The sequence below is a fragment of the Geotrypetes seraphini genome, chromosome 2 (genome assembly GCF_902459505.1).
Source record: "Geotrypetes seraphini chromosome 2, aGeoSer1.1, whole genome shotgun sequence".
NCBI classification, from domain to species: Eukaryota; Metazoa; Chordata; class Amphibia; order Gymnophiona; family Dermophiidae; genus Geotrypetes; species Geotrypetes seraphini.
The window spans coordinates 185702074-185774162 of record NC_047085.1 but is presented as its reverse complement, the minus strand read 5'-3'; the positions used below and the strand labels follow the sequence as shown (position 1 = coordinate 185774162).

General features: G+C 42.3%; 1 pseudogene; it reads left to right on the top strand.

The window, feature by feature from the left end:
- The first annotated feature begins 39756 nt into the window (after window positions 1–39756).
- On the top strand, window positions 39757–40298 carry LOC117355418 (annotated as a pseudogene).
- Window positions 40299–72089: the final 31791 nt, after the last annotated feature.

Genomic DNA, 72089 nt, shown 5'->3' with positions numbered 1-72089 from the left:
TAACATTCCAATATACTTTGTCACCGTACCTGTAAATCAACTAGCACAAACGCTTGGCTGTCGGTGTCTCTGGACTGCCTAACTGCCGGCTCACACGCCGTGCCGTAGAAATGTGGCAGACACGTCCCACTGGTATCCGCGATCCGAGCACTTGATTAAAACACCTTTAACGCGCTGACACGTGAAGGGCGGTGCTGATCCTGCCTCGCTGTGCCGCTGCTACATCCCCACTCGCTGCTGCTCCTGGCTCACGATCCCTGCTGCTCCTGGATCTTAATCAAGACCGTGCCTCGACTTGCTGTTCTTGCTCCTGTGCACGCGCGCCTCCAGATTGCCACTTGGAGTGGAGAGATTTTGTGGTTTTGTGACTCTCGGCACAAAACCACTGTGTCCAGGCAACGCACCGCTCGAGGAAATTTCTTGGGGAAAAATTGCTGTTGCCACCCTCTCATGCCCCAGGTATAATGGCCGCTAACGGCCGCTTCCCTTCTTCTTCCTCCCTCAGCTTCTCTCACCCCACCTCCTGTCTCCCTGCTGATTGGTTCTCCCTCCCCTCCATCTCCCCCTCTCTACCCTACCTCCCTAGCCTCTCCTTGGTCGCGATGGTCTCGGCCCATTTGTTGCCACCCCCTTTTGTAGCCTGCATAGGGAGGCTTGTTCATTTACATAAAAAGAAAAACATTTGAACAAATGTTTTCAAAAAATAATAACAAAATAATAAAAAATAACAAAGGAGATCCAAAAAGGACCATTAATGCTACTTGAAAAACCATAAGGAAGTATTATTACTAGGCCTAGCTGCTGGCCATGCCCTAAACACAATGTTGCTGTTCCACCAAACACAGATTAGCACAGGCTTGCCTTCATTCTGGCTACACAATCTTGAGGGCCACATTGTTTCCCTGAGCCTCCCCTCAGATACTATAGCCCATCTTAGAACACCCTGGAATTATGGTGACGGGATAATCGCACGCCAGATACCAGCGCACCGACAAGCCAGCGCTGACAATTCGGCGCAAGAAAGAAGTGTGCCGCGGGAAAATTTCATTTTAAAGAGCTCCGATGGGGTGTGTGTGTGTGAGAACACTCCACTTTACTGCATCGTGTTCGTGCTGCCATTGGGGGGGCAATGGGGGGTGCAACTCCCCACATTATAGAGAAAACGGAACTTTTCCCGAAAAAAATCAGAAAAAGTTCCATTTTCTCTATAATGCAGGGTTCCAACCCCCCAAACCCTCCCCCAACAGCAGCGCAAACACTGTGCAGTAAAGTGTGTATGTGTGGGGGGGGGGGGTTCTCCACTCACACCCCGCTTCGGAGCTCTTTAAAATTAAGTTTTTCCGTGGTGTGATTCTTTCTTGCGCTGAATTGTCAGCACTGGATTGTCGGCGCACTGGTGTCTCGCGTACGACAGACTATGAACCGGAATTATTTCTTTCTCTCTCTTCTTTGGGTCCTCCCTCCATGAGACCTCTTCCCTTGGGGTTTCTTCCTTGGAGACCTCAGGGCACTTAACCACCTCTCTGCCTGAGCCTTGACCCTTTGACAGCCTCTGATTCAGCAGGTTAGCACCACCTGCTATAAGATGGCTTAATTGTAATGATGAAATGTTCTTATGGACTTCTCTTGCTATACTACTTACTCCATCACAGACTGCTCTTATGGAACAGAAACCAACAATAAGGGGAGCAATTTTAGATCTAGTCTTCAGTATACTGCAAAACCTAATGCAAGAAGTAACAGTGGCCACTGTTGGAAACAGGATACTGGGCTTGATGGATCTGCAGTCTGTTCCAGTATGGCAGTGCTTATGGTGCTGGGGCCATTTGCCAATAGTGGCAAACTTTGATTTAATAACTAAAGTACATACAGAAAACCCAATACATTACCTTTCAACTTTCAAAAAGAAAACAATGAGAAAAATGGTAAAAAGAAAAATATAAATAGAGGAGCAGCTGCAAAGATCAAAACTTTACATAAGACATAGATGTTGTTCATAAATACCATCCTAGAAGCCCAGACCAGATAAATTCCACCTATTAAAAAGGTTGGAAGAAAGGCCAAATGACAATAAGAATAGTTAAAAAACGAGGTGAAAGAGGCTATTAGAGCTAGAAGGACATCTTTCATAAAAATGGAAGGATCTAGCTGAATATAATAGGAAACAGCATAAGGAATGACAAATCAAATGCAAAAACTAAATAAAAACTTTTTAAGGTACATTTGAAGCAGAAACCAGTAAAGGAATCAGTTAGAATGCTAGATCAAGGGGTAAAAAGGAACTCAAGGCGGACTAGACCATAGAAGAGAGACTACATGAATTATTTTTTGTTTCTTTGGGGGTTTTTTAAGTATTTTTAAATGAACCAAGAAAATTACACAGACAATAACAAAAATACATGAAGATACATAGAATTCTTTCCCTCAGTCTTCACTGAGGAAGATGTAGGGGAAATATTTATGTCTTTATCTACTAAGTCTATTCCCTTCATTATCTTGAATGTTTCAATCATGTCCCCTCTCAGTCTCCTCTTTTCAAGGGAGAAGAGGCCCAGTTTCTCTAATCTCTCACTGTACAGCAACTCCTCCAGCCCCTTAACCATTTTAGTTGCTCTTCTCTGGACCCTTTCAAGTAGTACAATGCCTTCTTCATGTACAGTGACCAGTGCTGGACGCAGTATCCCAGGTGGGGGTGTACCATGGCCCGGTACAGTGTGATCCAAAGTCATCTCAATAATAGCTTATGAACTTTGTTTTAGGAAATTATCCCAACCTTTTTTTAAACCCTGCTAAGTTAACTGCTTTCATCACATTCTCTAGCAACAAATTTCCATTACACATTGGATGAATAAATATTTTCTCTGTTTTGTTTTAAATCTACTACTTAGTAGCTTCATCATATGCCTCCTAATCCTAGTATTTTTGAAAAGAGTAAACAAACGATTTGCATCTACCCGTTACACTCCACTCAGCATTTTATAGACCTCTATCACATCTCCCCTGAGCCATCTTTTCTCCAAGCTGAAAAGCCCTAACCTCTTTAGTCTTTCTTCATAGGGAAGTGGTTGCATCCCTTTTATCATTTTCATCGCCCTACCCTATACCTTTTCTAATTCTGCTATATCTTTTTGAGATACGGCTACCAGAATTGTACACAATATTTGAGGTGCAGACATACCATAGAGCGATAAAAAGGCATTATAACATTTTCATATTTGTTTTCCATTCCTTTCCTGATAATTCCTAACATTTTATTTGCTTTTTAGCCACTGCCACACACTGAGCTGACAGTTTCAACATATCCTCAATGATGACACCTAGATCCTTTCTCTGGGTGGTGACCCTGCATCATGCTACTATAGTTCGGATTCCTCTTTCCCACATGCATCACTTTGCAGTTGCTCACATTAATCCTCATCTGCCATTTTGACACCCAGTCTCACCAAAAAATGAATTACAAATCTTTTATTAGTAATCTGTAAGGTTACCTTTTAAATCAAGTATGGTACCAGAAGATTGAAGGGTAGCCAATATAAAGTCCGTTTTTAAAAAGGATTCCAAAGGTGGCCCACAAAATTATAGACTGGTGAGCCTGATGCTAGTGCCAGGCAAAATGGTAGATACTATTATAAAAAAACGAAATTACTCAGCATATATGCAGGCATACACTAATGGGACAAAGCCAATATGGATTTAGTCTTGGGAAATCTTGCCTCATCAATCTGCCACATGTCTTTGAAGAGATGAATGAACATGTGGTTATTGTGCATCTGGATTCTGAGAAAGCATGCAACAAAATGCCTTATGAATGATTCCTGAGAAAATTAGAAAGTCACGCAATAGGAGGCAGTGTCCTATTGTGGATTAAAATCTAGTTAAAAGACAGAAAACAGAGAGTAGGGTTACATGGTCAAAATTCTCAATTGAGACTGATAAATAGTGGGGTTCCTCAGGGATCTGTGCTTGGACCACTGCTTTTAACATATTTAGAAATGATCTGGAAACAAGAATAATGAGCAAGGTAATCAAATTTGCTGATGACTCTGTTATTAAAAGTTGTTAAATCACAAGAGGATTGTGCTAAATTGCAAGAGGACCTTAGTTGGTGACATTTAATATGAACCCACTGTAAAGTGATGCATGTAGGGAAGAGGAACCCAAACTATAACTAATGTGTCCCATTGTTCTGTTGGCATGTCTGTGTGGCCAGTCCATTATAATGATGACCATTTCTATATTCAAATGATCCAGATTTAGGCGTTTCCAAAAGGACCAACACCACCAATCTTTATAGTAGTCCTAGAACAGGATACACCGGGACATTATATCATTTATTATTTTATTGTCCCTTGATATTCAATTTTGGAGATCCATTTGGGATCAGGTAAACAAAGTAATGGAAAATCCAGTGACACTAACATATGACACTGTGCTATTTGGCACTAAGATAAGAGATAAAAGCCAAATATCATCTCATAATAATAAACTTCTCTTTATTATGATAGGGGTTGCCATACAGCTTATTCTAAGGAATTGGAAAAACTGGGTTATGTTGAACTATTTCTTTTAGTGGGAGTCTCTCTGTTATGTTTTTAAGATGGAATGTAATATGGCTATACATCAGGGATATTATAAGAAGTTTCTGAAGATTTGGGAGCCATTGACAAAATTTTGCAAAGAGTGATTGGTGATTATGCCCAATTGGTCATACACGTCCAGGGTGGCTGGGTGGGAGGGCGGGTTGGAATGTATTTTTCAATTTCTCAATTTGAGTTACTTTTTTAATATAATTAAGGGGGGGAGTTATATCTTTTTGTCATAGATTATAATTGTAATTGTATTTAAGTGCTTTTATAGAGTTATATGATTATATTTTACACTTACTTATGGCTTTAAAATGAATAAAGATATACAAAAAAATGAATAAAGAAATAAAAATAATAAATAGTGAATACTTTGAAAATATAACACATTGAATGCATATTTCCAAGACTTGGGTTGCTGCCATAAATAGCAGAGTGGCCAGGTGGTTTATGCAGTCTCTTATGAATCTGATTTATTTTTCTTATTCAGACTTGATTTTCTACTTTATTTCAGATACCACAAATCAGATAACAAAATAACCTGCACAGACCAAACAAATGCAAACTGCAGTATAAACAATAGGGATATGCATGTGTTTGAAATGACAAGGGAGATTTCAGTGACATTTCCAATGTTATTTCCTATCAATGTCTGAAAGAAACTATAGGGAAAAAAAATGATTGAATCTGGGTTAATAGTGCACATTAACCCCACAGTCTGTTGAGTGTGTTAAAGAAAAAAGTGGGTTATACAGTAAATACTGATTTACATTTACCCTCCCTCCATTTTATAGAAGTGTAGCGCAGTTTTTAGTGCCGGCCGCATAGGTAAAAGCTCCTGCGCTCATAGGAATTCTATGAGCATTGGAGGTGTTACCACCGCAGCCAGCGCTAAAAACCGTGCTGCACTTTTATAAAAGGGGGGTTAATTAATAGGTCTGTGTAAGATTTTTTTTTAGATGAGACTGTGTTCTCTTTGGAAATGTATTCATGAGGTTGTTTTTTGTTGTTGTTGTTCACTATCCCCCTCTTTTAAGAATGCGTAGTGCGGGTTTTAGCGCCAGCAGCCGCGGTAACTGCTCCGACGCTCATAGAATTCCTATGAGCGTCGGAGCAGTTACCGCTACTGCCGGCGCTAAAATCTGCACTATGTGTTCGTAAAAGAGGGGGTATATTCTAGTTTGAGTACCTCAGTCAGTTTCCTATATTATTTAGGCATGGTGTAGGATGGGCTGGGGAGGGCATCGATGGGAACTCCATTAACTTGGAACATGAGGATGTTACTGGCCAGACCTTATGGTAGATATCCTGCAAATAGGATGGTTGGATAGGCTGGAGTGAGCTTGGATGGCAACTTCAGCATTTGGAACCTAGGACAATATCAGGTGGACTTTACAGTCTCTGACCCAGAAATATCAAAGAAGAGATAAGTTAATTTAGTCATATATTTTTAATGGGTATAACTAATGGGCAAACTGGATGGTTTATTTACATTACATAACAAAAACACTTCAAAAAAACTGTGTAAATCACACTAAAACACCTGCTATTACACACGCTTTGTTTAAGAGTAAAGACTATCAATATTCACTACACAGAGATAACCGATCTCCAGTGTTTGCAGTCAAACCTCAGAGCAAGTCATAAGGAAGGACTCCTATGCAGACTATCATTGATCGTATGTTAACTCGACAGTTCTAGTGAACAGTTTTGACTGTGTAATGACCGATACTCCAGATAAACAATTTTAGATGTTACTATATCCAAAGTTCTTATTTTATCTTTTATATTAAATTGAAGCAATACTTAGCTTGGGTAGAGCATTACATTACATTAGTGACTTCTATTCCGCTCGTACCTTGCAGTTCTAGGCGGTTTACAAAGAATTCAATCTCCTACCAAATGTTTAGAAGATCTGTGAAGACTTATTTATATGATAAATTTTGTTTAACAAACTTCACTTATTTGATAGATATATTTCTATATGTACTTCATCTGTGTCTGGCAGATCCTCTTGATGTAAACTGCTTTGAACCGTCAAGGGTTATAAATAAAATGTTATTATTATTATTTATCTGCCATCATTTACTATGTTATGTTACTCTTTGAGAGCTGTCGGTGCCCTTCTTCTATGAAATTTTATGTTTACATAATTACTAGAGTCTCATTTTAGGGCCTTGTCACTAAGCTGTGCTAGGTGTTAACCCATGCTTAGCACAGTTTAATAAGCACTCAAGTATCCTGCAGCAGCTGTCAAATTTGCATGTGCTAATCCAGTACTTCAACATATTTGTATTTTCTTTTTGGAGAGGCCATATCAAGGCAACAGTGTGGGCATTCATGGGCTAAACAGAATATCCACATTAGCACATGCTAGCTGGTTGGTGCTGGGTTATCTTGTATCTTTTATTGCCTACAAAATCCCCCCATTGCCCCAGGTATATTAGATAGATTGTGAGCTCACCGGGACAGACAGGGAAAAATGCTTGAGTACCTGAATAAATTCATGTAAACCATTCTGAGCTCCCCTGGGAGAACGGTATAGAAAATTGAATAAATAAATGGCCATTAACACAATAGGTGATCAGCCATTTTACAGCTGCAGTAAAAATAAATTTCATGCAGGCCACTTTTTTTGTCATAAGTTAGTAAAAGAACCCCTTTGTCTGCATTCATAATATTTTGATGTTTTTGTCTGTATTGTCAGTATTTTATAGAGAAATTCTCTGTAGTGGTGAGAGGTTCTTTAGAATAATTTTTTCTTTTCTTTTCTAGAAAGCTGTATTTCACCTTGTATAATTTATTATTTTGTTCAATACATAGGACAAAATGTGTTCATTTTTCAACAAATTGTAACCCAGTGTATTGAAAGTGTTGCCTGTCTTGTGGTATGATGCTTTGAAGCAAAATTTCTCAGAAAAAACCCCAAAAGCTAAGTTTGAGTATAGTTGAAGTTCATCTAGTATAATGGAAGGGCAAAATGAAAATCCCTTAGATAGTACTTAGACTTCATGCTGTGACAATTGGTAGCTAGAGAGGTTTATTATCAAAGGTTGATTTATATGTATGTCAATGTGGTCACTGGAAATATGTCTACTGGCAGCTGGAATATTCTCCCAGAAGGGATCCCTAAATGGAATGAAGACAGAAACCACATTTAGATCACTTCTACCCAAAGCAATAGTTAGAGGACTTTTCTACTCAAAACAGATATGACAGGGAAGGAAAGGACCTGCAGGGGGCAGCAGTTACAACTCTCAACACTTTCTTGGGCCACACTGATCTCTGTCTGCTATGTTACTAAGGGGCCCTTGTACTAAAGTGTGTTAGATTTTGCATTTAATGCACTTTCCTCCCCTTTTACAAAACTGCAAAAGTGGTATTTAGTGCAGGCCAGCACGCTGAATGCTCTGCGCTATTCCCGACACTCAAAGAGTTCCTAAGAGCATTGGGAGCAGCGCAGAGCATTGAGTATGCTGGTCTGCTCTAAAAAATTAGGTGCACTGTTATAGAATATGCCTGATCCACACCAACTTAGGTACAAGATTTAGGCCTGGTTTCCATTGGAATAAATGTTAGTCTCATGCACAGGGACGATGTATGATTCTACAAACTGCACCTAACAGAATTGCACTAAGCACCATCCTTTCTGGTGCCAATTTTTTTAGGCATCATATATAGAATATAGCCCTTCATGCTTCTTCTTTAGGAGGAAGTAATTGGTCCTGCATTAACTGCAGATTAGTAGTCAATAAGTGCAATATGTTCAGTGCCAAACACTCTCCATTCCCATTCTCCATCAATGAATAATATATAGCACATTCGTAGGTTATTGTTACTTAGTCAGAGTTATACCTTTTTGTGTGAAAATCATCAATCTTAAGTCCTTCATAGATGATGTTCTATTTGTGAGTTGCACAAAACTATATCAAGAGTAAACAGGGAGGGAAGGGGAATAAAAGGGGGAAGGGGACATATAGGAGAAAAGGCAGATATTAATTAATTGTCAAAGAAGTAAGTTTTCAGGTTTTTTGGGAAGAAGGAGTAGTTGGCCTCCTTTCTGATAGTTTCTGAGAAATCATTCCAGGTTTTCACTCCCAGATTGGTTAACATGGAGTTTGCTTGAATTGAAGGTTCCCTATAGGCGGTAGGTTCAGTTGAATTCTGTTAAGGATTCTTCTGGATGTGTACCAGGTCGCTGAGAATATCTGTATAAATGGAGCAGCTGAGTTTCCATGCAATATGTTGTGTAACAGCATAAGAGACACAGGAATTCATTGATAACATAGGCCAACCACACTCACACACACACACAAAAAAAACCCAGTTCTTGGTGCCTTGGGTTTTATGACTTGTTCCTAGGATTATTTGGGGAACTGATTCAGAAACTTGCATTGGGTAGACCACATCAGCTTTAGTTTCTTAGATTTGGTTGAATTTATTAATAGTAGATAGTAGAGCCAAACATGAACATTGGGCAAGAAAAGATTGACCTTCGAGGGAATATATGGTGGTTGGAGGACAAAATGTAATCAATGAACCTTTGGTAATACTGCCACCACTACATATAAAGCTAGGCCTGAAGAAGCAATTTGTAAAGGCTTTGAATAAAGATGGTTTGTGCACTGAATATGTTGAGGAACATAATTAAAAGAAACATCTAAGTCCAGTTCAGACTTATGGCGCTAGATACCCAAAGTCGGCAGTGGAAAAATGTCCATTCTTAAAAAATATGTCTAGAATATATATTTTTTCCTTTTCATAAATTGTCTATCTGGACGTCCAAGCCATTGATTGTCCAGACCGCCAGTAGGTCTATCTTTATACCACATTTTTGACCAAAAATTTGTCCAAGTCCCAAACGCCTAGAACAAGACCATTTGGATGTGGAAAGGGCCAGCATTATGATGGACTGGCCATCCAGACATGGCAACAGAGCAGTGGGGTACCTGCTGTGAACTTCACAAAAAGAGTGGCACATAAAATCTCACCAGAACTCCCTTATAAGATATGGTGAGCCCCCCCAAAAAAACACCCCCAAAACCCACTATACCCACCTGGCTGGCTACAACCCTCCAATAGCCCTTATGGCTGCAGGTGCCACTTATATGGCAGTAGGATTTGGGGTGTTTATGATGGGCTCACATTTTCCACCATGAATATAGTGGTTAGAATGGCTTTTAAGCCTGGGTCCTCCTCTCTTTGGTTCACTAGTTTATCCCCAAACTACTTAATCCACCTCTGTGCAGCTCTATTAGGCTTTCCTATGCCAGGTGCTGATGTTCCAGAGGCAGGTATGTACATTTTTATTCCAATTTTTATGGCGGTGTGTGGGGGTCAGTGATCACTGGGGGAGTGCATTACCTGGACTTACCATAGAAAAACAGAAGGCAGGAATTTTTGATGGCAGGAATTTTTGATGGACAACTTATAAATGACCCACATTTCATAGCATCAATGAATGAAATTGAATCATGTGCCTGGTCTTCATTTGTTTTTGTTGTGAAAAACTCTCTTGGCAACAAGAAGGCAGATAATTATACATAATTAGTAGAGGATATGCTCTTTCATTTCGACAGGCTCGGCTGTAACATGAGTGTTAAAGTCCATTATCTGCACTTTCTGCACTAACCTTGGCGACTTAAGCAAAAAGCAAGGTGAAAGATTTCACCAAGACATAAAAACAATGGAAGCCAGATACCAAGGAAGATGTGATGCACACATGATGACAGATTATTGTTGAAATCTTATGCAGAAGTCTTACAAAAGGAGCTTCTTGAGTATTGAGCTCTGAGGTCAGAGGGGACACTAACCCCCTGTTTTACAAGGGTGTGTTAGACATTTTAGTGTGCAATAAATATATGCATGCGCTAACTGCATGTGTTAGCATTTAGCTCGTGGTTAGCGCGTGCTAATATTTAGCATGAGTTAAAACGCTTAGCGCCTTTGTAAAAGGGTAGTTAGTGAAGGGCTGACAAACATACATTACACAAAAATGAGAGCTTCAGTAATCTCAGTGGCAGGGGTGCTACTATGGAATAATCTGACAGGGTCACTTAGGATGCTCTCTGATATTTAGAGATTTAAAAAGGTATTAAAAATGACTTTAATTATAGAGGCCTTTTCTTGAAAGCTGCTCACTAATAATACTGTTGGAGAGTTTTTTTAATATTTGTTGTATTGTTTTAAAAAACTGTGTATGTATCTTGTGAAACGTTTAGGCTTAAATGGGGTATATGTTTCTAAATAAATAAGAAAGTTTGTATCATAAACTTGTGCTTTTGGTATGTTTCTTTCATGCTTAAATGCTATTTTTTAATAGGCAAGCAGAGTGAAGAGTGGTATAAGGCAGTGTTTCGCAATATGTGATATACCTACTCCTAGGAGTATGTGAGTCACTTGTAGGGGGTACACGAAGTGGGTCTCCCACCCTCCTTCCTCCAGCGGCATGCCCCCCTCCAGCGAAGCTGACCTGGAAAGTTTCCCTCTGATGTCAAGAGTTGACATCGGAAGAAAGCCTTCCGTGTCAGGCAGGGTGGCCCCCACAGTCTGGGCAACACCAAGCTAACTCCAACGATGAAGAACCCTCCATCTTTTGTCACCATCCCACCGCCTGTCAGGGAGTCTGGAGTCTATACAAGGCCTGGCACTGGCGCTAGCTTAATTGATGCAGAGCCTTCAAGTCTATCTGCTCATGAGGCCCTGTTGGTACTGCTCCTCTGAGGCAAATATGTCAAAGTGGGTGGAGCTGACAGAGCATTCCTGAGTGCGTGGATGTGAAGGTTCTTCATTAATGTTAGCACCGGTGCTAGGCCCTATGTGGACTCCAGATTCTGGATCAGGCAGTGATAGGGTGGCAGAAAGAGGAAGGTTAGAGGAGGATAAACGCTGGAATTTCGGGGAGGGGGAAGGAGAGAGGGAGCGATGTTGGACTGAGGGATGTGGGGAAATGGAGAGAGTTGGTAAGGCTGACTGGTTGGCTGACTGGATGAATAGGTATGGAGAAATGCTGGACATGGATGGAGGAGAAGGGGAGAAGGGATATGCTTCTTATAGGATAGAGAGGAAGGGAAGAAAGAGGAGGAAATGCACATGGATGGAGGAGAGGAAAGGAGAACTAAAGAGAAAGGGAAAATATGCACATCGATGAAGAGGAAAAGAAGAGAGAGAAAGGAGTTGCACATGGATAAAGTAGAATGGAAGGAAATAGAGAGAGGAGATGCATATGGCTGGAAGGGAAAAGGAAGAGAGGAAAAGATGCATGTGGATAGAGGAAGGGAGGGACATGAACTTTCTCTTCCCTTCCTTACCTCAGCATCTCTTTCCATCCCTATCTCCATCCTTCCATCCTATGTCTCAAGGTCATGCCCCCTCCCTCCCATGTCCTAAGTTCATGCCCCCTATCTCCCTTCTATGTCCCAACACGTTCCCTCTCTCCATTCTTTGTCCCAAGTTCATGCCCCTCCCTCCTTCCTTCCTTCCTTTGTCCCAAGTTCACACTCCGTTCCTTCCTTGTCTCCATGTTCCCTTCCCCTCCCTTCCGTGTCGCAACATTCCCCACTCTCCTCAACCCTCCCTTCTGTGACCCAATACACCTTGCTCCCTCTCAAGTACATCTACCTGTGTTCTGGATGTCTCTAAGACATTCAAGAAGGCCTCCTTCTCCTTCCTTCCAGCCGCACATCTTTCTTCACAAAGCCACAGCAGCAGCAAAGTATGGCCGGAGGTTCTGGTGTGCTGGCTGCGTGGCCTGCTATCAAAAGGTGTGCAGCTAGGAAGAGAACATTGCTTTATTCCTTTTTTACTTTTAACTAAATTCAGCCAAATGTTCTTGTTTCTCTACAGTATACATCTGCAAAGCTTTTTCATGGGCAAATGCTCAAAACTCTAGCACTGTACAGCAGTGGCAAAGCGAGGGTGAGAGGCTCTCCTTCCACTGTATGTGTGCAAGAACTTTTATATACTTTCATGCAAAACATTCAGTATCCAAACAAAATCTTAAACTCCTTTTATTCATTTTGTCATTTTTTCAAGGGCTTCAGATATGCCAATGGTTAGCCAAATGTTTTCTATGGCTACCAATGTATTTGTGGCCATGGCTTCCTCACTAGCCCCATTATACAGATCGGGATGGTGAAGATAAAATACAGAAGGGGGAACTTTTCTTGAAACAGCCTATGGGCGAAACATGTTGAAATGACAGGTCCCTTCCCGATGTGAACAATACTAAGAAAAAAAAAGATAAGTTTTAATGCTAAAAGTTTAAAGTTAATTAATTTTTATAGGTGATAAGTTATAGGTAGAGCACAGAGCACTTTAAAGCTTAAGAAAAAATACGAAAAAAGTAACAATGGAGCTAGTGAGGAAGCCATGGCCACAAATACATTGGTAGCCATAGAAAACATTTGGCTAACCATTGGAATATCTGAAGCCCTTGAAAAAAATGACAAAATGAACAAACGGAGTTTAAGATTTTGTTTGGATACTGAATGTTTTGAATGAGAGATCATTTAACAGTATCTTACTGCAGGATATACTGTTCAGAACTTTTAGATAAGCATACACATCACTTGTATGTACATATTTGTAGGTTCAGGCTGCCAACTGGATTCTGATTTGCAGGACCGAGTTGATCCAGTCCTGGGTTTACCAGTTGACTGCAGGGACTCGTACTAGTTCTGACTTCCCAATCACATGCCCTAAGAAAAGCTAGACTATGCATTCCAGCATGCACTGGGATAAATCGAGTACTGGATCAGCCCTGTCTTGCAAATCTGGATCCAGTTGACAACCTTAGTATACATGCACACATTGATTGGTATGCCCTTTAAAATTTTAGGTATCTAAACAAAACAACTGTGTACTCAGCCTTAAGCTGCACACCTTTAATGCATACCCTTAAACTGCATAGCTATATGGATAGTAGTTGAGTATTGAAAGCTATCTAGTTTTTGCCATGTACTTGTGGCCTGGATTGGCTATCATGAAGACAGGCTACTGTGCTATATGGACTATTGGTCTGACCCAGTAAGGCTATTCTTATGTTCTTATGGAGTTAGGTCACATGTCCATGCTCCAATGAAAATTTGCAGATAGGGCACTTACTTGGCCATATTGCAGCAAGAATTAAATAGATATTTTTTTTAATATTGAGTTTTTAACACTAGAACTACCAATAATTTTCCCTACTTACACTGACCAAAGGGTTATATTGACCCTAATTTAAAATTGTTTCTTATGAAAAATAATAGGAAATGTAACTTACAGCTACTGAACAATTATAAGCAAACAATTTCAAACAACTATAGAAACAGAGGGAAATAAACTACAAATAATTAAACAAATCGCCACTTCTGTCATTTGCAGAACCCCCACCCCGTCGCCTTCTTTGTCAACAGATACCTCTGGCCTACACTTTCTTGAGATGTGATTACTATCGATGCTCCAAAGCTAACTGAAAGATAAACTTCAGTCTGCTTATCTTCTTGCCGATAATTGTATACAGCACTGGGACTAGGTCAGAAGCTTTCAGATACAGTGACTGTCTATCTTATACATGTCTTTACAGCACCACCTAGTGTGTAACCCAATACTGCTCTTGGAATTCAGAAGTCACTTAACCTCTACTATGGCTTGTCAGGTATTTTGTCTGAGATTACTTTTAAGAACTTATCAGACTCCCTTAATTTTGCTATTACCTTCTGTTGCTGTTTAATTCAGTCACCCACTTGGGAGGACTCTTTCAGCAGACTGATATTGCTAGTGTGTAACCAGAAGATGTGTAACCGCTACTATGGCTTATCAGATATTTGAGCTGCGATCCCTTTAATAGATTGTACTTGGAATTCAGAAGTAATGTTTATTGAACAGATAGTGATACGCTGTCACACAATGGGATGTATCAAGAGAAGCTTCGTCAGCCGCAAACCTGAAGTCATAATACAGATCCATGGTGAGACCTCATCTGGAATACTGTGTGCAATTCTGGAGGCCGCATTACCGTAAAGATGTGCTTCGAGCCGAGTCGGTCCAGCGGATGGCCACTAGAATGATCTCCGGACTCAAGGGTCTCTCATATGAAGAAAGACTGGGCAAATTGCAGCTCTATACTCTAGAGGAGCGCAGGGAAAGGGGTGACATGATTGAGACATTTAAATATGTTACAGGTCGTGTCAAGGTGGAAAACGACATATTCTTTCCCATGGGACCCTCGGTCACAAGGGGGCACCTGCTTAAACTCAGAGGAGGGAAATTTAGTGGTGACACCAGGAAGTACTTCTTCACGGAAAGGGTGGTGGATCATTGGAACAAACTTCCGAGGCAGGTGATCAAGGCCACCAGCGTGCTCGACTTTAAGAATAGATGGGACATCCATGTGGGATCCCTACGAGGGTCGAGCAAAGGAACTAAGTCATCAGCACTCAGACTTAATGGGGTGGGTCAATAGAGTGGGCAGACTTGATGGGCTGTGGCCCTTTTCTGCCATCATCTTTCTATGTTTCTATGTTTCTAATACTGAACCCTTTTTGTGTGTGACCAAGCACAGGCTCTGAATAACTATTGGCAACTCTGACCAGCTTGGAAAGCTAAGCCCTACATTATTAGTAAATATAAACTGTAAATATGACTTTTTTCCTGCCTAGCTCGTTGTGCCCCTTTTGAATCTCTGCATCTGCTTGGCACATTCCTGACCTCTTCCTACCCACTTTCCATTGAAGGCCAGGCATAGGCAGCAACCAGCAGGCAAGTGCACCAATAAGCTTGGAAACACAGACAGCCCATTTCTTTCCAGAGGTGTTTGGTGCCATATGTGGACTGCCTATCTCTGTCACTGTGCCATTTCTTCTTTCCTGGATTTTCTTTAAACTGTTTCCAGTTCTAACAAAATGAATGGAGCTCTAGCGACTAGTACCTATGTTTCCTTCCCTTTCTGAACATGTGAGATCAACTGGTTCTTTCTGCTGATTCCCTCTGCGTATTTCAAGCCCAGTTTAGACATCATTGTGCATGGGATTTCAATAAGTCAGGCAAGGATAGGCTTCCTATGAAAGAGTTCTAGCATAATTGACTGAAGTGCCTCATTCTTCTGACTTGTCCCGCACCCTTCCCTTCTCCCCTTTCCAGAGTAGCTCCAGCATGTCTGGCTTTGACAGAACCAAAGACAAATTGCAGATGGTGAAATACCTTGGGCTAGGAGCATTGGTTATTTTCTAGCAAAACTAATCATATATGCCAACTTTAGTTCTAGTGCAATGTGTCTAATGCTCCTGAGTGCTAGGTTCTTGTATATGAACTAGCAAATTGCTTTCGGAAAACTGTCAATCATGTTTTCCAACTCCACCTCCTTCCCAGGGAGCTGCTCCTGCCCACTCAATTTGTGTTATTCAAGCAAATTGCTCAGAAGTGTTTTTGATCTGCTCTGCAGTTTTATTATTTTCTGGTATTTTTGCACAGTGTTCTTTGGAAACTCGGTGCCCAGAGGTTCCTACTTGGTGGAACCTCTGCCTGGGAGGATATGCAGACTCGCAGGGTGGAAGTCTGCTGCAAGCAGGATCAGCATCTCAGGGACAGCTAGCAAGCCATTCTGCTGGCATTTTTTTAGAGCTCAGGGGACATTTCCTGCATAATTGATCACATCCCTGATTTAGTCAGGAGCTTGAGCACAGACTGTGTAGACTTCTTCCCAGCTTGACCAGGACTAACAGTGGGCTGGCTGCATGGTCCTCCTTCCTTTCATGGTTCAGTCCAACCTTGGTCCGACTGACAGCCATAAGACCAAGTTTGTCCAGTGAATCTGTGAGGCATATTCCAGCTGAAATCCTATGCTGAAGCAGGCAGGCATTCCATGGCACAGTGAGAAAGGCTATTGAAGCCTATGGAAAAAATCAGAGGGGTCCTTAAAAGTTGAATTTGAGGGTTTCTGACCCCAGAGTACAGGTCCACCACCTCCAAAACCTCTTTCACTGTTATTTATTTCCTTCAGGGAGGTCTTGAAGGACATTTTTGGTGCAATTTTTCTGGCTGTTTATTTGAGCTGCTGAGGGTCCTCAGCATCAGTGCACCAGTAGCGACGGCACAAGGGTTCCCCCCTCGACAAGCACCCTGAGCAAATGAAGATGCAGACTCACAGGTGGTTCAGTCTGTCATGGACTGGGAGGATAGCAAGTCCGAATCCATGCCACATTTATCCCAGGATGATGTCTCCCTGGCAGAGTCTGCTTCCATGCAGGAGGTCAGAGGTCAAATGGTGGTGGTGACACTGGATCAGGGGGAAGACCCCACAGTGCACTGGTTGTTAAAGGGCTTCTGCGCTTTCAAGTATTATTTCCACCTTGCTGCAAGAGTTAAAGTTTAAAATCCCATCAGCTTCTTCGCAATGCTCAGTGATCAGCAGTTCTGTGGCTTCAACTGCATTCTTTCCCTCACATCCAGGCATCACTAAGTTGGTCACTGACCACTGGGAGTCACCAGAGGGATCCCTTTAAGTGGCTAAAACTTTGGCCAAGCTGTATCCGATGGTGCCAGATTTCCAGCAGCTGTTTGTACAGCCAAAAGTGGATTCGCGGGTGGTGCAGGTCAATAAACGTACCTCCCTTCCTAGTGAAGGAGGGGTAATGTTAAATGATCCTCATTTGACTTGATATGCTGTCCTTGCTGGGATTTCAGGGTTCTGTCCTCTCCTGGTTTTCTTCCTACCTCTCCCATTGCACCTTTAGTGTATGCAACAGTGGTTCCTCTTCCACAGCCTTCCCGCTATCGATTGGTGTACCTCAAGATTCTATCCTAGGACCACTTCATTTCTCAATCTACAGTTGCTCACTTGTAGCTCTGATCTCCTCCCATGGATTCCAATATCACCTCTAAGCTGATGACCTCCAGATCTACCTCTCTGTACCATATATCTCTACTAAAACCTAGAACATAGTCTCAGCCTGCTGTCCGACATTGCCACCTGGATGTCTCACCACCATTTAAAACTTAATATGGCTAAAACAGAGCTACTCATCTTCCCACCTAAACCTATCTCCCTGCTTCCTCCATTCTTTGTCTCAGTGGACAACACTCTCATCCTCTCTGTTTTATCTGCTTTCAATCTCAGAGTCATCTTTGATTCCTCTCTCTCCTTCACTGCCAAAATATAACATATAGCTCTTCAGGCCTTAGATCTGGTCCCGGATGCAGACTTGGGCTCTGGCAGATAGTACATATACTTCATTATGCCAAAGAAAGGTTCAGAGGTCTGTAGATTGATTCTAGACCTCAAGTTGGTCAATGAGGATCTGAAAATACAGCACTTCTTCATGGAGACTGTTTGGTTGATCATAGCAGTAGTGACTCCAGGGAATTTCCTTCCTTCCTTGATCTAATCCGAATCCTATATTCCCATTCCCATTTTCCTTGCCCACAGGAGGTACTTGCGATTTCATGTTCTAGAGCAGCATTTTCAGTTCTCTGCACTGTCATTCAGCCTGGTCACAGCATCTCGCATATTCACCAAGATGATGGTGGTAGTACCAGCATACCCCCATAAGGCTGGGTTTCAGATGCACCCATATTTGGATGATTGGCTTATCACAGCTCCATCCAAGGAGGGAGGCGAGCTGGCAATTTCGAGAGTGATGCAACTCCTCCAGAGCTTGGGCTGGACAGTCAACTTCAAGAAATGTCTGCTGGAACCAACTCAGCGCCTGAAGTACCTGGGAGTCTGGTTCAACACAGCCTTGGGCCAAGTGTTTCTTCCAAAGCCATGTAGACTGAAGCTCCAGAAGCAGATTTTGGAGCTACTACAGAAGTAAGCTCCCACAGTGTAGCATTATCTGCAGGTTCTGGGGTCGATGCCGGCAAACATAGAGGTGGTTCCTTGGGACAGAGCACATACCTGCCTCCAGAACATGAAGTCTCTTTCAATTGAAAGGAAGCTCTGGAATGAGAGGGCATAGGATGAAATTAAGAGGCGATAGGCTCCGGAGTAATCAAAGGAAATACATTTTTACAGAAAGGGTAGTAGATGCATGGAACAGTCTCACAGAAGAGGTGGTGAAGACAGAGACTGTGTCTGAATTCAAGATGGTGTGAGATAGGCACGTGAGATCTCTGAGAGAGAAAAAGAGATAATGGTTACCGTGGATGGGCAGACTAAATGGGCTATTTGACCTTTATCTGCCATCATGTTTCTATGTAAAATATTTGCTGTGTGGCAGGTGCTGATTGCTAGGCCTTTGGGTACATACATGAAATAGAGAATGACACAGGGACAGAATTTGTCCCCATCCCCGCAGATAACCGTGAAAAACCATCCTGTGTCATTCTTTAGTGTCTATCTCAACCTCAGTCCTTCTACATCAGCTTTCTTCAATGCAAGGCTTGAGGGTCAATGGCTGTGCCCTTTCATGCTCTGATTCTTCCCTCTCTCCTTAAAGAATGACACAGGAATGGTTTCCCACTGGGATGGGGGACAAATTCTGTCCCCCGTGTCAGTCTCTCCTTGCTATGCCTTTTTATGATACATGTGCTCATGCATGTATCATAGTTTGACATCCAAATGATTTATACAGTTAAAATCAATGTGGTTACAAGCTCACTTTATCAATTAAGAATTTACTTTTCTGGCCTCAAGGCCCAGCTAAAATCAGTCTGGATAAAATCATTGTAAAGGAAGGAAAACATAAACACACAGAAGCAGACAGAAACAAAAATGAAAACTATTTCTTATGGCGCCATATTTCACAAGCAAGTGACAGACTACTGAAATATGCTTCCACGTCTACCTGTGCAGATTTCAATTTGTCATTTTCCCTTTGTTCCAAGATCTATTCAATTGTGTACTTTTCCAAATCAGGACTGCATTAATATTACACAGAGAGAGCCAATTAATTTTACAAATTATCAATGTCTTGCACATGCAATTGCATAGAGACAAGGCAGCCGCTTTTGATCCAGCAGCTGTTCTGTTTTTTGTTCGTAGCTTCATTAATCATACGCTCCACATGTTATTGTTTAAATTACAGCGCTATTTGAAACTGGGAAACACAGGGAAGAAAATGCTGCTTATGCTTAATAAACTAAAATGAGAACTGGAAAACACTTTAAATGCTCTATTGTGGGTCATTAGTCATTTTAAAACCCCATTCAATGAATGATATGTTTTCTAATCAATGGTTTTTCATTGTTGATTGCATGGTTTTGATTTTTCAGATGATGATAGATACAGTGACCTAAAACTTCCGTGGAAGATGGCTGATGACTTGGGAGTTTAGCACACAAGGTATTTGCAATATATTGGTGAAAATACAGCACTTCTGCACGGAGACTGTTTGGTTGATCATAGTGGTAGTGACTCCAGGGGAATTTCCTGCCTTCCTTGATCTGATCAAATCCTATATTCCCATTCCCATTTTCCTGGCTCACAGGAGGTACTTGTGATTTCATGATCTAGAGCAGCGTTTTCAATTCTCTGCGCTGCCCTTCAGCCTGGCCACGGCAGCTCACACATTCACCAAGGTGATGGTGGTAGTACCAGCATACCTCCATAAGGCTGGGTTTCAGATGCACCCATATTTGGATGATTGGCTTATCACAGCTCCCTCCAAGGAGGCAACCATCCTCGAGTATACTTTACACAATGGATCCTGCCCAGTTTATTCCTAGCACCAAGGCAGGTTAATATTGATCCTGTTTCATTCTTAGACTGGACTACATTAATCCTTGCCTTATTTTAAGGACATTATCACATCTATTATACATTTTTGTGGAGCTTTTAGAAGCGGCACTCAAGCATAAGAACTTTCCATTCGAGTACACTAAGTTTCCTTCTCAACAATGTTGAGAAGATGTTAAATGAAACCAATTAGCAAAAAGGTGAGCTGACGAGGAAGCTTAGCGGCGTGTACTTGAACGGAAAGTTCTTATGTTTGAGTGACGCTTCTGAAGGCTCCACAAAAATTTATAAGAGATGTGACAATGTCCTTCAAAGGGGGCGTGGCCATAGGCCTATCGAAGGCATTCCAAAATGTTGCACGTGGAATTGCAGAATACTGCCAGATGTGTAATGAGAGGAAACTTGGTGGCATGTACTTGAACGGAAAGTTCTTATGTTTGAGTGCTGCTTCTAAAGGTTCCACAAAAACTTATAATAGATGTGATAATATATTTAAAATAAGGCAAGGGTTAATGTAGTCCAGTCTATGAATGAAACAGGATTGATATCAACCTGCCTTGGCGGTGCTTTTTATCTCTATTGAATGGCCAGCTGTGATAACTATTGACCAGTATGAGGAATTTTTGTGCCTTCTTGTAGCATGCATCCATATGCGTACACAGATTTTAATGAGCATTAATTAACATCTATAATAGGTTGCCGACACCTAATTTTTGATGGCTCAGAGCTCATTATCCAATTTATATGTATAAACAAAGCCTTTCTGGGAGTGCATTCCAGAATGTAAGGGGCTACTCCAGAGTAGCTTATTAGTAGATGTTGCATCACCTGATTTCATTTAGAAAGACGTTTTGGGGGATATTCCTTGAGATGACTTTAGAGATCTTGGAAGTACATAGAGGAAGATTTTGCTCTTCAAATAATCTAGTCCTTTAAGGAACTGGAAGATCAGACACAGTTTTAAATTTAGCCCTGTATTATACCTTTGCCTCAGTCTTGAATTCACTCTGTTTGCTGGCAATAAGGAAGCTGAAAGGGAACACTGCATTTAAGTAATGTCAAACAGCAAATAAAGCAAAGTTAGTAAAGCTTCTCTAAGAAATAATTTCATTTCAAACTTTTTATATAAGGTAATATTTGTATTCTGCCAATTCTTATTAAGTTTCAAAGCAAATAACTATCAAATAAAAATAAGAATAGTCAAAAGAGAAGACTGTGAGAAAAAAATTGTTATAACAAGCATTTTGTAAGCAAACAAGACTTCAACTGTTTTCAAAAATAATGATAAGAATTTAAGATTCTCAAGACTTTTGGTAAAGAACACCAAGTTTGAATAGCCTGAAAGCAAATTAACCCCCGATGAAAACAAAAACAAAAACTGTGGATACAGATGTTCTGAAGATAATTTATTAAACACTGGCATATAAAACCATGAAAATTCAATTTAAAAAGTACAATGATAAAAAATACTGTGATAACAATCTAACTGGATCCTACACGGTCCGTGTTTCGGTGAACATGCCTTCCTCAGGGGTCCAATGGTTTTCAAACTCACATATAAAGAACTGGACTGAATACAGTCTATTGTCTTTAAACCTGTGAGCAAAGAACACCGCAGACAAGCTGAAGTAGCAAAAAAAATGCTTCATTGTACTTTTTAAATTGAATTTTCATGGTTTTATATGCCAGTGTTTAATAAATTATCTCCAGAACATCTGTATCCACAGTTTTTGTTTTCATCGGTGGATTGTTTTCACTGTGGATCATTGGGTCTCCCCATTTTTCTTTGTTATGCAGCAATTTAACCCCACCACCACCAGTACCTTTTATCAAGATGCACTGCCAAGCAGCATGAGCTACATCAGGGGTATCCAACCTTTTGGCTTCCCTGGGCCGCATTGGCCAAAAAAAAAAATGTTTCTGGGGACGCACAAACTCGCAAATGCTGCAGCAAGACAGAGGAGAGAGCCAGCAAGATGGTAAACACCCGGGGCCAGCAGAGGAAAACACTGCATCATCCTCAACAGGGGCCACAAAAAATACTTCATGGGGCCGCATGCAGCCCTTGGGCCGCAGGTTGGACACCCCTGAGCTAAATACTGAGCTGCCCATTCTATTCCTATGGATGGCTTGGCATTTAGCTCACACTGCTAAGTTCCTTAATATCTTCTTATAATGTACTCCTACAGATGAAAGAAAATAAAGGAAACAGAATTGGTCCTTCTATCTTAGATTTTTATAATTCCTGGATCTGGATTTTTTCCACTTCTCTAGATTTATTGTGAGTCACTCTGAACTGTAACACATGAGCAAATTATAAATACAATTATTATTATTATGACTATTATTACTGTGTTAGATGATCTAGATTTGTTAGAAAACAAAACAACCCAATTAAACCTCTCTTTTACAAAGCCCTATGGTGCCGGCTGATAGGGTAAATGCTCCTACACCCATAAGGATTGTATGGGTGTCAGAGCTCTTGCCTCGTGGCACTCACTTGCACAGCTGTGTAAAATATGCCCTAAATAATCTGGACTTGATCCTTCAAGGAATTTATACATTAGATATACCAATTTAAAGCTAGTTCGAGTCTGAAGGCATAACCAGTGTAAATGGATTAGAGAAGGACTAGCACTGTCAAATTTTTTGGGTAAAAAAATCAATTTAGCCACTGTGTTTTGAAGTATCTGGAGTTTAGAATGAAAATTAACAATAAGTGAGGAGTGGAGGTTATTACTGTAGTCCTAGTGAGACAGAACGAGAGCCTGGAATAATAAAGAAGAGTGTTCTGAAAACCTGGTGTTAAACTTTATTAGCAACATTGAAAACAGCTTCGAAAATACATAAAACCTTACAATTATCTGATGATAGCTCTTGTAAACTTCTGGAGTCTGAATGGGATCATTATTTAAATATTTCTTCCACTATCAATGACTGGCAAAACCTATGGACCAAAACTTTGTGCTCTTCAATGTCTGATACAAGAGCAAGCAACACTGTTTTAATGCTATGAAAGAATCTGCATCCAAATTGTAAAGGATTTAGACAACTGTAACATTCCAAAATATTGGATAACACTTCAGCCCCAATGGCCTCTGATATTTTTTGCTAGTAACAGAATGCTAGCCACAGGTCTGAAGCTGGAAGGTTGACCTGAATCATAATTAGCATTTTTGACAGTAGGCATTAAGACAATGCCACCTACAGATGTTGAAAAATGGCCAGTCTTCAAAAGACTGCTTTGGAGAGAATCTGTATAGAGGGACCGCCATTAAATAAGACGGATAACTATCTAGCAAATAAGAAGAAGCAGACAACTTCCTTAATAGTAACAATTTTAGTTGAGTCTTCCAATTTTGAGGTGTCCCAGTTCCTTCCAACTCTTCCGTAAACTTCTAAAAACTTTTTTATTCACTAAACATTTTGAAAACTAACTTTTGTATTTCAGTTTACTTTATTATTTTTTAAAATTTATTGTTAATCACATTGAGCTTCCTTTGGTTGAAGACCCGGTATATAAGGTTAAGTTTTAGTTTAGTTTAGTTTAGGATGTTATACTGTATAACCTATCTATTGGAATGGCTAGATCAGGGGTAGGCAATTCTGGTCTTCGAGAGCCTCAGGCAGGTCAGGTTTTCAGGATATCCTTAATGAATATATATGAGATGGATTTGCATGCACTGTCTCTTTGAGCTGCAAATCTCTCATGCATATTTATTGTGGACATCCTGCATATTTATTGTGGACATCATGCATATTTATTGTGGAAACCTGACCTGCCTGTGGCTTTCGAGGACCAGAATTGGCTAGAATGAGATGATCAGAATTAGGAAAGTCATTCAGGAATTTCCAATTTGGGGATTATGCAGACCATGAACCTTTTTATTTTGTCAGGAAAATAATGGCCTAAAGTTTGAGCTAAAGGGTAAACATTCTAATCATCTAAGTTAGAAGGAATAGATGTTAAACTCCAAATTATATCAAAAAGCTGCTTCTGATTTAAATGAGTATTTTCTATTTGGGTAGCATAAATAGCTGACTTATATTGTCTAATAGCCACTTTTCATTGGTGTTTCATCTCAGAATCACCCAATCATCTCTAGTAGTGTTCTAATTATTGGCAAAACCATCTCAAATTAGTTAGTTCAAGGGTATGTCAAGGAGATCATTGTTAGATTTGGTTTTCAAGGTCAGAGGTTCTAGAACATCTACAGCTGTAGTGCCACTTATTTAAAGAAGTGAGAGGGTCAATATATTATAACATAAATGTGGGATTACCTCATTCCAAAATTTTTCTGGTTCTGGGTAATGTAGAGTTAAGTGACTTGTCCAGAGTCATAAGGAGCTGCAGTGGGGGGAAAATAACATACCTTAAATCACATGATTAAAATATTAATTGGAATACAGACCTACTATGCAGGGCCACTGAAAAGTTCTCAGCCCAACCAAGTTACAAGTTATTCCACACTTTTCTTGGCACTTTTCTTTTGTGGTTGTAACACTGTACTAATGGGGTTCTAAGGAATCCAATTCCACTTGTTATAATAAGCATATTGGAGACTCTGTAGTGTTACTTCTTACTGATTTATTGTTCTTTTTCATTAAATCAGACTTGACATAAAAAGTATTTTTATCAGTGTATCATTGCTGAGTGTGAAAACATAAGTTAAAGCTATAAAACCAAGACATTTGCTCCATTAAGCAAAAAATAATAGCAAATTTAAGGAAAAACAGAGCTTGATATAATCAGTGGCTTTGAGGGACCTCAGGATATATATATTTTCTGATCAAGCACATTCAAATTCATGGGGAAAACTTCAATTCACAGTTTTTCCTACTTTTGGTTCTTTTGGACCCTAACCAGTGGTCACTGACCCTCTCCCACCCACCATCCACCCCCAAATATCTCTATGAAACAGCACATATCTGTCTCTATGACATCTGCAGATACAATAGCCAGTCCTAGTAGAGCTGCAAGCAGGTCTCTGGAGTAGCCTGGTGGGCAGTGCAGTGGATTGCAGAGAAGGGGACCCAGCCTATATGCCATTCTAACTAGTACACTTGTGATGGAAAGTGTAAGCCTACCAAAACTCCACTGTACTGCCATATAAGTGACACCTGAAAGCATATAACTGGGTATGGCTGTACTGCCATATAAGTGACAGTTGAAAGACACCTGAGCGCCTCCTGGGGTACCCCATAGGGTGGTAGACAGCTGGGTACAGTAGTTTTAGGGAGTCTTGGAGAGATCACAATATAATGTGTACCTGGCACCATTAATGTGAAGTTCACAGCTCTGGCTGGCATGTCTGTGTGGCTAGTCCATTACAAATGCTGGACCCTCCTATATGCAAATGACTTGTTTTGGACATTTCTAATTTGGACTTTTTTTTTTTTTTTTTGAAAATGGCAAAAAAAAAAAATTTGACATGTAGCTGGACAAAAAAATTCTAGCTGAACCATTTAAAAAAAAAAAGAAAAGAAAAGATAGATGGATGTTTAACTGGACAAAATGTCTAGCTAGGTTATTTAGGGGGGAAAAAGATAAACGTCTTACGGATTCAAAAATCCACCCAATTTTTTTATTTTTTCTCTCAAAATGTCCAAAGTTGGACTTGGACGTCCTATCAAAAATATCCTTCCACTTGTTTGTATTGCATGTATCCTCCTATGTCATTTTTATAAGAATCTAGTATGCATGCGATAAACTAGTTTACATTATTGATATCTTCAAGTGTTCAAGTGCAAGATATACATCAGGTATGGAACAATCATCTATGCTAGGAATAACAATAAAAGAAGAAAAAGAAAATATAAACGAATATGTCAATGGTTAGCTTTCTGCAAGTCCACAAAAAAGGAAAAGAGATCCACAAAAATGATGGTTTATAAATTCTAACATGTCAGAAACAAATTAACAATATTGAGTAATCCAGACAACAGGGCATTCCTTAATGACCCATAATCTAGTCCAATGGCAGCCTGTATATGAACTAATCTTTTGATATATATACCAAGTAGAAATTTGACTCTTTTCAACAAGATTCAATGATTTAATGATAGTTCTACTTCTCACAGTGGAGAAACTGATGTCAAGTTGAAGACTGTCATTCACTGTTGATAATGTGGGAAATTTACATGCATAAATGTGAAGCAAACCTTCTATAAATCTTCAATATGAGAAGCCGGAGGGTATTTTTTTTTATCTGCAGACTTTAAATCACTTTTCAAAGGGAAAGATTTTCCTTTGAAAATATTGACTTAGGAAATGCACAAGCATAGATTTGCACATGTTGTTTTTGTGAATATATATATATATTTTGTGAAAATATATATATATTCACAAAAACAACATATATATATATATATATATATATATTTGGAAATGCCAAAGTATGCATATATTTTCTTTTCTCCCTTACCTGTCCCCAGAAATCCCTCCCAATACCCTTGCATAGTGCTACATACACTAGCTACAAGTACACACAATTTTTTCTGATTTTATATTTCACCAATCATAGCATTCTGGTTGGATTACAAAGCTAGCATATGAATCTTAAGGTAAATGAACTAATAAAACAACACAGGCATAGTCAAGTGGATCAAAACACTATTTAATGAGAGCTAAAAGTCAAATATCTGCTCAGAATAATAAACTTCTCCTTATAATGTCAGGGGTTGCCATGCAGCTTACTTAAAAAAAATTGGAAGAACTGGGATAGGTTAAATTATACATTCTGGTGGGAATCCTTCTGTTATATTTTTAAAATGGAACGTTTCATGGCCATACAGCAGGGTTGTTACAGGAATTTTATGGATGTTTGGGAGCCATTGGCTAAATTTTGTAAGGAATGATAACTGATTTTATTGAATTGACCTGTAAACATACACATCAAGGGTGGGTGGGGGGGAAGGGAAGGAAGTTGCATTGGAATTTGATTAAGGTTATTTATGGATAGATTCTTGCAGGTTTTTATTTTATTTAAATATTAGGTGGGAGGGTGGGGGAAAATATAATTGTACATTAATGTCTGAAAGTTTATTGTGCTTTTCTTGTAATATTATATATACTAGTCATTAAGCCCGTTACATTAACGGGTGCTAGAATACTGTTCACCCTCTATGTTGCCCCTTCCATTCACTGCCCTCTCTTCTCTTTCCATCCAGTGTCCGCCCTCTCTCTCTGTCCCATATGGCCTCTCTCCATCTCCTCCTTCCTTTTGCCTTGGTCTGGCATACCTTCCTCCTTCCCTCCAAGCCATTCTCTCCCCCTCTGCTCCCTTTCCTCATTTAACTACTTCATTGGTCAGCAGCAGCATTCACAATTCATTGCTGTTGCTGGCTTCAGGTCTTTCTCTCTGGCCGGTCCTGTCTTCATGAAACAGGAAGTAGGCAGGACCGGCCAGAGAGGAAGGCCTGAAGCCAGCAACAGCAGCGAATTGTAAACGCTGCTGCTGCCTGAAGCACTCGAGGCAGACACTTCTCTCCCCTCCCAGCCCAACCCCCGCTGACTCTGCGACCCTCCCAGCAAGATGACTTTAATATCAAACCTCCCTCCAGCATTGGCAGCTGCAGCACGCTAAACAGGCTGCTTCGGCTTTCTTCTGCCGTTGAGTCTCTCTGTCGCGTCATTGATGACGTCATCAGTGAAGCGGCAGAGGGACTCAACTGCAGGAGAAAGCCCGAATCAGCCTGTTTAACGTGCAGCGACTGCCAACGCTGGAGGGATGTTTGTACCGGTGCAGAAGCGATATGTCTCTCCCCATCCAGTACCTGTGCAGCACTTTGCTGCGGCGCATCCTCCCATCGTGAGTCGGCCACAGCTCTCGAATCTGTTTCTCCCGCTTTGTCTAGCCGCCGCATACGCACTCTGGCCACGGTCCTACAGATCACGGATCAGGGATTACAGATCACGCAGGTCTGAGTGCGCATGCGCGGCTAGCGTTTTATTATATAGGATATGAATTACTTGTTGCACAATTGTAGTTTGAAAATTCAATACAAATATACAAAAAACCCCACTATTTTAAAAAATAGCAGACCTAACAAATTTTAATTCTGCTAAATGAAAACTGACAAAGTGAAATACCTTTGTTATCCTCCAAAATCTTATCAAAATAGTGTCAAATCATAGTCCAGTCGCAGAAATAGCACACTAGTGTATTTCAACCCATATATGTATGAGGACATTCGAAGCATTTTCTGCTTGCAAAGACAGGTTTCACAAGGAGGGGAATATGTTGTTGTTATATTATATGCAATCTTATATCCTGCCAAATCCTCATTAATTAGAGTTCTAGGTGGGTTACAGATAACATAGCAACATATTGCACTTTGGGAAAAAAAATTATCAGGAGGAATGGGGAAGGCATTGGGGGGGATTGGTTCCATGGGGTGGGGTTCATGGTGGCAGAGGGAGTGGGCATCCCCCCTGTTGATTATGGTAGGGAAGGGAAGGCGGTTTGCAACATCGGGGGAGCATGACATTTGGGAGTGGGCATCCCTCCTGACACATTTTTTTTTGGGTGGGGACGTTATTGAAGGGGGCAGCCATCATTGGAGGTGGTTGCATTTTTTTTAATGGTGACAGGTATTGTACATGTGCAACACATGCACATCTGTGTTATTAAAAAAAAAAATAAAAACATCTTCCTGCCCCAAACAGTTGAGTGGCAGGAGACTAATTTGGGGCTTCCCCTGCTGCTCAGCTGTTCAGGCTTCCCCTGCCAGCTCTGCACATGCGTGAGAGTCATTTTCTAAATGATCGATTGGATGGTATTATAGCAGACCTCCACAAAACTAATTTGCATGGGAAGCCGTTTGAACATCGATCGCCATTTTGAAATCAGTCCATAAATCGGCCCACAGCAACCTGCACAGTCTTAATAACCATTTTTGGTGCATACTGCTCTAGGTTTAGTAAATGATGCTCAAGGATTAGGACAACTGTTATACTTAGTGATTCGAATATTAGGCACATAGTTAGCTGGGTGGCTGGTGGATGTGAGCATCGCCTGGTCACTTTCCTGACTGGTGTGAAGTTGGTAGACCATATGCGTCACCTAGATGGGATTTTAAATGCTAGAGAGGAGCCGACTGTCTTGGTAGATGTGGGAACCAATGACATTGGAAAATATGAAAGGGAGATTCTGAAATCAAATTTAGGCTCTTAGGTAGAAAGCTGAAATTCAGGTCCTTCAGGATAGCATTTTTGGAAATGCCCCCCATTCCACACAAAGGTCCCAAAAGGCAGGCAAAGCTCAAAAGTTTTAATTCATGGTTGATTTGATGGAACAGTGATGAGGAAATTAGATTTGTTAGGAACTGGGAAACATTCTGGGAAAGGGGGAGCCTATTCTGAAAGGATGGACTCCACCTTAATCGGGATGGAACCAGGTTGTTGGTGCTAACATTTAAAAAGGAGACAAGGATCCAGAGCAGCTTTTAAACTAAGATGGGGTGGGGGAGAGAAGCTGACAGTCACCAGAAGCACATGGTTTGGTATGGAGTATCCTTAAAGGATATTATTGAAACAGAATATTTAGGGAATTCCAATAAATAAATTTCAATAATGGTGGAAGAAAGCAAGGCGTGTTTAAAGGCAGAAAAGAGTAAAGGATGGAAATTATCCCTGTCAACTTTTAAGCAGCCTGTAGATGAAAGGAAAAACACAATTTGAAATGTTGCCATGAAGACACTTTCCAGAACGATTAAAAAGCATCCTGACATTAGACTCTGTGTTGATTCAATATGACGATCAGAGACCTTACAATCATCTGTAATGTCTTTTCAAATTGTATAGGGGCTGTGCTAAGTCTGGCTTTGCTAGGTGGTGCAGAATTCTACTAGTCTCAAACCTTGTCAGATTGATGCAGAGGCATTCACTTCAGTAGTCAGATTTAGAAAGTTCCACAGTTATGTTTACAGCTGGATTTTTTAAAACAATACTGACCAAAAGCCTTTGTTGGACATGTTCATGCTGAATGCCTATAATTATATTTCAGTATGCAAGCCTGACAAAAAATTTGCCAATTCAGATGGCTTTGGCCACCTGCAAATCTAGGTAACAGATTTTTAGGGGTATAATCAAAACACAAAAATGTCCCCCAAACTGTCTAAGTCGGCACTTGGACGTTTTGCTCATCAAAACATTTTAGTGCTGATTTTTGAAACTAGAAATTTGGACGTCGTTTGGGGAGCTCATCCTTGAGAATGTCTAAGTCTAAAAGCAGTGTGTAAGAAGTGCATTATGAACATATTTTCAGTGGACTTTAGGGTGGGTTAGACTTGGGCATTTTGCAGTGATAATCAAACCTTTTGCAAGACATTCTAGACAGAGTTTAAGACATTTTTGCCTAGACCTGTTTTAGAAGCATCTAAGTGCCAAAAAGGGACCCAAACTGACTAAATGACCACTGGAAGTATTAAGTAATGACCCCCAAAATTCCCCCAATGGTCACTGACCACATCCCATCCCCATAAAATCTGAATGGAAAAGTATATACCTGTCTCTAGAACAGCAACACTTGGTATGGGAAAGCCTAGTAGAGCTGCACACGGGTGTCTTAAGTAATCTAGTGGGTGGGCAAGTGAACCATAGAGAGGAGGAGTCCGGCCCATAAGCCACTAACCATTACATTCATGGTGGAAAGTGTGAGCCCACCAAAGCTCTGCTCTACTGCCATATAAGTGTCACCTGCAGCTATAAAGGCTATTGGGGTGGTAGATAGGTGTGTATAGTAAGATTGGGGGGATTTTTGGAGGTCTCAGCATAAATTATAAGGGGGTGATGGTGAGATGTACATCTGGCACCCTTTATGTGAAGTTCACAGCAATGCCCTCTAAGGCAGTGTTTCTCAACTCTCGGTCCTGGCGTACCCTCATGCCAGTCAGGTTTTCAGAATATCCACATTGAATTTACATAAACTTGATTTTCATACACTGCCCCTATTATATGCAAATTTATTTCATGCATATTCATTGTGGATATCTTGAAAACCTGACTGGCAAGGGGGTACTCCAGGACCGAGTTGAGAAACACTGCTCTAAGGTGCTCCACTGCTCTGTTGGCATGTCTATCTGGCAAGGCCATTAAAATGTTGACCCCTCCCAGGTCTAAATGGTGCCGATTTGGATATTTCTAACTTGGAAGTTTTTGTGCAATGGCAAATAACTTTAGACATTCTGGCAGTCTAGACGTTTTGGTGGCCAAGATGTCCAAGTAGGCAATTTTTTAAAAAATATATATTTGGACATCCTGCTCGAAAATGGATGTTTCTCTACTCCAGAATTTGCTCCTCTTTGTATTCTCCCTCTGGCTGAGGTTTTGATATCAGGATTCTTCCTGATGCCTCTTCTCAAGGCTATTCTGGCCCTTATCCTGAACTGGGTATAGAAGAAATGACCAAGTGCTAAAATGCCTGAGGGTTTTGGTGACATTTCATCACTTAGGCCCTCATTTACACTAATCAATTTAGCGCTTGCTAAACACTAACGTGTGCATGTTAGTCTATGGATGCGTTAGCGTTTAGCGTGCACTAATCTGATTAGCATGCGCTAATCGGTTAGCACACCTTACTAAAAGAGGGGGTTAGTCACTTAATCCCAAATTAAAGCTAAATGTATTTAAGTTATACGCATGGGGAACTTGTGGCAAATGAGGGGTGGGGGGGGAGTTGGAAATTGCCAGCATACGTCCGCACCTGTTCTTTTAGATCTAAATATGAGCTTGCTAAAATTTCTTACATGTAAAATTTTCACAAGGCTCATATTTAGGCATATAAATGTGCTCACTAAGTTGATAAAAGACCAAACTATGACAGTTCATCACCAGCTGGCAATTATATGACACATATCACATGGTTCAGTTGAGGAGGATGGGACTGGAGTGAGGACCAGAGAAGAGGTTGCATCTTGGAAACCTGAGTAGATTAAACAAGAAAGAAAACCAGGGGTGAATGACTTCATATGTGTTTAGCAAGGCTCATATTTAGGCACAGAAGAAATGTTCCAGTGTGTGCTGGCATTTTTGGTTTCCTTGAGACATGTGCTCAAAGAAGTCATGATTACTGGCATGCTCCCCCATTTGCTGCATATTTTCTGTGCATATAATTTGATGCATTTAGCAAGAATACATGATGAATTGTCCCATGAATAAATGCAGTGATGAGGTATCGTGTGAAGAAGTGGCAGAATAAGGTGCTGAAAACACTGTTTGAGTCTAAATATGAGTCTTGCAAATTTTTATGTGTAAAATGTTCAGACTCATATTTAGGCAGAAAAAAACAGGTGCAGATGTTTGCTGGCATACCCCCTCCCATTTGTCACAAGTTTTCCATGCATTTAATCTGAATTCATATAGCATGAATATTTGTTGAAGTATTGCCTGATGAAACTTCCACAGTGTTGAAATGTCAGGTGATGAAATGATGCAATGATGAAGTGTCTCAGTAACAAAAAGTTATTCAAGGTTGTTAAATCACAAGAGGATTATGAAAAATTGCAGGAGGACCTTATGAGACAGGGACTGAGCATCCAAATGACAGATAACATTTAATGGAAGTACAAAGTGATGCATGTGGAAAAGAAAAAACTGAACTATGGCTTTGTGATGCAAGGTTTCTCATTAGGAGTCACCAACGAGAAAAAGGATCTAGGTGTCATTGATGATGATATGCTGAAACCCTCTGCTCGGTGTGCAGCAGTGGCTAAGAAAGCAAACAGAATATTAGGAATTATTAAAAAAACACTGGATCATTTGTTGTTCTATTGTCCTTTGATACCTAACTTTTGGAGGTCAATATGGGAACAGATTAATACCATACTGGAGTCATCGATTCCATTGACATATGATGTAGTCATATGTGGGATGATATTGCATCTTAAATCCCCATTGGATCAATATAAAGGTCGGCTTTTCCTTATTATGACCGGGATAGACATGCAAATGGTTACTCACAATTGGAAAAATTGGGATCGCCTTAGTTTCACTTTTTGGTGGGCAAATATATGCTTATAAGTATGAAAAGATTAATGCTGACATGCTGGAGCATAATAATTATTCAAATTAGTTTGGGGTCCATTGACGTCTTTTGTGGCTACGTTATAGTTGTCTTTTATTTTATTTTTCATTATTTTATCACACACACATCCAGGGGAGGGTGGGAGGGGGGTATCTCTTTCGTTGGTTTTATTCCCTGCTTTTCAACCCTTAGACTGTTTCTGGTATTAAATACTGGCTAAGCACCAGGGTTTGCCAGATATCATCCCTGGGTGAAAATTATACTGAAATTTTCAATATTTTTGCCTCACAAACAAAGTTTTATCACACTTATCCAAACCTATAAACTCCCTTCATGAAGAGCTTGCTAATAAAAATTCATCTCGGCTGATATTTCTACAAGGCTCAGACACTTCACGCATATACAGTCACTATTTATCATGCTATCACATTAGAGCAGATACAAATTTCCTTTTATAGAAATAGCAAGAGTTTGTCAAATAAACTGTTCTACAAAAAAAAATCAGTGCCGATTAACCAATTAAAAAAGTTTAAATTAGGTGCCTAACTCAGTATATAATGTGGGATGATATATTTTTTTCCATTCCTTTTATAGAATCAGGGCCTAAATGTTTCCCTAGGTACACCATCATTTTGTTTCTCTCACTTACTTTTCCCAGTTCAGTGACAGAAACACAACCACAATTTTAAAATGTATTATCAACTCCCAATTGATTCATTTAGAGCTTCTCCTATACATTACTTTAACAAGATATTATAAACTACTATTTATTTGAATTGTTGTCTTGGTTATTGGGATCTAGAATTAGTACGGCAGGAACTAGACAACTAGCAAATAACGTCAGAAGAGCGATAAAGCAAGCTTTAAACTAAGCAGGAGGGGAAAGCCGACAGTCGACCTGGTATCGACGGTTCGGGAAACAGTATCCAGTGAGGGTACTGAGGGGGAAGATTGCTGGGAAGACACATGTGGCAAGCAAAAGGCTATGAAAAACAAAGGAGAAAGAAGAAGTGAGAGGAAGACAGGATGAACATACTGCAAGGGGAAGTCAAAATGGAACTGGACGATGAGGAGGAACAAGAGGAGGACAATAGGAAAACACAAGGGGAAGGCAATGGGAACATACCACAAAGGGAAGACATAAGAGACAATATTCAGGAGTTGGCAGGTCACCATGGGGACAAAATGAAGAATGAAACACAAGGGAAAATAGCGAAGAAGGGAAAATGTCAGGACTTAAACTGCACGTACACTAATGCAAGGATCCTAAAGAACAAAATGAGGGAATTAGAAGTTTTGGCCAACAGTGAGAGACTAGACATCATAGGGATCACGGAAACATGGTGGAATGATGAAAACAAATGGGACATAGTACTGATAGGGTACAAACTCTACCAAAAAGACAAGACTTACCAGAAAGGAGGAGGAATAGCACTATACATAAGGGACACCATTCACTTGACCAGTGTGGACACAGCAGCGACAAATGACCTACTGGAGTCATTTTGGGTCAAAATACCAGGAAGAAATGGAACCGAGATAAAGATGAGACTGTTCTACCATCCACCTGGGCAAACTGAAGCAAAGGATACTGAAATGGTAGCGGAACTGAGGAGGGAATGCAAGAACCCTAACACCATAGTTATGGGAGATTTCAACTATCCTGAAATAGACTGGTATCTTGGAAATTCAAAATGTAAGAGGGAAACGGAATTCCTGGAAGCTGTTCAGGACTGTTTCATGGAGCAACTTGTCAAGGCACCAACGAGAGGGTCAGCGATTCTCAACGGGCTGAAAGGACCTGCAAGGGGAGTGGAAGTAGTGGGACCGTTAGGAAACAGTGACCACAACATGGTTCAGTTCAAAGTGGAAGTAGGATTTCCCAAGGGAAAGAGAATCAAGACAACAACGTTTAACTTCAAGAAAGGGAACTATGATGCCATGAGACAAATGGTGAGGAAGAAGCTCAGAAACAGCTCCAAGGAAGCTTGGACTGTGGAGCAAGCCTAGTCCCTATTCAAGGACACGGTAAACGAGGCGCAAAACCTGTATATACCCAGATTTAGGAAAGGATGCAAAAAGAATCAGACGAAAGACCCTGCATGATAACCAATGAAGTAAAGAAAGTGATAGGAGACAAGAAAAAATCATTTCGGAAGTGGAAAAAAGACAAAACTGAAGGAAACTGGAAGGAGCACAGGAAGCATCAAAAAGATTGTCACCGAGTGGTCAAAAAAGCCAAGAAAGAGTACGAGGAGCGACTAGCTAAGGAAGCAAGAAATTTCAAACCATTTTTCCGAAACATGAAAGGGAAGCAGCCAGCGAGGGAGGAGGTGGGACCTCTGGATGAGAGTGACAGGAAGGGAGTGGTGAAAGAGGAAAAAGAGGTGGCTGGTAGACTAAACAAGTTCTTCTCGTCGGTCTTTACAAAAGAAGACACATCCAATGTGCTGGAACCGGAAAAAATCTTCAAGGGGGATCAAGAGGGAAAATTATCATGCATGGAGGCAAGTCTCGAAGATGTTCTCAGGCAGATAGATTAAAAACTGACAAATCTCCGGGCCCAGACGGGATCCACCTGAGAATACTGAAAGAGCTCAGAGACGAGACATATTTGCAATCTATCCTTGAAAACAGGGGTAATCCCGGAGGACTGCGGCATATTTGCAACCTATCCTTGAAAACAGGGGTAATCCCGGAGGACTAGAGGATAGCGAATGTTACACCGATCTTCAAAAAAGGATCGAGAGGTGCTATAGACCTGTGAGCTTAACCTCAGTTCCGGGGAAGATGGCCGAATCACTGATCAGGGAAGGTATCAATGAGCATATAGAAAAAAATAATCTGATGAGAACAAGCCAGCATGGTTTCTGTAAAGAACGATCACGCCAGATGAATCTACTGCATTTCTTTGAGGGGATAAGTAAGCAATTGGACCAAGGTGACCCCATAGACATCGTATATCTGGATTTCCAGAAAGCCTTCGACAAGGTACCCCATGAACGCCTGCTGAGGAAACTGTGGAGCCATGGGGTGGAAAGGGACGTACACAGATGGATCAAAAATTGGCTGGTGGACAGGAAGCAGAGGGTAGGAGTAAAGGGGCACTGCTCTGACTGGATAGGTGTCACGAGTGGTGTTCCACAGGGGTCAGTGCTGGGACCGCTGCTGTTCAATATATTCATTAATGATTTGGAAACAGGGACGAAGTGCGAAGTTATCAAGTTCGCGGATGACACAAAACTCTCCAGCAGGGTCAAAACTGTTGAGGAATGCAAAGAACTGCAGAGCGACCTGGACAAATTGGGTGAGTGGGCTAAAAAATGGCAGATGAGCTTCAATGTGGAGAAAAGTAAGGTCTTGCTCATAGGGAAGGGGAACCCAATGATACGATAGGAGGGAGAGTACTGGGGGAAGGCAACCTAGAAAAAGACCTGGGGGTATTGGTGGACAAATCAATGAAGCCGGCGGCGCAATGTGCAGCGGCCTCAAAGAAAGCGAGCAGAATGTTGGGCATTATCAAAAAATGTATCACTACCAGAACAAAGGAAGTCACCCTGCCACTGTATCGAGCAATGGTGCGCCCACACCTGGAATACTGCGTCCAATACTGGTCGCCATACCTTAAGAAGGACATGGCAATTCTCGAGAGAGTCCAGAGAAGAGCAACAAGGATGATAAAGGGCATGGAGAACCTTTCATATGCCAAACGGTTGGACAAACTGGGACTCTTTACCCTGGAAAAGCAGAGACTGAGAGGGGCATGATAGAGACTTATAAAATCATGAAAGGCATAGAGAAGGTAGAGAGGGACAGATTCTTTAGACTAGCGGAGACAACAAAAACAAGAGGTCAATCAGAAAAACTGAGAGGAGACAGATTCAAAATGAATGCAAGGAAGTTCTTCTTCACTCAATGGGTGAACTCGCTTCCAGGAGAGGTGATAAGACAGAGTACAATAATAGGGTTCAAAAAGGGACTGGATGACTTCCTGGAAGCAAAGGGGATAGCAGGGTACAGATAGGGGGTTACTTCACTGGACATTAGGCGAACAGGGTATGGAAGTTGTAGGTTAGGAGCACTTACAGGTCATGGACCTGGGGGGCTGCTGCGGGAGCGGACTGCCAGGCACGATGGACCCCTGGTCTGACCCAGCAGGGGCATTGCTTATGTTCTTATGCTTATGTTCTTATGACTTGAACAAACTAGGGGAATGGGCGACGAGATGGCAGATGTTCAAAGTTGAGAAATGTAAAGTATTACATGTGGGAAACAGAAACCCGAGGTACAACTATATGATGGGAGGGATGTTATTAAATGAGAGTACCCAAAAAAGGGACTTGGGGGTAATGGTGGATATGACAATGAAGCCGATGGCACAGTGCGCAGCGGCCGCTAAGAAGGCAAACAGAATGCTAGGCATAATCAAGAAGGGTATTACAACCAGAACGAAAGAAGTTATCCTGCCATTGTATCAGGCGATGGTGCGTCCGCATCTAATATTGATCGCCGTACCTTAAGTAGGACATGGCGTTATTCGAGAGGGTTCAGAGGAGAGCGACGCGTCTGATAATGGGGATGGAAAACCTTTCATACGTTGAGAGATTGGAGAAACTGGGTCTCTTTTCCCTGGAGAAGAGGAGACTTAGAGGGGATATGATAGAGACTTATAAGATCATGAAGGGCATAGAGAGAGTAGAGAGGGACAGATTCTTCAAACTTTTGAATAATAAAAGAACAAGAGGACATTCAGAAAAGTTGAAAGGGGACAGATTTAAAACGAATGCTAGGAAGTTCTTCTTTACCCAACATGTGGTGGACACCTGGAATGCGCTTCCAGAGAGCGTAATAGGGCAAAGTACAGTACTGAGGTTCAAGAAAGGATTGGACAATTTCCTGCTGGAAAAGGGGATAGAGGGGTATAAATAGAGGATTACTGCAAAGGTCCTGGACCTATTGGGCCGCCGCGTGAGCAGACTGCTGGGCACGATGGACCTCAGGTCTGACCCAGCAGAGGCATTGGTTATGTTCTTATGTTCACCTTTTTTGCCATACTCACTCAATCAGCAAATGATCTAAATCTTCATTTTTTGCCTTATGCAATGTCTTTTCTTTTTATTTTTCATTAATTTCTGGTCATCACTCTCACTGTAAAATTCAAACAACTTATCTTTCTGTTTCTTTAAGTCATATTTGGTTGTTGTTCCCATACCATATTCTTCAGTCAGTTGTTGTACAGACACACCATGATCAAGCTTCTTCAATACCTCAACTCTCTGTGCTATTGATAGAGATAAATGCTTCCTTTTCTTCTCACTTCTCTGAGTGGAACCTGCATCTCTCTTTGCCATTTTCCAGCCCTCTGACCTTTTCTGCTTCTCACTGCCACCCTGGAATCTGCTGTTTACTTTCCAGCCCTTCAACCTGAATTGTGCAGAGATCAGGAGAAACGTAGGCACCTGCGATGGTTTCAGCGTGTGTCATGCTGAGGAAATTGACTACTTCCAGTTTGCATAAAATTTCATTTGTCTGAGCTTTTCAGTTTTTGGAATTTCAGATAAAGGATCTTGTACTCTTATTTGCACTAATCTCTGACAGAGGGAGCTTTATTTTTTCCAGTTTCATGTAATAATTTAATGGTTGAAGCATTTATATTTCTTCTGTAAAAGAAAATGGTTCAGTCATGGATCAGAGGTGCACTTAGGGCTACTTTTACTAAGGTGCGCTAGCGTTTTTAGCACGTGCTAAAGATTAGCATGCACTAAACGAAAAATACTAACGCAAGCTCTATGGAGGCGTTAGCATTTAGTGCGTGCGGTATTGTAGCACGCACTTAGCGTGCACTAAAACCACTAGCGCACCTTAGTTTCAGGTTTATTTAAAAATTTGATATACCACCCTTAGTATCATTAACTAAAGAGAAGCCTATGGTATTCAGTGATGGTATGCTATGATTTTCAGGTGATGGTATGCTATGATTTTTAGGTGATATCCTTTCACATGTGAATAACCTGGCCTATGAACTTCAAGGTATAGATGATAGAACAAAACAAAACAATAAAACTTGAAACATTTGGTTCTGAAGAATTTTCCAAATGTGAATTCATCTCACCCATTATTTTAATTTATATAAAAGTTAAACATACTGAGAAAGAAACTCAAAAAGGTCAGACTGAATAGTCTGTCAATATCCTGGCCCATAATAAATTCATAAGCTTTATCAGACAAATTATATATTAGGTAGTTGTAAAGAGCCCTTAAAAGATAAATTCAAAACTTTCTTGATTATAATAAGTAAACCACTCCTTTTACAATCTAATCTAGGTGCATGTGAGATTTTATAGCCAGAAGGACATAGATCAAGATAACAGTGGGTCCTCAACTGTTTATAATCTGTCTCTGTTATTAGTGTTAAGCCCAACTGAGCACTGCTGATAAGATCCCTAAAAAGATAAGACATGTTGCCGACAAGAACATACATTAAGGGAAGAGCGCTGCGGGCCTCTTTTCCGGCGGCCATAGCGGACTGAGCGCCTGGCCATCATGAAGTTCAGTCCATTTGTTACCTCTGACCGCAGCAAGAACCGTAAAAGGCACTTCAATGCTCCATCTCATGTTCGTAGGAAGATTATGTCCTCCCCTTTATCTAAGGAGCTAAGACAGAAATACAATGTCCGCTCTATGCCCATTCGAAAGGATGATGAAGTCCAGGTCGTTCGAGGACATTATAAAGGTCAGCAGATCGGCAAAGTAGTCTAAGTATACAGAAAAAAGTATGTCATCTACATTGAACGTGTACAGCGTGAGAAAGCCAATGGTACCACAGTCCATGTTGGTATTCACCCCAGTAAGGTGGTGATCACCAGGTTAAAACTGGACAAGGATCGTAAGAAGATCCTAGAACGCAAAGCCAAATCTCGCCAAGTTGGCAAGGAGAAGGGCAAATATAAGGAGGAAAGCATTGAAAAGATGCAGGAGTAAAGTGACTGTGCAAAACCAATAAAAAACTTCACTTTCTAAAAAAAAAAAAAAGAACATACATTAAAGTTGGAGCGAAGAATTGGTAAATAAGAATTTGATGGCAGAAAAGAAATAGGAATCAGATAAGATTCCTTTAATCTTTCCTTCTATGGGGATATGATATATTCTATTTCCTATAATGATATCTATCCTAGCATGCATAACAGTAGAACAATTATCCCTTCTTTTACAAAACCGTAGTGCAGTTTTTAGCACTGGTCGTGGCAGTAACAGCTCCAATACTCATAGGAATTCTATGAGCGTCAGCGCTATTACTGCCGCGGCCAGTGCTAAAAAAACACGTTATGGTTTTCTAAAAGGGGAAGAGGTTAATGGCTTAAACATAACATTTGAACTAGAGCTGATCTTAAAACTAAAATTGCTACTACACAGAACATGGATAAAAGCTAATTTGATTTCCTGAACATAATAGCCTTACTGGGTCAGAACAATGGTCCGTCAAGCCCAGTAGTCCGTTCTGATGGTGGCCAATCCAGGTCCCTAGTACCTGTCCAAAACCCAAGGAGTAGCAGCATTCTGTGCTACTGATCCAGGGCAAGCAGTGGCTTCTCCCATGTCTTTCTCAATAACAGACTATGGAATTTTCCTCCAGGAAATGATCCAAACCTTTCTTAAAACCTGCTGCGCTATCCGCCTTTACCACAATTTCAGAGCTCAGTCCCACCAACCCATACCCAATAAAAATTTTAAACTAAAAACTATCCAGCTCATTGTAAAAACAGAACCAGACAATGGTATACATAAAAAGACAAAAAGAAAAATTAGTCCGAGACTCACTCACAAACTATTACTGCTGGTCACAGTGGCGTACCTAGGGTATGTGGCACCCGGGGCCCATCATTTTTTGACACCCCCCCCCCCCCCCCCATGTAAAAATTTTTTTTTTTTTTTTTTGCAATAACCATGAAATGGAATAAATGGTCAGAATAGAAACAGGCAGTGAAAATTTTCTTTTATTGAACCTCATATATGTAACCATTATTCCAAACATAACAAAACATAAATTATGTCTAAATTGTCATGACATTAGAAGTACATATGGAGTAGTTGCAGGCAGTGGCGTACTTAGGGTATGTGGCACCCAGGGCCCATCATTTTTTGACACCCCCCATCTATATGAAAAATATGATTTTTAGTACCAATCTACATATCGCACCACAAGAGTGTACCTAGGAAAAGGCTGCATCTTAAACACTGCAGTGAGCACTAGAACACCAACACATACATTGTAAAACTAAACAAGCCAGATCCCGCACAGTCAATTGGTCCTGTAGTCAATGCCAACTGAAAACTATGTCTTTTTCATACACACAGAACAGAGATACACCCTCGCCCAAAATGGAATAATCACAAACTAAAAATAGAAATATGTAGACAAAAGTTAAACTGATCCGCCAAGAAACCAGACCCTGGATACAATGCAACACCACAAAAAACAGTAACACATGTCCTCTAAAACAGTGCAAAATATAAAGACAGTAGATGTAAATTTGAAAAAACTGATACATAACAATCACCACTTTATAAATTAACAAATAAAAATAAAACAAATAATGAGATATAAAAAAATACAATTTTATTGGACTAATCCCCGTAAGCTCGGTCCCCATCCCCGCAAACCACCTGATTCCATCCACACAAGCCTTGAATTGTTTATATTAAAGTATAAAAAGAAACAATATTCTGTACAATTGTCAATTTATAAATCAGCGTCTTCTCCCCACTCTCTTCCCCATTTCCCTTCAGCATCCTCAGCCCACTCTCTCTCCACTTTCCTTCAGCGCACGCACATAAAAACAAGCAAGTAATTTTATATCATTTTCATTCTATTCATTCATAGAAATTAAAGTCTAGATAATGCCAGTCACATAACAAAACATGATTTTACAAAAATAATTCCCTGCAGTCAAGCCTGCAAGGATTATTAGATGTCTTTCAGCAGTTCCCCTCCCTCCCTCCCCCTTACCTTTGTGGCCAAGTCAAAATGATCTACCAACAATAAAATTTTAAAAACACAAAGCACGCTGTACGCAGAGAAAATGTTAATTATCATTTATATTCCGCGGGTTTTCAAAGAGGTCAAGGCAGATGACTTTATGCAATGTCACCTCAGTAACAACTATACAAAAATAGACAAATATTCCCCCTCCCTTTTTACTAAACTGCGATAGCGGTTTTTAGCGTAGGGAGCTGCGCTGAATGCCCCACGCTGCTCTCGACGCTCATAGGCTCCCTGCGCTAAAAAACTCTATTGCGGTTTAGTAAAAGGGGGCCATAGTGCAAAATATAGACAGCAGATATAAATTTTCAAAACGGACACATTTTGATCACTAAGTTGAAAATAAAATCATTTTTCCTACTTTTTTGTCTGGTGATTTCATGAGTCTCTGGTCCTTCTTCTGATCCTTCTTCTTTCTCTCTCCCCCTGGCTCCCCTCTTTATTTCTGCCTTTCTTTCTCTCTCCTCCTGGCCCCCCTCTTTCTTTCTGCCTTTCTTTCTCTCCCCCTTGACCCCCCTCTTTATTTCTGCCTTTCTTTCTCTCCCCTTGGTCCCCCTCTTTCTTTCTGCCTTTCTTTCTCTCTCCCCCTGGCCCTCCTCTTTCTTTCTGCCTTTCTTTCTCTCCCCCTTGACCCCCTCTTTATTTCTGCCTTTCTTTCTCTCCCCTTGGTCCCCCTCTTTATTTCTGCCTTTCTTTCTCTCCCCTTGGTCCCCCTCTTTCTTTCTGCCTTTCTTTCTCTCTCCCCCTGGCCCCCCCTCTTTATTTTTTCCTTTCTTTCTCTCTCCCCCTAGCCTGCACAAAGCCATCGTGCCGATTTCTCCACTTCCACGATTCTTTCCCTACCCTCACCCCCAAGCCAGCAGCCGATTTCTCCCTGCTCCTTCCCCGATGTCCTGATGTCCTGAACTTCATCGGGCAGCAGCAGCATTCACAATTCACTGATGTTGCCCGCTTTAGGCCTTCCTCTCTGTCGGGTCCTGTCTTCATGAAAACTGGAAGTAGGCAGGACCCGGCAGAGAACAAGGCCTGAAGCCGGCAACAGCAGCGAATTGTAAACGCTGCTGCTGCCCGAAGAAGGTAATGGAGCACCGAGGCAGTCCGCTTCTCCCCCCTCCCAGCCGAACCCCCGCTGACCCTCCTATCTCCCCCCCCCCCGTGAACCTTTCCGACCTTCCCAGCGAGAGCAGCAAACCTCCTTCGCGGCTTTCTCCTCCCTCTGCCGCGTTACTGATGACGTCATCAGTGATGTGGCAGAGGGAGGATAAAGCCGACGCTACTGGAGGGAGGTTTGCTGCTTTCGCTGGGAGGGTCAGAAAGGTTCACTTGGGGGGGGGGAGAGAGATAGGATGGTCAGCGGGGTTTCGGCTGGGAGGGGGGAGAAGCGGTCTGCCTTGGTGCTCCAAGGCCTGGCGCCATTACCTTTTTCGATAATGGCGCCGATGCTGCTTTCGCTGGGAGGGTAGGAGCGCGATAGGGACCGGGCCAGCTGTGCACCCCCCCCCTAAGGCGGCACCCGGGATGGACCTCCCCCTCGCCCCCCTTGGTACGCTACTGCCCTGGGGAAACAGCCTGCAACAAGATCGCGCGATGCCAGAGATTTTTGCCTGCTTCGGCTGTTTCCTCCGCCGCGGTCCCGCCCCTCCTCTGACATCAGAGGAGGGGCAGGACCGTGGCGGAGGAAACAGTCGAAGCAGGCAAAGATCTCTGGCATCGCGATCTTGCTGCAGGCTGTTTCCAGACACGACACCCGGCGCAGGGGGGGGTAACTGGACCGGACCGGGAGCACCCCCTCAGGGCTTGGTACCCGGGGCGGACCGCCCCCCCCCCCTTGGTACGCCACTGGCTGGTCATGCCCACAGCTGAGCTCTGCATTTTACCCTACTACTTCTGGAGATGTGAAATACATTTGAAACGATGAATGAAGATCTGGTTATGGAGGGGGTAGACAGGGAAAGTAAATATGACCGGCATGGCTCACTGTAGCGGTGAAAGAAGCGATCAGAGACAAGAAGATTTCTTTTAAAGTATGGAAAAGGTCAAAAACGGGTGAAAACTGGAAAAAGCACAATCAAGATCAACGCAGGTTGCCAAAAGGGACTACAAGGAAAAAATTGCCAAGGAGGTAAAAAACTTCAAGCCATTCATTCGATACATTAAGGGGAAATGACCCGCAAAGGAAGCGGTGGGGCCTTTGGATGACCATGGAATAAAGGGAGTGCTAAAAGAGGACAAAGCCATTGCCGACAAACTAAACACATTTTTTGCGTCTTTGTTTATAGAAGAGGATATACGCAACATACTGGAAGCTGACCTAGGAAACGATGACATGAAACTGACTGGGTTGACGGTCAGTTTAAAAGAGGTCTGCAGGCAGAATGACAGGCTTAAAAAAGAAAAATCCCCTGGACCGGATGGCATCCATCTGAGGGTAATCAAAGAACTGAAAGGGGTTATAGCTGAACTGTTCAACTAATAACCAATCTGTCGATCAAATCAGGAAGGATTCTGAAAGACTAGAAAGTGGCGAATGTTACACCGTTCTTCAAGAAAGGTTCGAAGGGAGATGCAGGAAACTACAGGCTGTTGAATCTGACCTCGGTACCGGGAAAAATGGTAGAGGCGCTGATAAAGGACCGCATCGATGACCACCTTGATGGACACAATCTGATGAGGACTATCCAGCATGGCTTCAGCAAAGGAAGATCTTGCTTGACAAACTTGCTGCACTTCTTCGAGGGAGTTAACAGACAGGCAGGTCGACATTGTATATCTGGATTTTCAGAAGGTGTTTGACAAGGTCCCGCATGAACGACTACTTTGAAAAATTGCGAGCCATGGGATTGAAGGTGAAATACTCACGTGGATCAAAAACTGGTTGGCGGATAGAAAACAGAGGGTGGGGGCAAATTGACAATACTCAAACTGGAAAAGAGTCACCAATGGCATGCCGCAGGGTTCGGTGCTCTTCAATATATTTATAAACGACCTGGAAATTGGAACGATGAGCGAGGTGATTAAATTTGCAGACAATACAAAGTTATTCAGAGTAGTGAAGACACATGAGGATTGAGAAGACCTGCAACAGGACATAAACACGCTCGAGAAATGGGCCGCAATATGGCAAATGAAGTTTAACATGGATAAATGTAAGGTGATGCATGTCGGTAACAAAAATCTTGTATATGAATACAGGATGTCTGGTGCAGTACTCGGAGAGACCCCCCAGGAAAGAGACTTGAGAGTACTGGTCGACAAGTCAATGAAGCCGTCCGCGCAATGCACGGCGGCGGCAAAAAGGGTGAACAGAATGCTTGGAATGATTAAGAAGGGGATCACGAACAGATCGGAGAAGGTTATCATGCTACTGTACCGGGCCATGGTGCGACCCCACCTGGAATACTGCATACAGCATTGGTCGCTGTACATGAAGAAGGACACGGTACTACTCGAAAGGATCCAGAGAAGACCGACTAACATGGTTAAGGGACTGGAGGAGTTGTCATACAGCAAGAGATTATAGAAACTAGGCCTCTTCTCCTTTGAAACGTTCAAGATAATGAAAGGAATAGACTTAGTAGATAAAGACAGACTGTTCACTCTCTCCAAGGTAGGGAGAACGAGAGGGCACTCTCTAAAGTTAAAAGGGGATAGATTCCATAAGGAAGTTCTTATTTACCCAGAGAGTGGTGGAAAACTGGAACACTCTTCCGGAGGCTATCGTAGGGGAAAACACCCTCCAGGGATTCAAGACAAAGTTAGACAAGTTCCTGCTAGACCAGAATGTATGTAGGTAAGGCTAGACTCAGTTAGGACTTAGGTCCTTGACCTGGGGGCCACCGCGGGAGCGGATTGCAGGGCATGATGGACCACTCGTCTAACCCAGCAGCGGTAATTCTTATGTTCTTATAACTCAGAGAGGTGGAGTCACGTGATGTGTTGAGCCGAGCAGGACGTCCCTAGCTCGAGCTCCTGGGCCCCACAATCCTTCCCGCCTCATCTAGCCTGCAATCGTTCTCTGCTTTTCTTCTCGGGGCTGATATCAGTGCATGGACCGGTTCGTACACCTCACTAGCCCTGCCATGAGCGGATGGACCACGCGCAAAGACAAAGATAAGGAATCCTGGCCTCCTAAACCTGACACCAAGATGGCGACCGCGGACTCGGGTTCTGCGCTGCCTCTCTCCGAAGCGCATATTGAAGCCCTCTCAGCATCGGTGGTCCTCACGCTGGATTCGCGTTTTGAGGGCCTGTCGGGGCAGCTGACATCGCTAGAGTCCCTGCTCACTGAAACCACGAGGCGCACGGGGGAGCTCGAGTCGCGGGTAGCGCTAGTGGAGGAGGCGCACACTTCTTCTGCTGCTGACCTGCTCTCCCTCAAGGACCTCGTGCAGCGTCAAGCCAAGAAACTTGAAGACCTGGAGAACCGGTCGTGCAGGGATAACATCAGGCTGATCGGTTTTCCAGGGTCTGTGCCTGACCCTTGCCTTCTGCCTACCCTTGAAGCCTGGCTAAATACTGAATTTCCCTGGCCGGCAGGGATGGGGCCTGTTCGCTTGGACCGGGCTCAACGGTTGGGCCGGCGCTCCGATGATCACACGTGCGCCAGGGTCACGATTATGAAGGTTCACAACTCTGCACACAAGGCTGAGCTGATGAGGGCTTACAAGCAACGGCGCAATACCCTGGCTTACGAGGGTTCTCCGATTCGGCTATTTCAAGATTACTCCCCTGCTCTCCAAGAACGTCGGAGGCGCTTCTCTAGGGTGTGCTCGGCCTTGTTTGACCGCAAGCAGCGTTTCATGCTTCAGTATCCGGCACACCTGAAGATCTGGACCAACACTGGATGGAGGAGCTATGCCACCGTAGAGGATGCTCAGGCCTTTTTGGATGCATTGCCGGCTGACCCGGGTTCCTCCTTGGTGCCCTGATTTTACCTTTCGTGGGACATGACTCTTTTGGTGATCCTCTTTGGGAAAATTGCCCTTCAGCTTTAGCGTACCTGTCTCCAGCTGGTGGATTATGGCTCTGCTTTCTCTGTTCTACTTCTTTTACTCCCTTGAGTGGGGAGGTGTGGCTGTCTATTTCGGGGCCCTGCTTGCGCCTACCTTCGGGGCTTGCCCTTGTGGTCCCTTATCTGGGGACCTGGTGACTCTTGTTTGCTGGGTTTCTTTTGGCCATGAGTCTACATCCTTGGGTTCTCCACTATAGGGCTCCTGACAAGCCATTTGTATGCTGGGTTACCATGTTATTGGCCTGCACCTTGATGACTTGAAGACTTTCCTGTTTGGAGTAGGTCTGTGTGTGTTTGCAGTCTGGTGATTGCAGAGGTGCTGGTGCCCCCACCAAGACGGCGCCCAGGGTGGTCCTTCCCCTCCCCCCCTTACTATGCCACTGAGTGCACAATACCTGAAAGCAAACTTACTGAATTCTGTTCCAGATTTTCAGTGTGATGGTAGAATGAAGCTCTCCTTGCAGAGACGTCAAGGGTGGCCTAATCCAATGCTGGAATTTTACCACTGCTATGCTGAAGATTGAAGACCTATGAGTGAGGTTTTCCTCATGGGCTTCCTCCATATTTAAAACCAGTTCTGACATCCTTAGGAGTCTCCGTAGACATGATTCACTTCAAAGATGGGCACCATAAATGTAGGCCTGTTATAAATGTTATTGGCCTGCACCTTGATGACTTGAAGACTTTCCTGTTTGGAGTAGATCTGTGTGTGTTTGCAGTCTGGTGATTGGGATGTCTGCCTGGACAGGGTGTGCGTGGTAGCCTACTCAGCTCGATTGGTTTTGCATGCATGATCTCCCCATCTTGCTTTTTGTTTTTTCTTTGGGATGGCTTTGAGTTGGTCGCATGGTCGGGGGGGGGGTTGTGGTAGTTGAGGGATCGGGTTGGTGCATGTATGTTTGGTTCACTTGGTGTGCATGTGAGCTATAGCGCGGATGGGTGGGGTGGGGAGGTCTGGGGCCTGGGTTCCATTGGTTCGTGACTACTTCTCTTAGTCCCGCTTTGGTGGGATAAGGGGTGTGACCTTGTTGGTAATTGGGATTTGGTTTTGGGGAGGGGTGGTTTGGGTTGGGTTGGGTTGGGTTTCAGGAGGGGGAGCTTTACTCTCACTGATGCTGGGGTTTTGTTTTTTGGGTTTGTATTTCTTATTGCTTTGTCTGCTACTTCTGGGGAATTTAGGGTATTGTTTTTTCTCTTTTCTTTCTTTATTCTTTCTTTTTTGTCTATATGGGGTGCTACTCTTGGAGCTTCTTTCTATCCTCTTGTTTCCTGTCTTGGCGCACTGTGGTTCTAATGGCCTCGGGGGAGGCTGGGCTCCTGGGGTTTTCCTTTGGCGGCATTGTCTGTCTTTGAGGCGTCCTCTTGCTCTCTTCTGGCCCTTTCGGCTCACTTCTTGGAATGTAGGGGGTATTACGTCCCCGATTAAGAGGTCTAAAATTTTGGCTGCGCTTCAACGTCATCATGCGGATATTGTCTATTTACAGGAAACTAGGCTCACTGATGAGGAACATCTTAAATTACGGCGTTCTTGGGTGGGGGAGGTTTATTTTGCGTCTTCCCCTGGACATCATTGCGGTGTGGCAGTGTTGTTTCGGAAATCTTCACCTCTCGGAGTGCAGGTCCTTGATAAATCTCCGGAGGGTCGTCATTTATTTTTACGAATATCGTTGGGGGACCGGAGTTATCTGTTATTGGTGGTTTATGGCCCAAACTCGTCGGAAGCGGTATTTTTACGGGACTTGGTTGCACTTCACTCCCGCTACTCTGGTGATCCTTTGCTCTTGGTGGGTGATTTCAATTTGGTTAACGAACCTGCATTGGACAAATCGGGGACTTCCCCCTCTACTTTTGGGACTCGAGGACGCCTTCTTGCTGATCTTTCCGACACTATCTCTGTTGTGGATCCCTGGTGCCTCTTACATCCTGAGGTCCAGGACTATACCCATCTTTCTAGAGCCCATAACACCTGGTCTCATATTGATTACATTTTTGTATCCGTGGGTCTGTTCTCCTCAGTTTCGTCTGAGGAAATTGGCCCATTGGTCGTTTCTGATCATGCTCCAATTTGGATTGATATTAATCTAGATCCGTCCTATGTTTGTTCTTCTTCTTGGCGATTTCCCTTTTATTTGGCCCAGGATGCGGAGTTTAAAACCTTTTTGGAGACTCAGTGGGATGACTATCTACACCATAATGCACAACACCACGACGATCCGGTTTTGTTTTGGGAAACCGCCAAAACCGTGATCCGAGGTCACATTATTTCCTTCCTTTGTGCCAGACACCGTCGTATTAATCATAGTATTATCACCCTACAACGTGCTCTTGGCGCAGCTAAGCGGGCCTTTCAGGCTGCTCCCTCTCCTGCTACACGAGAACACTCTCTGTCTGCTCAGGCTACACTTAACTCGTTGCTCCACTCTCGCTCGAGAGTGGAGCAACGGGCGGCCTTCCACAAACATCGATTTCACAGATTTGGTAACAGACCAGGGCGCTTATTTGCCCATCTTGTTGATGCTCGGCTGGGCCGTAAACCGATCTTGACCCTTAAGACACCTAGGGGGGGGGGGGGTCGAGTGACAAACATGTCACAGGTGGCAGACACGCTTCTTGATTTTTTTACTCACCTTTATGCCGCACCGGATGAGATCTCTGGGGACCTCATTTCTGACTATTTACACTCGTCGGGCATGCCGTGCTTGGCTGAGGCCATAGCGACTCATCTTAATGAGCCACTTCATGCGTTGGAATTACAGGTTGCCATCAAATCTCTTGGATCGGGTCGGGCTCCGGGCCGGGACGGGTTTTCCGGCGAGTTTTATCGTATTCTCTCGCATCGTGTTTGCGGGCCCTTACTTGACTACTACAATGCGGCGGTAACGAGGGGCTCCTTTCCACGCTATGCCAATGAGGCCTTGGTTACCTTGTTACTGAAACCGGGTAAGGCGGCTGATGACCCAGGGTCTTATCGCCCAATCTCCTTACTTAATGTTGATTTAAAATTGTTCTCTCATCTTTTGGCCAACCGTCTTGCGCCTCTTCTTCCTTCTGTTATCCATGAAGACCAAGTTGGATTTGTTCGTGGTCGGCACTCAGTGCGTAATGTGCGCAAGGTCCTCTTTGCGCTGGCTCATTGCCAGGAATTGAACATTGACTCGCTGTTTGTTAGCCTGGACGCCTCTAAAGCCTTCGACAGTGTCAATTGGTCCTTCTTGTTTCCCACCCTTGAACACGTGGGGTTGGGGGGGTTTTACCTTAGTGCAATCCGTTCTTTATATTCTAATCCACGGGCATCTCTTTTGATCAATGGTACTCGCACGGATTCCTTTCCTATCTTTCGAGGAACTAGACAGGGCTGCCCCCTCTCTCCTTTACTTTTTCTGCTGTTTTTAGAACCCTTGCTTTGTACTTTGCGTCGCTTTGATGAGGTGAGGGGTCTTCGGGTTGCGGGTGAGTCTCTGAAGACACTGGCTTTTGTGGACGATATGTTCTTGATCCTGACCAATCCTGAGGTATCTTTGCCTCTTGCGTTGGACCTTATTTCTGAATTTGGTTTTCATTCTGGCCTTTCCCTTAATCTTGATAAATCTTTGGCTCTGCCTTCTAGTCCGGCGGTTCGTACTTCTTGGCAGGGTTCCTTCCCTTTGCGCTGGGCGGAGTTGGAGCTTCGCTATTTAGGCATTCACATTCCTATGGATGTCGCCCGCCTCTACTCTCTAAATGTTGGCTCTTTGTTTTCTAGCTTTGGGACTCGATTACAGTTGTGGCGGGGGTTTCCCCTTTCTTTGTTGGGTCGGGTGAGTCTATATAATATGCTTGTTGTACCACAGTGGCTGTATGTCTTTCAGGTTCTTCCCCTATATCTATCCCATGACGAGAAGCGTATTGCTCGTATGGTACAAAGGTTCCTTTGGTTGGGCAAGCGTGCTCGCCTCCCCTATAAGAGGGCGGCCTTACCTTGGTATAAGGGTGGTTTGGGGTTGTTGAATCTTCGTTTCTTAACTATTGATAGTGGTATGTGCCATATTAATGATCTCTTTAGAGGCACCTCCATGTTTACTAAACTTCCTTGGAACTTTCATGCTTTACCTCTACTCACTTTAGCGCATTTCTTCACTCTCCTTTGCTTTCTAAATGGGACTCTGCGCCCAGTGCGTTGTTGCATATCCCTCTTCGTCGGACCTGGCACTGGGTTTGCAGGTTTCATTCTCTTAATCCTCTGGTCTCTCCATTTCTACCTTTGCGTTATAATGCGTGTTTTCCTCCAGGGGTGGACAATGCTAGCTTTGTACATTGGGAAGCAAAGGGGATTCGTTTTTTGTTTCATTTGGTTGATGATGATGGGCTGATGATTGCTCTGTGAGGAATTTACTATACCTCGAACAGATGTCTATGCCTATCTCCAGATTCGTCACTACATATCCTCTTTGCCTCGTACTCAGCTTTCGGCCTCTTGTCGAGAATTGTTGTTGGAGGCTTTTACATTTGGCTCTCAACAACCTGTTCCCTTGAAATTTCACCATAGACATCTGAAGGACGAGTCCCCTATGCTTGCTTATATTAGATTGCGGGATGCTTGGGTGGGAGATTTGAATGTGGAATTCTCTGATGAAGTAATTTTGAATGCTATCAAACAGTTACCTCTGTATAGTAAATATGCTGTTTTTTGGGAACAACATTACAAATTGACTCTACGCCTGTACATCTCTCCTCGGAGAGCTTTTCTGGCGGGGCTCTGCCAGACAGCGGACTGCCGACACTATGGTGCTCCGGACGCTGGTCTTGGTCATATGTTTTGGTCTTGTCCATCCATTCAGACCTTCTGGGAGGCTGTTTTTCTTTTTTGTTGACGACATTTGGACCATTACAGTTCAGCGATCTGCCTTGGTGTTATTTGGAGCCTCCCTCCACTTCCATCCCCGTAGGCCTGGGGCCTCCACCTTCCTGCGTTGGACGGCAGTGATTGCTATCAAATGCATTTTGCTCAAGTGGATGGAAGCGGAGGCACCTGACTATTCCCTTTGGCGTAGTCACATGATTACGTTGCTTTCCTGGAAACGGAGAAGAGTCCATGACATTTCTTCCTTGCCCGGACGAGCCTTTCAACGCATTTGGGAGTCTTTCTGGACCACATTGTCTCCGGTGGCCCGTAGCTGCCTTTTGAACTGCTAGCCCCTTGATATTTGTATTGCTTATCCAGTTTCTCAATTAATTTTTTTTTTTTTTGTTTGTTTGTTTAGCATCAGTGAGAGTGGGTGGGGGGGAGGAATGGGTTATGGGTGGGGTTGGTGGGGTGGGTTTGTTGGTTTTTGGTGTGAAATTTTGAGCTGCCTTGTTGCTCTTTGCCTTGTTTTGGATTGTTGTTTTTCTTGGTGCTCAATAAAATATATTTGACGATAACTCAGAGAGGTTGAATAAAGAAATTAATGGGGGTCCATGGTAGAGGACCCACAAATGTCTGTTTGCCTAGAGCCCAATAACGTGTTAATTCATTCTGGTAATGAGCACTGAATCATCAACCTATTGGGCTTGCAAGTGCACAGTTTGGCCAGAACTGGCCAAGGTCTATCAGCCCTTCTTTTTCTACCCACCAATCAGCATTCCCAAAAACATTTGAGTTAGCCTCATTGACAGCTAACATTTGACTTGATGGAAAAGCTGGTGTTCCCGAAGACAAACTTGGCCTGCTTGGTTTTGGGTTTCTATGACTTTCCATGTGAGTACACAATTTCATTAAAGCAGGGATAGGCAAACTGTATCCCACCATTTAATTTTATGCAGCCTGCAAACACATTGAAAGTACACACAGAACATGACCCACACAAATGTCAATTATAACAAGAATCAAACCAAACATTGAGAATACAGCCTGCACTAACAGTGCAAGGGTACAAAACATATTGACCCCCTGATATAAAATGTGATAGACACAGATGGTAGTCTTACAAAGATAGAAAGAAAAATAAGTCCAATTTACCAACAAACAACAGACAAATCAGCATACTCTCAGGACAGGCTTCAGGAACAGAATGTGGGTTTACAAGAAAGAAGATGAACATGGCACATTTGATGGAGTTTGGAGCCAAAATGTTGCTGTGCTTCACTGGGAATGCATTTGTGCTGCCCCTGGCTCAAATATTGAGTTCTGGTATTTTTGTCAGATGGACTGGGACCCAGAACTCCTAGGGGGAACAGGAGGGGCTAAAATAACACTTTCTGCACCTCCCTCATGTGCCGTGTGGCATGTGGATGCTCCTCCATATTCCATCTGTCGCAAACAGGGTCTGCAGTATCCTGCCCTGAGGAGTTCATCACAAACATTTTAAAATAAAATGAGGTGTTTTGAAGCAGATAGAAATGTCTTGTAAAATCCAAGATGGCCACTGTGGCAGTGATTTCAGTGCCAAAAGAGGTCCAGGAAATAAACCAACAAATAAAAAATGGTGATTTTAGGATTATGAAGGGGGAGACCTAGTACTAATTGAAAAACCTTACATCTACTTTTTGAAGACTCACTCCACCAAATCGATATCACAGGCTGTTAGCCTGTTACTCACTATGCCATGCTATGTGCTGTGAGCTGCAAAATGAAAGGTGGAACAGCTTATAGGGAGATCCTTTGCCTCAGCAAGCCCGGAGACTGGACCAGCTGTATCTTCTGACTGCTTCTCGGGCCCTGACATGCTGGCCGGTGACCTTGACCTCCACCATATCCTACATGTGCAATGGGGGAAGTAATACAGTCAGCCCTGATCTTGGACAACCCACCACGGAGCCATGCAGCCTGTGCTCAAGCCCACTAGTGGATGAACCTGGGGTGAGCTATGCTCCCAAGGGAACGGCCCTGAGCTCCCGAATTGTAAATGCAGACTATCCAAGGTGTGTACTGCAAAGCTGCCAACCCTCTGGAAGCAGACTCCTAGCCTCAGAACTGTCTCATTTGTAGGAAGTGCAGAGATAAAGGAGGAGGTCAAAAAGTATGCAAATGAACTGTACTACAAGGATATCACAAGAAGGGATACATAACATGAGAGTTTAGTAACAAAGTGAGGTTATACAAGAAATAGTTTTATAAATTACCATACCATTGCTGAAGAATATTTTTCTTTAAAGTGGGCTCTCTTAACCCCATATACTGAACCAAAGCGGGGAGGGAACACAACCTCCTCTCTGTCTTTGCTGCTGCTTCTAACTGGATCACTGACTGCCAAGCCTGTTAAGGCCCTGCCACTTTTTGGCCTTCTCCGTTAGGTCTAATCATGGATACTCTTCCTCTGCTTGTGCCACCACCTTCTCAGCCTGCCAAATCTAAGCCTGCCTGTTTTTAACAGAACCCATTAGAAGCAAAAAAACGGGCCACTTCTTTTCCTCTGCTTAAAAGAATAGAGTGTGTTGCTTTCCTGGTTTAGTACCACTGCCCTTCTGTATTGCTGTTTGTACTGTTCCCCACCCATGATTTTATTTCCATTTAGGTGTTATGTAAAAAAAATAATTTTTTTTAAAAAATGGCAAGCTTGAGGCGCCTAAATAAAAGGCTCCAGAATCATGCCTACATAGGCACTTTAGGCTGCTGAGTTCCAAAATAGGCATTGCCAATGGTTTTGGGGAGTCATGCCGGCTCAGCTGATTGAGGATTCCTCTGCCATGATCAGCTAATGGTAGGATGTGCCCCAGCAAAGACAGGCACCAGAAATGTAGGCTAGGGTTTTCTGGGCTTACATTTCTGGTGCCTATCTTTGTGTGAATAGAGCCTATATAGGCTCTCGAAGTGCAATTCTCTAACCGGCACTGTCATGTGATTGGCATGTGGTAAGCAGCTGCCTACATGGGCACCGGTTAGAGAATCTGGGGGAAAGTGCCTATTTAATTGCTTACATGTCTTTATAAAACACTAATGTATGCAACAGAAATCCCTTGTACCTTGATGCTGGGCTGGGGAGCACTTCGACGGCTGGGATGGTTTAGATAGGCTACAGTGAGCAACAATGTGCCTAAGGCCCTGCCCATAGGAGGGGCCTAAGGCTCCCGGGCCTATTCTGATTGGCCCAGGTGCCTTAGGCCCCACCTGTGGGCGGGGCTTTGGGACAGCTGGGCCAATCCGGGCCCATTCTGGAGTCGGCTGCCTGCCGGACGGGTGGGGGTAGGGGGGTCGTGGGGTCGGCCGGGGTAGTGCAGGTCGGCGGGGGGGGCGATCGGAGGTTCTGGGTGGGTGATCATTGGGGGGAGGGGGGTTGCGTCGAGGGCAGGAGGGCCTGGGATCCTTCCTGCCCGTAATGTAGTGGGGGGTGGGGGTAGGGGGTCGCCGGGGCCAGGAGGGCTTGGCCTCCCTCCTGGTCCATTCCAGTCACGGGGGGGGGGGGGGGGGGTCGCCATGACGACAGCACACCACAGCAAGCTGACAATCTAATAAACTAATCTTGTAAATATTTGTACAATTGCAAAAAAGTTTTGATGTTGCTATCGATGGTATTATTGCCATATGGTGCTTTGAACTTGGACTCCCTAGGAAGGCCCTTTTTGCTGAAATATGGACTGTGTCGGGTCCGGACTATATTTTGTTTGGTCACCATTTATTGTTATTATTCACGTCAACTACTGGATTTGCTATTTTGCATTTTAACCCTTTTAATAAACTTGTACATCAAGAGCATTGGTTCCAGAGCACTCTTTTGTTCTTGGATTCTCCTTGTTGTTCTGTGGAATTTGTCAGTGATTTCTTTTGTCATGATGTACTTTCACCCATTTCCCTCTTTTAGGAGTATGATATGGAATGTTAGTTATCGTTCTATTGCTTGCACTATAAATGTTAATTACATTCAGTAAAGATGGGAATTAGTAAATATTTTTCTGTTCCCAATTTGTGTGATGTTTTGTTAAAGATTTTCCACTACGTGGCCTGTGCACTAAAACAGGCAGCTTTGTACCTTGTCCTTATTTTTCTGATGGTATGTTGACCTGTTATTCTTTATAAGCTGTCAGCTTAGTCTGGTATTGGAAAAGAAGCATTGTCTACTGGATGGCTCATTATAACAGAAGTTAAGAACATAAGAATAGCTTTACTAGGTCAGACCAATGGTCCATTAAGCCCAGTAGCCCGTTCCCACGGTGTCCAATCCAGGTCACTAGTACCTGGCCAAAACACAAAGAGTAGCAACATTCCACGCTACCGATCCAGGGCAAGCAGAGGCTTCCTCCATGTCTTAATAACGTACTATGGACTTTTCCCTCCAGGAATTTGTCCAAACCTTTCTTAAAACCATCTACCAGTTTCATCAAGTGTCCTCTAGTCTTTGTAATTTTTGATGGAGTGAAAAATCAATCCACTTTTTTTGAAGGAAAGAATGAATATGTCCTCTATTCTGGACTTCAGTTTACGACAAGTTAAATCTTGCTAGACATTTCACTTTGTCCATCAAGACATTTTCTATATATTCTTGTGGATTTTTTCATGATTGGTTGTTGGCATTTGTAGTGAAGCTTGTTTTTTTTTTTTTTTAATGAATTTGTGTTGCTGTTACCTATGTTATTTTAATTATTATAACTTACGTAGAGCAAGTGCAAGGATTGGCAGGAGAGAAATACAGCTAAACAAACACATTTTCAGAAGAGCCTAGGTATGTTTTTCCAAGAGTTCTAGCATTGACTGAAATGTGGTCAGACAATTTGGGCCTCTTGCCCTCAGAATGTCCTCATACTATCTCTATCTTAAGCATGCTTCATATTCATTTTCTATACAGTTCCAGCTGTTGCTAATTCTTTTCAGTTATCTGAGCCTTTGAATAAGTTTTGCAGCAAATGTTTACAAGTTCTGAGCATACGTGAATCAACTCTACATTAGCTAGCTAACGGTATTATTTTCTGTATACAGCGTGTTCCTAACAAGTGGAAATAGTGTCTCTGCGATAATAAAATAGCCATTGAAAGGCATATCACAAAAGAAGAAGCTGAGTGACTCACTATAAAAGGGTATATGAAGGTTACAAACTGGAGAGAATGGAAAGCACTTGTCGGAAAGGTGCTCCATGGTGTGATTTAGAGCGGTCTGAGCCCAGCTTTTAAATTTATCTTCCATACAGTTTAGAAACAATGTTTATCTTCTGCTATAGTTGCTTCTGAAAAAAAGAAAGAAAGAAAAAAAAATAATGCTCTTTGATAGATAGTATCACATGTAAGCTGAGATTTACTGGAAATTCAGCACTGAGACAATGAGTGTCTGTTTGGAGATATTTGCTTTCTTTCCGACTGATTTTCCAAAGGCATTTCTCCTGTTTTTCCAATGTTGCTAATTGGATTTGTGCCAGTAAGATGGGGGGGGGGGGGAAGCAGTCCGCCCCAGGCATCATCTTGATGGGAGCGCCGGCACCTCTCCTCGTCTCCGACCCACTGCCACACGTGCCTTTCCTTCCCCTTTGGGCCAGATACACAAAGCTCCTACACCACAGTAAAAAGTACCGTGGTGGGTGCGATTTTTCTGTTACCAGCGATGCTCAGCACAATAGCATGCAAATTATATACATGCTATTTGTGCGGAGAATTGCGGGTAAAAGAGGGGAGGAACTTTGCCTCGGGCGTGCTCCTCCTCCTGCCTACACTGTCAAAAAAAGCAGCCCCTGCTCTCCCTGCCTGCCAGTACAGCTGAATGGGGCAGGGGAATCCTCCATCAGCTAAGCCGGCAGGACTCCACAAAGCCGCCGTTGAACCATATTAGTCACCTAAAGATCAAATAGCATCAAAAGTGGCGCCCAAATACCTAAAGGAACTAGCTATTGGTAATGTGTTCACCTATGATTAATGTGCATTTGGTTGAAGCACCCCCTGAAGAGAGAGCTTTGACTCCATGAGGACTCTTGAAAGCTAAGTTTTTCTGCATATCACATTCTATGGAGAAAACTGCTATATTTAAGAATTTTTAAATTTAAACATTTTCACTGATGCACTATTGATTTACTCGATTCCAAACTTGCACTTCGCACTTTACTATTTATTGATTGTTTTATATATGAAAGACACTTTGATATTTAAAATGTTCATGGGGAGATTGAAGGTGATGTTTGTGGGTATAATCCTGTAGGGTGCTTTTTGCGCTCATGCGCTGAGGATACACCCAGGTGGACTCCTTTGGAGCCTTTTCTCTCAGGAAGTTCCCAGGACTGATTGGTCTCCCTGTGTTAACCATTCTACAAATTTAATTCTTCTCAATTCTTTTTGAATAGAGTGAGTGCTGGTGCATAGTTGGAATACAAGGTACTGAAGCAGGTCTGTGTGATATTATGAGATTCTCGCAACATTTTTCATTGACTATTTTAAAATGTAAATATTTTTTAATATTAAAATTTCTAAGAAATTTTATAGCAGAAAATTCTGCTGTCCTAGTGAGAAACAAATTTTTCTTACCTTCCAGAAGTTTAGGGGTGTTTTTGGATAGTGCTCACACGTGAAGTGAAGCGCCCAAGGTTTGTCTTGATCTCCTACAAGCATGCCAAAATATGCCTTGTAGGCATCCCACATCTTAGCAGATGCTTCTGTGGAGTACTTTTTCCCTCTTGTTTTAATAAATTGGCCACATAGAAAAATGCATCTGCCAGATGTTTGTACCTTAGCTTGGAATCAATCAGGAATGTTCTGGAAAAAAAGATAAATTTCAAAATATCAATGTCCTGGTCACAAAAAACACATTCTGAGGGGGACAATAGCCATCTTCTATACTTTTGTAGCATAAGTAATTAAGAAAGAATACTTATATCCCAGGAGAAAAATAAATAAATACATTTGTTACATAGTGATAATTTGCTGAGGGTCTATCGCACAAAAAGATTGCTGCATAAATTAGCATATGTTAATAGCATTAGCATGTATTAAATGTGAGTAGGTGAGCCTGTATATTCTCATCTTCACCAAAACCACGACATTTGGTCAATGGTCATAATATCCATCAGCAGCAAGTGATGGAAAAAGCTGCTATGAAAAGGTACACAGGGCATCTTTCAGAAACTCATTTTTTATCTGATTATCTTTAACTGAATTTTCTAGTCATGACCATCTAGCTTTAACCAGATGCTCATCTCAGTCTAATTCTCATAAATCTAGCCAACCAAAATTTGTTGACTAAATTTGTGTAACCATTTTTGCCATTACTGTCATATAGATTATTATTAATATCAATGGTTAATGCTGAAAATTTACACTGGTTATCATCCTAGACTCATCACTTATATTTCATGCACAGATAAATTCTTTGACAAAAAAGTGTTTTTTCAGTCTGCGTATGTTGTGGATAGTTAGATCATTATTCCATCAAGAACATTTTTCAGTGTTGGTACAATCTACTGTGCTTGCCCAGCTAGGCTACTGTAATTCAGTTTGTCTGGGCATTAAGCAGGGCAGTCTAAAACGATTTCAGTTAATACAAAATATGGCAGCTAATCTTATTTTTTTGGGAAACGAAAGTATGATCATGTTTCTCCTCTGTTGAGAAAGCTTCACTGGCTCCTAGTCCACTTTAGGATCCAATTTATTATTATTATTATTATTAATAATAATAATAATAAATTTATTCTTTTATACCGCCATTACCAAGAGTTCTAGGCGGTTTGCACATAATATTCAAGCTTCTCTATGGAATATTTGATCTAGGAATACACAGAGATATAAGTTATCTTTCCCCTCCTTTAAGAGAATTACACCTCTTGGGAAGCTTAGTCAATCTCTTGTCTTCAAGCTGGTAGAGATTTGGAATGGACTTCCTGACTCTATTAGGCTGATAGGCCAGCTATATCTATATCGTAAAGCCCTGAAAACTCTGCTGTTCACACAATATTTAAATAGCTTAACTACAGTATCAACAAAATGATAATAATGTAGCTCTTACTTCTCTCATGCTCTTCTTCTTATGTACTCTAGTCTTAATTACATGTGAACCGAGTCGAGCTCTGTTGGGAGACCCGGTATATAAACCGAAGACTAGATTTGATTAGATTAGTCATAATTTGTCTAGAACCTATCTGATCCTGCCCCTTTCTAACCAGCTAAATGTGTTTACTCTGCAATTAAGGAACACAAAAATTTAGCTGATCAAAGAAGGAAATTTCACCTGGATAGATTTATGTCATTTCTAAAATGAGCAGGATCCATCTTTTGAAAATGTACTCCTCGCTCGTAATTCTTTTAGTTCTGCTGGATGATTCTTTGGTTCGACAAAGCTGCATGAGTGCAATTGAACAGGCCTATTACTGTTAAGTGAACATTTTCAAAACAATTTCATTGAAAGTAACTATCACACAGAGAGGCAGCTTTCAAAGAAATTTCATCTGTCTGAACATCAAACACTGTCAATGCAAAGATAACTGTATTGACATGAGGTATTTCTAGGAGCATGTTTAGATCAGAAAGGAAAAGTACACATGCTCTGCTTTTCAAGAAAAATTCTACCCATGATAACAACAGAGGCAAATGTTTTTGCATGCTCTTCTTATCTGCTGCAATTTTCAAACAGAATGTGCAAACTTAGGAGTCCTTCCATCAAAAGGTGTTAAACATGTAACATGTGGCTAATGCGAAAAAACAGGGTAGTGTATGGCCATGTCAAGTTATTCTATCGATAAATCCAGATATCTTATACTTGTATTTCTATACCACAACATGTAATTTACTTAAATCGTTGTAATGTAATTCTCTCGGTAATGTCCTGATCTCTTTTAACTGTAATCCGCTTAGAACAGCAAGGCACAGGCGGAATAGAAATCACAAATGTAATGTAATGTAATGTTTTGTGGCAGTTTGCCTCTTACTGTGCATTAAACAGCATATTACTTAATTTGTTTAGAATTTCTATGTCAAAAGATGTGGTATTTGCAGATAGTGAGCATGCAGGCCAGTGCTTAGAACTCCAGTGCTGTAAAGAACAGCACCCAAAAAAATCTTCCCAATTTTCAATGCTTATACTATGCAAATCATATGTGCGCTGTTAGCGTTGAGAATTAGGAAGTGAAAGGGGAGAAATGTGCATAGTGAATGCGCATAAGAATTTCACAGTACGCTGTAGCCACCCTGCAGTCCTTGGCCGGGACTCTGCTGTGCCTCTAGTGGCCACCAACAACAGCACACTAGCGTGTGACTCAGACTGGAGTCACCCTGCAGGATTTTCAAAGGAACTTTATCAAAACACAAACACAGTTGTTTGTATGGCAAAAATGCAAAATTTATTGTAAAAATAAAGTTCAGAATGGTATAAAGTTCAAAGCAACAAACAAATGTTCAAGAACTGGCAAGAACAAGAACAAAAGAAGGCCAGAGGAAAATTCTGGCAGTCTTCAGGATTTCTATTCCTAATGTAACAGTTCTCTCTGTGATTCGCACTCTCACAGAGCAGCTTAACATATATCTTCCTTTTCTCTCAAGTCTGTTCCTCAGCAGAGCTCAGGTAAGTTCATAGCATTCAAAAAACCATTCCCAAGATATGCCTTTTCACTCTCATCTCTAAGGCAAACACATCCAAAATAAAACCTCCAGCCTAAAATTGAAGCAGGGCTGGGTAAAGAGGAGTCCACTAAGTTTGCTTTTCAAAAGCACACAGAACAGCTTTCAAAATTCCCACCCAGTTGGTAGCAAACTTCTCCCCACTCACTCTTAGCTTATCAAACAATTGTACAGTCCAGAAAAGTCTTTGAAAGTGACTAGGAGCAGGAAAAGAACCAGCCACACAATAAGAGTAAAAAAAAACCTCACAGTGATTCAGTTCAGGCTTGGAAACAGGAGCTGCCAATCCTCTTGGCTTTCCTTGCAGCTTTATCACACACCAACTGGCTCGTGCTACAAATGGGGGTGTGGACCCCAGCTTCTTTCACACCCAGGTCTAAGGCATTACCCTAGCTTGCCAGAAATGCCCTACTTGGGAAGAGCCTCTTGTCTTCCCTCTCACCTCCTCCACCAAGAGCAAACTACTGACTTTTAATGGGGAGGAGCCATGCCCTGCTCTAACTGAGCCTAATCTCACCTGGGCTGCTCTCTGGCTCCCCCCAGTGGGGAGGGACAAGGCAGGCATGGAGCCTGACTGGTCATAACGCGTAACACCAGTGTGCATATATTGAGAAAGAAATTATGCAGTTGGGCTCCTTCGTGCTCTCCTCCTACCGCCACCTCCTTGCTCTCTGCCATGGTCACCACTGCCATGTGCGAATGGAATTGTTCTAAGAAGAGGGGATATTTTGTGATCAGCCTTGTGTCCCTGGTGGTTAAAGGAGGGGATGGAGGAGGGACTCTGACCGGGGATGTATTATTTGGCGCCTCCCACCGCCCATCACGTATCCGCCTGGTCGTTGCTATCACACTCAACGCCAGCTTCGAGCTGGGAATAAGTTTTCTGCATTAGGGGGCAGGGTTTTTGTGCACTGTTCCTCTGGGCATTAAAATGGAATACCTAATGGACCCCTTTTACATCCTTTTGTCTACATTTAAATATGATATTTAGTAATCTTTGACAAGTAGAAACATAGAAACGTGATGGCAGAAAAAAGGCCAAATGGCCCATCTAGCCTGCTCATCCGCAGGAACCATTATCCTGCACTAATGCCCTCTAAACACCGAGTGTAGCTTAACACTGGGACAGACCAAAGGTCCATCAAGCCCAGTATCCTGTTTTCAACAGTGGCCAACCCAGGTCCCAAGCACTTAGCTAGATCCCAAGTAGTAAAACAGATTTTAATGCTGCTTATCCTAGGAATAAGCAGTGGATTTCCCCAAGCCATCTCAATAATAGCCTATAGACTTCTCTTTTAAGAAATTATCCAAACCTTTTTTTAAACCGCACTAAGTTAATTGATTTCACCACATTCTCTGGCAACAAATTCCAGAGTTTAATTACATGTTGTGAAGAAATATTGTCTCTGGGCATGCCGTATTTGATGCAGTGTTAATTTTGGGCTTGCTACATGACTTATAGAGTGTTAAGCCCAAACCTTAATGTGTTTTGGTGAAAAGATACATATAAATATAGATTACTTACTCCACCCCCCGCCACCCTTTTACAAAACTGTAGCAGGGTTTATAGTGCCGGCCGTGGCGGTAACAGCTCCAATACTCATAGGATACTCAATACTCATAGGATACTGTTAGCGCTATGGCCGGTGCTAAAAAGCAAGCTACGATTTTGTAAAAGGGTGAACATAAGACTTGCCACTGCTGGGTTAGACCAGAGGTCCATCGTGCCCAGCAGTCCGCTCCTGCGGTGGCCCTTAGGTCAAAGACCAGTGCCCTGAGTCTAGCTTTACCTGCGTACGTTCTAGTTCAGCAGGAACTTGTCTAATTTTGTCTTGAATCCCTAGAGGGTGTTTTCCCCTAAAACAGCCTCCGGAAGAGCGTTCCAGTTTTCTACCACTCTCTGGGTGAAGAAGAACTTCCTTATGTACGTACGGAATCTATCCTCTTTTAACTTTAGAGAGTGCCCTCTCGTTCTCCCTACCTTGGAGAGGGTGAACAACCTGTCTTTATCCACTAAGTCTATTCCCTTTATTATCTTGAATGTTTTGATCATGTCTCCTCTCAGTCTCCTCTTTTCAAGGGAGAAGAGGCCCAGTTTCTCTAATCTCTCACTGTACGGCAACTCCTCCAGCCCCTTAACCATTTTAATCGCACTTCTCTGGACACTTTCGATTAGTACTTTTCGATTAGTACTTCTTCATGTATGGCAACCATTGCTTAGGGGGGGGGTGTTGTAACAGTTAACCTATTTAGGAGGGTGTAAATATAGCATACTTAAAATGGTTAACTGTAATCTTGTGTAAGCATAGCATACATATATAATATACATATAATACAAATGCAAACATGATGCACTAGCCAAGCAGCTAGGAGGCCAACAGCAATCACAGTGAAATCCATCTGAACCTGTATTTAAAATCCTTTACAGATGTCTTTGAAAACCGCTCTGAATTGACTTCCTAGTCAGTAGTAGCAGCAAAGAAGCTTCCAATAAAGATAAAGATTTTTTACTTTGAGGATTGGTGAAAGCTAAAGTGCACTTTGTCTCAATGCAGATGGTTTTAAAATTGTCCCTTAGTAGTAGGATGAGCTGTCTTATGGAAACCCCTTTGCATATCACTCCTCTTATTCATTAAAAGCAAGCAATAATTGCTCATGTATAGCAGGGTACATCTAAAGACAAAGAATTACATGTTTTTGCTAATGTCACTCATTGCACTCTGGGAGGATTCTGAAACAAGAAAATAAAGACCTGCAATCACTCACTTTATCTATTTATTTCATTTGTGTAACATATTTATAAGATGCAAGCCCTGTCAGGGACAATTCAGTACAGCAAAACAATGAAAAATCCATAATAACTAACCAATTAATATTTAGCCTGCAGTCATCAGCATTATTTAAAATGCTGACAGCCACATGCTGAATTAAGCCTTGATATTCAATGATGAGCTAAGTCTAGTTACCAGCAGTAAATATCGGCATTTGACTGGATGCAGTCAGGGCACTGGCACTTATATAGTCCCAGGAGATATTCAGTCAGGACCTGCATACAATACCTATGTGGGTTTTAGCTGATTATTTGCCAGGACCCAAATTAGGGAACTGTGTATGTCCCCCTTGCCAAATTCCTCCCCTCCCCCCCAGCAGTAGCTCTGATTTGCCTCCCTTCTTCTCACCCACCTGACACCAGCTCTAATCTCCCTCCCAACCCCCCTGGTACAAGGACCAGCCCCTCTCCCCTCCAAGTTACAAGAGGCTTCCCTGGACCTACCTTACTCCCATGTGATCAGGTGAGGCAATGGAAGCAGAAGCAAACCCCATTCAATCCTGTCCCTAGTGGCTGCATAGTAGAAATGGCCATTCTGAAGTCTCATGGTACTAGAGGTATTTCTGGAAGTCATGTTGACACTGAAGAGAAAGCCCAGGAAGTCATTGGCGACGATGGAAACACAGCACAAAGGAGAAGTCGTGAGGATGAGACGTCAATAATTCAGCCACGCAGTGCTAATACTAATAAAGTGAACTTTGAACTTTACACCCATGGCTGAATTATTGACGTCTCATCCTCATAACTTCTCCGTTGTGCTGGATGTCATGTTGGCCATTTGTATTATGGAACTGCTGGGGGCAGAAACAAGTGGAATTTGTTCCTGCTCATTCTCCCCACTGGACCACCATGAGTAAGGAAGGCCTGGGAGTGCTTCCTCATACTTGTGGGAAGGGGGGGGGGGGTAAGGAGGTTCTTTGTGTGAGTGAGTTAAGAGAAGGATCTTAGCTAATGCTAAGTGGAAAGGAGGAAGGAGATATGGTCCTTATGCCAGAAAGGGGGGAGCTGGGAGGGGGAATCAGAGCTAGTGCTGATGGAAGATTGGGAGTGGATCAGCGGTGGTGCTGGGTGGGAAGGAGGGAGCACAGGACAATATATATTGCATGTTGCTACCTGGAAGTTAGCTATCTGGGTAAAGTTGGGACTGTTTTTTTATGTGGTTCTACATGTCCAGTTAGCTATGCAGGTGCCAGAACTGGATACTGCTGGGACCTGCATAACACCTGGATCCTCCCTGGCTTTGCCACTGCAACTCTCTGACCTGGCCTCTTGGGACTTGGCCAATGAATGCTAATATTCAGTGGCCTTGTCTGGTTAGATGGCACTGAATATCAGCAACTAGTCAGGCACAAGTGATGCAAATAAGCATAAGAACATAAGAATAACCATAATGGGTCAGACCAATGGTCCATCTAGCCCCGTATCCTGTTTCTACAGTGGCCAATTCAGGTCACAAGTACCTGGCAGAAACTGAAATAGTATTAAAGGAAAAAGGTATCAAACAAAATATTACCCACAATAGCTTAACAAATGAGAAAAAAAAAGGGGGGGGGTAATAATCAACCAAATAATATCAAATGTCAAATTAAATATAAAATGCAAAAAACTGTCCACTTAACCATACCAAATAAAGTAAGAACATAAGAAGTTGCCTCCGCTGGGTCAGACCAGTGGTCCATAATGCCCAGCAGTCCGCTCACGCGGCGGCCCTTTTGGTCAAAGACCAGTGCCCTAACTGAGACTAGCCCTACCAGCGTACATCCTTGTTCAGTAGGAACTTGTCTAACTTAGTCTTGAATCCCTAGAGGGTGTTTTCCTCTACGACAGCCTCCAGGAGAGCGTTCAAGTTTTCCACCACTCTCTGGGTGAAGAAGAACTTCCTTACGTTTGTACAGAATCTATCCCCTTTCAACTTTAAAGAGTGCCCTCTTGTTCTCCCTACCTTGGAGAGGGTGAACAACCTGTCCTTATCTACTAAGTATATTCCCTTCAGTACCCTGAATGTTTCGATCATGTCCCCTCTCAATCTCCTCTGATCAAGGGAGAAGAGGCCCAGTTTCTCTAATCTTTCGCTATGGTTGTAGCCAGAAGGATGCTAGGCTGTACAGAGAGAGGCGTAACCAGAGGAAGAAAAGAGATGTTGATGCTCCTGTATAGGTCATTGGTGAGGCCCCACTTGGAGTATTATGTTCATTTTTGAAGGCTCCATTACTTTCGTCATAGAAAGTGTCCACATCACTTAATCACTGCAGCAGAACTGTGACAAGAGCATGAATGACAGCAAAATTTGTTTTAAGTTTAGGCAGCTTAGAATCTGAAAGGTTTCTTTGCTATAATGACAATTGTTACTGTATAATGAGGTGTTATTAGAATTTTTAATTATTTACTAGCATTTAGAGATATATACTGCTATAAAACTATGTTTTTTATCTGTAGATCAAGTATTCAAATCACATCTGAGCACACAGTGGGAGACCTATTTGAATCACCGATTTCTTAATTGAGCGCTTTCTTAAAACTCAATTCCCCAAGAAATTTACGCCTGAGCCCAAAGAGTTTAACTGACCCCTATTAGTAGCAATAATAATAACAACAGATGTAACAAAGTCAGTTTTATGGAAGTCTGGAGAAAGTAGAAAAGCTATTCAGGATTCAGGATGAAAATTGTGGACTGAATTTGCCTTTTTTTTTTTTTTCTGAGACACATGAGTTGTAACCTGGTTCTAAAAAAGCCCTGTAATGTATTTTTAAAAAATGCTTGAGCAGAAACTACAGCACTTTTAAATAAATTGGAGCCTATTACTATGTCTGCAGTGTCTGATTGAGATCCTACAGTGAAGAAAATGTTCAGCTTTGATAGGCTATTTACCAGATGTTTCCAGACTATTTTTCCCTCTTTCCATCATGGTCTAGTTAATCATTTTCAATTGGCCAACATGTGATGAAGCCTTAAAGTAACTTTCAGTGACAGCTGTTTCTCTGCATAAAATTGTTCTTTCATGGAATCCATAAAATGAGCCTCAGTAGTCAAAGACCATTGCCCCCCATCAGTACCCCACTCCACCCCAGCCATTCAGTACAAGATAAAAATACACTTTGCATTTCATGATCCGTTTGTTGAGTGTTATTATTGTTGTGAGGTTTGTTTGTTTTTTTAAAATTGTAGGTCCTTTAGAAATTAAAGGTTTACACTAATGATCAGGTTTTACAAAATTTGCTAATGGGCCCCAAATCTCATTAAATTTTTTATAATGTCCCATTTGTTCTGAATTCATTCGCTCATATCGATAAAATAGGCACAAGGCTTCCCACCAAAAGATATAATTCAGTCTATCCCAGTTTTTCCAGCTTTTTGTAATCAAGTGTATAGCAATCCCCGTCATGACAAGAAGTAATCTGTTCTTGCTTGCATTAACTAGACTCTTGTGTTGTAATATAGTTCCAAATAAAACAATGTCATACGACATTGGGATAGAAGTTTCCAATATCCTATTGATTGTACCCCATATAGACTTCCAAAAGTTGAGTATCAAGGGACAATAATACAAGTGATCCAGTCTCCCTATTTCAAGATGACAATGCCAGCATCTATTAGACTTTGAACTATCTAACTTTTGCAAACGAACTGGGGTCCAAAAACTTCTATATAACAAAAAGAACCAAGTTTGTCTCATAGATGCTGATGCTGTACATGTCATTCTCCAAGTCCAAATCCTTAGCCATTGAGTAGCAGAAATCTGCTGCTTTATCGCAATGCTGTAGCTATGTTAAAAGTAGGTGCCGGAAATGTAGGCCAATGTTTTATAGGCTTACATTTCCGGTGACTACTTTTTACAAAAATTGCGTCCATAGAGTCGCCTACCAGTGCCTACATCCACTTGTGGTGTGAACCATGCCTACTTTAGAAAAAAGTACCTCGATGGACAGTACTCCCTCAAAATTTGTGGGGGTTTCATGTGATTTTTCACCTGTCAAGAGGCAGGAGAAGGCAGCTGGAGAGGCAGGAGAGGGCAGCTGGAACACTGACGGGTGAAGAAAATCACTGGCGGTCTGCTCCGACCGTTCACTTCCTGTAGTAAAGTCGAGCGGGGGAACACTGTAGTTGGATGCCATCATCTGTAGGAACTTATAAGTGCCTACATTTTTTAAAATTAGATTTTAATTTGTTTTAAACAACGCGGTCAATTACCATGCCATTTATCACCAATTAAAACAATTAAGTTAGGTGGCAATAGGGCACCTATCACCTTATGGCACACTATAGAAAATTTAGGCCTTAGTGATTCACTTACCTGATAGGAGCTAATTTCATAATCTCTGGAGGACAGATATCTAGTGAACAATATGATTTTGCATATTTTAAATAAAGTTTAATAAATTGATCCTAATTTGAAATTTTAAAAGAATTCCAGTTTAAATCTGCAGAAATAATAATAATAATTTTATTTTCTTGTATACTGACCCACCAGCAGTTCTAGGCAGTTCACAACAGAAGAACTGAAACATTTCAGTTAAAAAATACAATTTCAAAAAACACAACTATTATAACTATACATCCATTAAATACAGCATCAGATAAAAAGTACATTTAAATTACAAAACCTAATAAAAAATGCCTTCTTAAATATCAACATTCTTTTTTATCACATAGGTGAGTTTTCAATAATTTCTTAAATGTAAGATAAGAATAGGCTTGAACAATCAGCGGACTCATCCAGGAGTTCATCTTCCCTGCCTGATATTTCAATGTCCTGTCCAAAAAAGTCTTATAGCGACAGGCCCTTGGGGTAGAGAAGAGGAACATACCTGAAGTTCTGGTACATTTTAATGAATTAAACAGTTTCAGGTAAGATACCAAATAGGAAGGTAATAAAGTATCTTCAAAGGATCTGTAACAACCATTCCCATAGATGTTAATCTTAGATTAAGGACTTTTGTACTAAAATATAATGCTAAATCATCTGAAGAAGGGAGAAAATCCTGTTGGGCTTGCCTAAATTGACTATCATCAAAAATTGTGTTAACCAATCTGAACAACTTTTTACTATTCAATATAATGGTTCCTATTTTTGAAGAATAGTAGTTACGACATTTCTCCTTCAGCTTCTTATTATAATCTCATATTCTTATTCTCCATTTCAATCTATCTTCATTTCTTTTTGTTTTACTCCAAATTCTTTCAAGCTACCTTGCTGCACATTTTAGCTCAAAAAGTTCACAGTCATTCCATCCATCAATTAAACGTCATTTATCCATGTGTTCTTAATGGGGCAATTTTATCTAAGGTTGTCTTACTAAATTAGCAGCCTTTAGAAAATCATCCCACGGTCCAGGAAGCCAAAATGCTCTCGATTACACCATCTGTGCAGTCATGCATTCATCTCCAGGATACGAGCTTCTGAGGCCTGGCCTTTACCCTCAACACAAAGGATAGATGAGAATATCACCTGCGCACCTGACTGGTTCACCTTCTCTGCCAGAGCCACAAAGTAACCTTTGATATGTTCAGAGGAATGATGAGCTATCTATACAGTGGCCATTTGGGGAGGAGGAGAGGGAGAAACAGGCAAAAGACCTGTATGGGTGGTTTGCTGTATTTTAGGCAATGTCTATTTATACTGTATGTATCTTATAATGTAAAGGAAACAACCTTGTACAAATACCTATAAAGGATTACAACACTGGGTAGATTTATTTATTTATACTTGAATGAAGAGTGATTAATTTTTAGTGTAGTCTTTAGTGTAATCTTTTGGGGTTAGGTTATATTTTAGATTTGTTTAAAGTTATTTTATTTTCATTGAGAGGACATTGTAACATAAATGTTATCAAGCCAAGAGCTACTGATTGTATAAGTAGTAGAGGAAGACAACGGGCTTCGAACAAAAGAAATCCAGAGGAGAACCAATGATCCCATGCACAATTTTATTAAGTACATTTTGAGGCAGCATAACAAGAATCCAACAAAGGACCATGTTTCAGCCACAAAAGCCTGTTTCTGAGGTTCTACAGTCCAGAGCTATCAAGTAAAACTTGACACAGAGTAGCATATAATGCGTTGCATTCAAATGTCCAATGGTAAACAAAAATAACTTGCTGCATCTGACACTAACTCCCTCTTTTACGAAACTGCGATAGCAGTTTCTAGTACGGGGAGCCACGCTGAATGGCCCGCGCTGCTCCCGACGCTCATAGGAACTCAATGAGCTTTGGGAGCAGCATGGGCCATTCAGTGTGGCTCCCTGTGCTAGAAACTGCTATTGCAGTTTCGTAAAAAGAGGCCTAAGAACTACTGTTTGTGTCAAGGCTTAAATGACATCTCTGGATGGTGCAATTAGATTGACAATTGATAATCAGTAACTTGTTCTAACTCTAAGATTTAATCCTCTTCCAATGTAAACTGTACTAGAGAATGACACGGTGAAAAAATTGGTCCCCGTCACCGCCCCGTCCCCGTCTCACCATCCCCGTCACCGCCCCGTCCCCGTCTCACCATCCCCATCACCGCCCCGTCCCCGTCTCACCATCCTCTTCACCGCCCCGTCACCGCCACTGCCACCCCATTCACCGCCCCGTCACCGCCACTGCAATCCCATTCACTTTTCTTTATTTACGTATAAAGGAAACATTCTTTAAAACTTTAAAACTTAGTTAAATATTAGTTAATAACTATACAAAAACAAAACACGCAGAGAAAAAATTAATTAATATAAATTCCCTGACTTCCCTGCACTGTCCCCCCTTGAAGGTCTGTCCCCATCCTGAAAGCCTGATGCCCCCCCCCCGACGTCCGATACATCCCTCCCCCCGAAGGACCGCCGACTCCCCAACAATATCGGGCCAGGAGGGAGCCCAAATCCTCCTGGCCACGGCGACCCCCTAACCCCACCCCGCACTACATTACGGGCAGGAGGGATCCCAGGCCCTCCTGCCCTCGACGCAAACCCCCCTCCCCCCAATGACCGCCCCCCCCCAGCCGACCCGCGACCCCCCTGGCGACCCCCACGCCCCCCCCACCCCCCTTCCCCGTACCTTTGGTAGTTGGCCGGACAGACGGGAGCCAAACCCGCCTGTCCGGCAGGCAGCCAACGAAGGAATGAGGCCGGATTGGCCCATCCATCCTAAAGCTCCGCCTACTGGTGGGGCCTAAGGCGCGTGGGCCAATCAGAATAGGCCCTGGAGCCTTAGGTCCCACCTGGGGGCGCGGCCTGAGGCACATGGTCGGGTTGGGCCCATGTGCCTCAGGCCACGCCCCCAGGTGGGACCTAAGGCTCCAGGGCCTATTCTGATTGGCCCACGCGCCTTAGGCCCCACCAGTAGGCGGAGCTTTAGGATGGATGGGCCAATCCGGCCTCATTCCTTCGTTGGCTGCCTGCCGGACAGGCGGGTTTGGCTCCCGTCTGTCCGGCCAACTACCAAAGGTACGGGGAAGGGGGGTGGAGGGGTTGTGGGGGGGTCGCCAGGGGG